Genomic DNA, 68,553 nt, shown 5'->3' with positions numbered 1-68,553 from the left:
CTTTTGCCTTAAGAGGCATTTCATTGGTCAAACGTGAAGATTTACGGTCAGCAAATGATCCTATCCCACATTCTACATGTTATGTTGGGTGAATGAGGACGCAGCAAGCCAGAGTAGTGAGTGACAACAGCTCTTTATTATATGGTGAGAACCCAGCAACTGACCCAGGGAGCCAGCTCCCTTTATATACCTTGCAGCTGTGGTGGTCAGCCAATCAGCTGATGGTCAGTTAATTCAAACTTCCCACCAAACAAACCTATTTACATAACACTCCTCCCTTCCCAGAAGTCACTTAGGGCGTTATTTGCATACAAAGTCTCTCAGGTGACTAGGGCGTGTACGAATCCTAGTTGACCTGCGCAGTTCAGTTGGAGGGGCGTCGTCGAGCAGGTCGGAGGGACTCTCTGTTTCTCCCTGCTCCGCCAATGGAACCTCCGAGACTTCTTTGTGGGCGGCGACTTCCCCGGCGGGCTGGACCTCCTCGATGGGGCAGCGCTGGATACCCGAATCCTCAGCTAAGTCCTCCGCTTTGCCGGGCTTGTAGTTTGTGTTTCTGGTTGGTAGTCAGGGTTAGGGATCGGCTCATCGAATCTGTCCTCGGTGTCTGCGGCTATTCGTTTCCTTAGTTGATCAATGTGCCTGCGCCAAACTCTCCTGTCCCTCATGTCTACCCTGTATGATTTGGGCCCCGTGATTTCTGCAATGGTTCCTGCCTCCCAGAGTGGGCCCTTCCCGTAGTTTCTGGCATGGACCGGTGTTCCTATGGTGAACTCTCTGAGCTTCCTCTCCCCCCCTTGAAGACTTCTGGGGAGTAGTTGGAGTTAAGTCTGTCTAGTACCCCTCGGAGTTTCCACCCCATTAATAGCTCCGCCGGACTTCGGCCTGTGGCTGTACAGGGTGTGGAGTGCTGTGCTGTTAGGAATTTGTCTACCCTTTCCTGCCAGTCCCCGGGGCTTAACCGTGAAAGGGCCTCCTTTGCTGACCTCACAAATCTCTCAGCCTGACCATTACTAGCCGGATGAAAAGGGGCCGAAAGGACATGTCTGATCCCTAGGTCCGCTAAGTACCCCTCGAATTGTGTCGTGGTGAACTGTGGTCCATTGTCCGACACTAGGATGTCCAGTAATCCATGGGTGGCAAATAACTGTCTGAGCTCCCTGATGGTTGCTTCGGTGGTAGTGGCCTTCATTAGCTTAATCTCCAGCCACTTGGAAAACGCATCTACAACGACCATGAAGGTCTGTCCGTGAAACGGGCCAGCAAAATCAATGTGGATCCTGGACCAGGGTCCCTGGGGTCTTTCCCACTCCCTCACGGGTGCTGTTGGCGGATCTGATCTAGACTCTTGGCAGGGCTGGCATCTCCCCACCCACTCGGTAATGTCTGCATCCATACTGGGCCACCAGACGTAGCTCCTGGCTAGCCCCTTCATGCGTACAATCCCAGGGTGCCCCTCATGCAACAACGTTAATACTTTTTCCCTTAGGCGCAAGGGAATAACAACCCGGTCGCCCCATAGTAAACAACCCCCTTGCATGGTTAGTTCGTCCCGTTTTCCCGTGAACTGTTTAAATTCCCCGCTCCCAGTCTTTTCTGGCCACCCCCTCATGACCCAACTTGCGACTGTCCGGATCACGTGGTCTTTGGTTGAGGCTCTCGCAACCTCTTCTGATGTTATAGGTCCCAAGTCCAATACGTCTATCAGCAAGATGGGGATGCCGGGCATGGGATCCTCTAGGTTGTCGGGTAGTGGGCATTGGCTGAGTGCGTTCGTGTTGCCCATGTCTGCCCCTGGTCGGTGTACCAGGCGATAGGAGTATGCTGCGAGGAAGATGGCCCAGCATGTCATCCTGGGCGATAGGGCTGCCTGTGTTGGTCGGTCTCCCGCGAGGAGGCCCAGGAGCGGTCGATGGTTGGTGATTAGGTCAAAGTCTCTCCCAAACAAGTATTCGTGGAATTTTTTCACTCCCGAAACGGCGGCGAGGGCATCCTTGTCGAGCTGACTATAATTCCTCTCGGCACTTGACAGAGTTTGGGAGTAGTAGGCGATGGGCGCCTCCATTCCATTCGGGAGTCTATGGCTCAGGACGGCTCCCACCCCGAACGGAGACGTGTCACAAGCTAGAACAAGGGGAAGGGTTGCATTGTACTGGATTAGGAAACTCTCAGCTGATAACAGTTTTTTAATGCCGGCGAATGCCCTGTCTTCGACCTTCCCCCATTTCCAAGTGGATTTTTTGGCTAATAGTCTGTGTAGGTGTTCAGCCACTGTCGCCTTGTCTTTTAAGAAGATGGTGTAAAAATTTAATAGCCCCAGGAAGGCCTGTAGTTCCGCTTTATCCTTGGGGTTGGGTGCTTCTTTGATTGCCCTGATCTTGCTCTCCGTGGGGTGTATGCCGGTGCCATCTACCCTGTATCCTAGGAATTCAACTGAGGGGACCGCAATCATGTATTTGTTTCTTTTTACTCTGAGTCCCGCGTCCCTGAATTTCCCTAGGACCTTCCTCAGCCTTTCCCCTAGCTGTTGCTCGTTTTCAGCGGTAATGAGCACGTCGTCGAAATAGGGGACCACCCCGGGGATTCCCTGTAGTAACCGCTCCATGGTGCTTTGAAAAAGCCTGGGGGCTATGCTTACTCCAAACTGCAGGCGGGTGCACTTGAAAGCCCCTCTGTGGGTTACGATAGTCTGTGCTTCCACGGTAGCGCCATCTACCGGCAGTTGCTGGTACGCCTGCGCAAGATCAAGTTTTGCGAAGATCTTGCCGGGACCCAGGGAATGCAGTAGGTGGTGGACGATGGGCACCGGATAGGCGCTTTGCTGCAGGGCCTTATTTATTGTGCATTTATAATCAGCGCATATGCGCACTGATCCGTCCGGCTTTACTGGTGTTACGATTGGGGTCTCCCATTTGGCGTAGTCGACCGGAACTAGCACCCCTGGCTTGATTAGTTTGTCTAATTCGACATCAATTTTGGGCTTCAGGGCGAACGGTACCCGCCTAGGCTTTAAACGAATGGGTGCAATATTGGGGTTGAGATTGAACGAAATAGGGGTCCCCACATACTTGCCAAGCTGTTTGTCGAACACGTCCTGAAACTCCTGCATCAGGTCGTCTTTCAGGGTGCCTCGAACGTTCCTTACTCCGGTGAATCCCATGCCCAGGGCTCGAAACCAGTCCATGCCCAGGAGGCTCGGGAGGTTGTCGCTGACGATGGTGAGGGGTAGCTTCTCGGTTAACTCCCTGTACTGCACTTGGAACTCGCCTCTTCCTTCGACGGGGATGCGGTTCCCCTGGTAGTCTTTCAGCCTGCGTTGTTGCGGTTGGAGCTGTCGCTTGTGTACGCTGGGGATGGCTTTCTTTAGATTGGCCCACGACATGATGGATATGGGAGATCCTGTGTCGATTTCCATCTGGCACTCCCACCCCTCGATTTTGACCGTGGTGTAGGTCTTTTCTCCGGGCGAGGTGCAGGTCTGCTCGATGCGTATGGTGTAGGCCCCAGCATCTTCGAATTTCGCTCCCTTCCAGCTGCCGCCATCTTTGTTGGGCCTCCGGTGTGGCACTGATTCAGATTGGCCGGATTGGCCATGTAGTTTGTAGCTCTGGTGTGGCTTGGACCTGCAGATCCGAGCGATGTGGCCCCTTTTCTCGCAGGAATGGCAGATGGCGTCCCTGAACTTACAGTTTTGTCGGGGATGGGGCCCTCCGCAGCTGGCGCACCCGTTTCTGGGTTCCCTCCGGGCCGTCCGGGACTGCTCGGTGCGGTAGACTTCCTCTTCGGACTCCCCCTCGCTCTCGGTGTTTACGGCTTCTCGGTGCATGGTTGCCGTCCTCTGCGCTGTCCGGCCGAGATAGGAGCCCTTCAGTTTCTTGGCAGCTTTTACAGATGACTCTTGGGCTCTTGCCTCATCCAGGGCAATGTATAGGGTCAGGTTTGACCTCGCGAGTAGTCTTCTCTGTAGCCGGCCGTCCCTCACTCCGCAAATTAGTTGCTCTAGAAGCATTTCATCCAGGTCTCGGTACTAGCACTGGGTTGCGGCCTTACGCAGGGCAGCGACATACTCGCTGATCGACTCGCCGTCCTGCTGAAGCCTTTGCTGGAAATTGTACCGCTGGACGTACTTCGATGGCATTGGGGCATAGTGGTCTTTCAGCAGGGTCTACAGCGTTGACCAGGAAATGTTGTGGACCGAATTTGACACAGGCTTCAGCTGTGTCGAATACCCATGGTCCGCAGTGGCTCAGGAACAGGGCCTTCTTCCGAACGTCCGGTAGCCCTTGCATGTCCTTCGCCACCATAAAACACTCGAACCGGGTCATGTAGGATCCCCACTTCTCCTCTTTGGGGTCGAACGGCGCTGGCGGGGTGTAGGCAGACATCGTTTCGGGATTCTCCTGTGCTCCGCTCGCTCGCCTGGCTGGATTCAGGATGCAGTCTCCGGTCCTCTCTCTGAACGTGGCCTCAGCTCTTTTTCTCTTGAGTGTGGCTTCAGCTCTTCTCTGCTTCTGGCCTCAAAATCCCACCTTCGTCGCCAATGTTATGTTGGGTGAATGAGGACCCAGCAAGCCAGAGTAGTGAGTGACAACAGCTCTTTATTATATGTTGAGAACCCAGCAACTGACTCAGGGAGCCATCTCCCTTTATATACCTTGCAGCTGTGGTGGTCAGCCAATCAGCTGATGGTCAGTTAATTCAAACTTCCCGCCAAACAAACCTATTTACATAACACTACATATTCCATATTCTACATCTACAAGATAGTCTTCTCTGTCTCCCTTCCACAGAGTGATCCAGGCTGCCTTTTCACTTTGACTTTTGCCCAGTTTTAGGGCTTTTCCTGATCCGTTTCCTGATTGGATGGCTGGGAAGGGGGCAGTCCAGGCAGTTCTTTCTCTGCAGGATATTCCAATTAAAAGTGACTGAAAAGAGTTTAATTTCCCCTTTATCTCTGAGACATCCCATCAATTGCAGCATTAGTTTTGGGCTTTTTTCAAGGGCTTCTTACTGTCTCTTTCAGTCCAAGTTTACTCCCTCTGGTCCCATAAATGTTTCCTTCTTCCTATTGGAAAAAAAAAGCATTTTCCCCTTTAACAAGCTGGTTGGATCCATCATAATTGCCCTACGCACAGTTACTCATGCGCTGGTCACCTCACAGATTGACTACTGTAACGCTCTCTACATGGGGCTGCCCTTGAGGACCACCCGGAGGCTTCAGCTGGTGCAGAATGCAGCCGCGCGGGTTGTGATGGGAGAATCCCGATACTCCCATGTTACACCCCTCCTACGCGGTTTGCATTGGCTACCGGTTGCCCTCCGGGTGAGATTCAAGGTGCTGGTGATGACCTATAAAGCCCAACATGGCTTAGGACCAGGATATTTGGCGGACCACTTACAGCCAGCAACGATATCCCATCGCCCGGTTCGCGCCCATAGAGAGGGCCTACTCAGGGTGCCGTCGGCTAGACAGTGGCGGCTGGCGGCCCCCAGGGGTAGAGCCTTCTCGGTCGGTGCGCCCACCCTCTGGAATCAACTTCCCTTGGAGCTCCGATTAGCGCCTGACCTTCGCACCTTCCGCCGTGAATTAAAAACTTGGCTTTTTAATTCCCTTGACCTGGACTGACGATGGGGTTTTGATGGTTTTAAGGGTTAATTTTAAATTTTTTAGATTTTAATTTTTATTTTATATTGTGGCTTGTGTTTTATTGTTGTGAGCCCCCTGCTCAAACGCTTCACCTCTTCTCCTCTTGCACATTCTTGTATCCCGGTTGCCGCTGTCTCAGGCCAGCCGCCATGGCCGCCATTCCACCGCCGCCGGCGCAGAGGGCAAGCCTCCAGCCCCAGGAACCTGCCCGTTCTTCTCAGCCGTCCGAGGGGTCCCTCTCTATCCCCCTGTCCCTACAGGACAAGGTAGGTCCAAAGACCTACCGGCGGGGGCTTGGCAGATGGGTAGACTTGTGATCAGTCGATCCCAAATGCTGACTGTGAATGTTGGTAGCTTTATGGTAGAAGGCCAGAGAAAGGCCGGATATGCAGTGGTGACAGCATGGGAAATTGGAGAAGTCAACCCATTACCAGTAAACATTTCTGCCCAACTGGATGAACTGGTCACTCTAACTAGAGCCTTACAGCTGGCTGTGGGACAAACATTAAAAGCAAATATACCTTTGGAGCCTTGCGTGCCCACGGAGCCTTATGGAAGGAAAGAGGATTATTTTATTTATTTATTTTTATTTGATTTTATTTGATTTCTATATCGCCCTACTCCCGAAGGACTCAGGGCGGTGCATAGCCAAACAATAAAACACATACATACAAAATAGTAGAATAAAATCAAATTAAATAATTTTGGCCCCGACAAATTTAAAACCCCAATCTTTTAAAACCAATTTAAAATTGAATGTATAAAATACTAAAAGATATTTTAAAAATATTTTAAAATTAAAAATCTTTTATAAAAGAGGGAGAAAATTAGGCCAGGCCCGCCTGGTGAAATAGTAAGGTCTTTAAAGCGCGGCGGAAGGTGCGCAGATCCGGGATCCTCCGTATCTCTGGGGGGAGCTCGTTCCAGATAGTAGGTGCCCCCACAGAGAAGGCTCTCCCCCTGGGGGCCACCAGTCGGCATTGTTTGGCTGACGGCACCCGGAGGAGCCCCTCTCTATGGGAGTGTACCGGCCGGTGGGAGGCTATTGGTGGTAGTAGGCGGTCCCGCAAGTACCCAGGTCCTAAGCCATGGAGCGCTTTAAAGGTGGTAACCAAAACCTTGAAGCGCACCCGGAAGACCACCGGAAGCCAGTGCAGCTCGCGCAGGAGGGGTGTTACATGGGAACGCCATGTCGCTCCCATTACCACCCGCGCGGCCGCACTCTGCGCCAGTTGGAGCCTCCGGGTGCTCCTCAAGGGGAGCCCCATGTAGAGAGCATTGCAATAGTAAATTATTAAATGCAAGAGAATCAACCGTTAAATATAGCCCACAAATTTTAAAAGTATTGGAGGCTGCTTGGCAAACAAAACAAGTAGCAGTCTTACATGTCAAGGGACATTCTAAGATACCCCTTTACACAAAAGGAAATTGGGCTGCAGATGGAGCTGCTAAGGAAGCCTCCCTACCACACTTAGAATGAACAGCCTACCTAATTCCTATTTCTCCCTACCCATCTCTCCACTCTCTTGGACTCCCAAGGGCAGGACATGGGCCACATCAGTTGGAGGCAGGGAGAGGAAGGATGGGTGGTGGGCAGACCTATTCTACCAAATACACCTCAGAGGATTCATTTATAACAAATACATGCCAGCACACAATGGGGGGTCAAAGGGACTGGTAGACTAAGTGACATGCTGTGTAGTAGACAAGGGTCTCTATTCCGCAGCCTCCCAAGCTGTAGCAGTTTGTCTGATCTATGCCAGAAATAATCCAAAAGTAGCCAGGCGCCCACCCCTTAGGAGTCCAACTTAAAGGCAACTACCCAGGGACAATTTGGGAAATAGACTTCACTGAATTACCTAGAAAGCAATCTTTTGAGTATGTTGTGGGACTAGCATGGACCTTCACAGGATGGCCTGAGGCTTTTGCTTGCAGGACTAATAGAGAGCATGAAGTAGTAAACGTCCTACTGGAAGAAATCATTCCTGGGTTTGGGCTGCCAAATAGTATATCCTTTGATTGTGACCCATATTTCACAGCTAAGGTTTGTGTGAACAGTTAAAGATCGCTCGGAAGCTTTACTCAGTCTACCACCTGGCAAGTAGTCCTATGGCAGAAAAAGGTAATGATTTAAAAAAAAAAACAGCTAGCTCACTTATGCCAGGAGGCTCACCTGTCCTCATCGCAAACCTTGCCACTCAGGTTGTTAGGGCTGCACATTGCACCTCGACAGCGAATGGGCTTGAGCCTCTTTTGAGGCCCTTTTTGGGTGATCACATCCCTCCCTAAAAGCAGAGGAGAGGCCCATCCCACTGGTGGGCGAACTGACCTTGTACCAATATGTAAGACAACTCCCTGGGGTTATGAATTTTCTTTCCCGTTATCTGCAGGAAAATCAATACCCTGGACTAGATCATCCAGTACATCCGTTTCAGCCTGCAGACTGGGTGCTTGTAAAGACGTGGGGACCAACAACCTCCTGACAGGATGGTTGCCTGATTTCCATTGGCTAAGAACCAAATAATGACCCTGGCAGGCATAGTCATTGTTCTCTTAATCACCTGTTGTGCATTACAATGCCTTCTGCTTTGCCTTTCCAACTGTAAGCAAGCTACGGGGTCTCCCAGTACAGGGATATTGATGTTGGGTGAATCTTGGAAAATTAAATCATTTTCAGATTCAAAGGGAGGGGGGGATGATGGGCTGTCTGCTAAAATAAAGCCAGGTCATGGCCCACACTTGAAAGTAAGTCAGGAAGCCTGTAATTGTGGAGTCTGTCTGGCAAGAACAAAGGCTGCTTATCCGCAGGAAATATGCATGTGTAAAGCTTGTAACAATTCTGGGTAGTTAGAAAGCTGATAAAAGTAACTAGAGTTAGGCAACTTGCAGACCTCAGCTAAAAGTTAGGAATAGAGATGGCCTGCAGGAAATCAAAGGAGTATTAGATAACTCCTGGGGCATTCATTATCCAAGGTTTAGGAATAGGGACAGCTAGAGACTCCAAAAGATCAAATTGTAGAATTATTAGTAAAATGTTTATTAGATGATATTTCTTATTATCTCGCCTTGTTCCGCCTTCTTCTTTAGTGAAAATGTATAAAGCTTTCTTAATCCTTTGTTCTTGGCTCTCTTGGCATTTTGGCCAGGAGCCCTTTCCTTGGGGTACCCCAATAAAAAGCAATTAAAACCTGCACTGCGTGTCTGGCATCCTTCATTGGCCTCGGCACCAGGCTCAGACCCCAATTGGGGACAACAGTTAGGAACAGAATTGTTACCTAAGAGTGTCCATTAGTGTAAAAAAAGGATGCTACAGCAAGATATAGAGAAATGTTTTCAGTGATTTTACTAGTTAGAATACGCAGTTTAAAAAATTAGATAGGATTTTGCTATACAGTACTTCCCTTTAACACACTAGATGATAAAATGTTAAACCTTCCTAGGTTGAAGGTTTTCCTGCAACATAAATAAGGGATATCAAAAAGAGATTTAGATGTGAATGTTATGGAAATTAGGTCTCTATAGTTTCCAGCCCTAAATCTGTTTAGTAGCATCATAGTAGCCTCAGTCATATTAGTGATTCCTTCCTTCCTTCCTTCCTTCCTTCCTTCCTTCCTTCCTTCCTTCCTTCCTTCCTTCCTTCCTTCCTCCCTTCTTTCCTTCCTTCCTTCCTTCCTTCCTTCCTTCCTCCCTTCTTTCCGTTGGAAGAATTTTCCGGTTCGTTCCAGCTGGCAGAAGCCGACAAAGAAAGATTTGAAGACAGCAAGCTACCAAAAAGCAGGTTTTATTACAGGAAGGCAGTACAGTGGCAGCAAAAGTGACTTTAGAGTAAAGTGGCCTTTGGGGTCCTGAGTTGTGGTTTTATACATTTTTCTACCCTGAGGAAATGTGAGGTGAGGGTTCCTTCTTTTGTTTCCCATGTCTGTCTGGTTCTTTCCTCCATGTGGATCGGAAATAATCCGATCAAAGGGCAGGGCAGGGCAGAGAGTTCCTGTGACTACGTGATTTGTATTTGGGGGGGGGGGGGTATAATCCCTTCAGGGGCAAAGGAGGGATTATTCCTATGGCTATCTGAGTTTTCTCAATGGTTTCCTCCAGGCAAACTCCAGGCATCTAGGGAAAGGAAAATGGAGCAAAAAGTGTCATTTTATTATACTGTTGTGTCCATGTCCCCTTGGGGAGCCCATTGTGACTAAGGAAGCCTCCCCCAAAAGCCCTTGAACAAAGGGGCTATAAGATGTTCTCCACCCACCAGATTCCCTCCCCGCCCCCCATGGATCCCCCTGTCCTAGGTTGGCCTGAGACTCCTAATGGCTCTTTCTATCCATCTTTTGCCTTAAGGGAGCTCATTGGTCAAACTTGAAGATTTCCATCCAGCAAATGATCCCATTCCACATTCTACATATTCCACATTCTACAAGGTAGTCTTTGCCCAATTTTAGAGCTTTTCCTGATCCATTTCCTGATTGGCTGGCTGGGAAAGGGACAGTCCAGGGAAGTCTTCCTCTGTCCACCTGATTTGGAGGAAAAGAAGTGAAACTTAACTTTCTCTCTCCTTTCCTGGCGGAGGAGGCGGTGATGGCGGCCGAAGCGCCCTTGCAGGATTTGGTGGGAGAAGCCACCTGCTCCATCTGCCTGGACTTTTTCCAGGACCCCCTGCTCATCCCGGAGTGCGGCCGCAACTTCTGCCGGGGCTGCCTGACCCGCAGTTGGGAGACGTCAGAATCAGAGGCTTCCTGCCCCCAATGCAGACAGACCTTGGTGCCCCGCAGCCTCCTCCCCAACAGGCAGCTGGCGCGGATGGCTGAAATGGCCAGGTGATGCGGAGGTCCTTGGGGCGAAGAAGGAGGGAGCTTCTGCCTGAAGCACCGGGAGCCCCTCAAGCTCTTCTGTAAGCACCACCAGACCCTCATCTGCTTGGTCTGCGACCGATCCAGAGACCACTGGAGCCACTCAGTGATCCCTGCGGAGGAGGCTTTCCAGGACTACCAGGTAGGAGTCAGCCAGGAGGAATCGCTGGGGAGGGGCATCCAGTCTTTGGAACCGTTTACTTGCTTCCTCCTGCTTTATCCCACCCCTTATTTCCCTGCCTGCAGTGTTTAAAAAACAGGTTGACATCCCTGATGTCCCTGATCAAAATTCAGGTGCTTGTCAACTGTCATGTTGTGTTGTTCTGGGCTCTTGTGATCACCCTTTTCCACCTTCTGATAAGCAAAGTCAATGGGGAAGCCAGATTCGCTTAACTGCTGTGTGACTAAAGTAACAACTGCAGTGATTCACTTAACAACAGTGGGAAGAAAAGTTGTAAAATGGGACAAAACTTCACTTAACTGTCTTGCTTAGCAACAGAAATTGCCTGTAGGGAGAAATAGGCTCCCTTTGCCAGCTCCCTTTCCACATTTTCTCTAGAGCAAAATTGTCATGGAGTCCTCCAAAATCTTGAGTGCAGACCCAGAAAAACACTCCTGCTGGATCAGCCCAAACTTTCATTTCTCAGTGATGCTTCTGGGATGACTGTAACCAGGAGATTCAGGCAGCTCACTTTAATGCCCTTGCAGGGAGTCCTCGACTTAGAACCGTTTGTTTAGTGACTGTTCAAAGTTACAATGACAATGAAAAAAGTAATATAAGAGTTTTCACCCTTCTGATCATTGCATCATTCTGTGGTCACATGATCAAAATTTGGAAGTTTGCCAACTGTCATGCATTTATGACGATTGAATATACTTTATCTTCTAACTGGGTCTTCCCTCCGATGTAATTCTTTACGGAAAAGAAACTCAAAACTTGTATTTTCTCTTCAGATCAAGGTGGATTGCCTGAAGGCTCAGAAGGAGCAGAAAGAAAAAATAGCTACATACAAAAGAGACACAGAGCAAACAGTGCAGGAGAGGCTTGTAAGTATTGATCCAAAGGTGAAGAGCTTCTGAGCTAATAGGAAGGAGAACCTCATTCGCTATCTTTAATAATAGGCAGCCTGTCTGTAAGTACAAGTTCTGACTGAGATTAATTCAAAGTTAAAGACTGTGTGAGGCACAGAACTTGTTCTTAACCTGGGGACTGAGAGGTCACCATTGACTGAATGAGTCACAGTTGGGTTAAGTGCCCCTATCCCATGAGCTGTGTTTTATGCAATGGGTTTGTTTTGTTTAATAAATTAATGCAAACTATATTTCATCTTATTGAAAAAATTGTGAATTCAGACATTTTTCTGCCTCCTTTTTTGAAATCCCTGATTGCCAAGAAAATTTTCATGAGAGGTCATTTTAAACGTGGGCCTTTTTTTTTTAGAAACCTTTCCCGTTTGCGTTTTTTAATGTCAAAAGGGTTTTTTTTTTCTTAGGTAATTCTCCCACCTCACTTTTGGATTCTTCAAGGAATTTGTTTAATTATTATATCAATTAAAATAAAAATAATTAAGTAAAATAATAAAAATAAAAATATGCCTTTTGCTTTTTCTCTTTCTTGTCCTAGGACATCATCAAAGAAGTGAAAAAAAATGTAGTGGCTGAATTCAGAGAGCTACAACTCTGGTTAGAAGGACAGGAGAAGCTTCTGTTGACTCAGATGGAAAAAACGGAGAAGGATATTATGGCAAGAAAGGAGGAGGGTTTGGCCAAGCACATGGAGGAACTGGGCTCTCTTGACCATCTCATCCAGGAGATAGAAGAGAAGCTTCAGCAGCCAGCCAGCAAACTCTTACAGGTCAGGCGGGAAGTTGAGATCATAGAATCCCAGGGCTGGAAGGGACCTTGGAGGTCTTCCCTTCCCAAGGCAGAGTCCTTATTCCATCCGGAACAAAACAAAGCAAGGCAGGTGTCAGGATGTGTGAGGCCTGGTAAGTAGGGCATCCCTACCCTAGCTTAATTTTTATCCGTTCCCCTTGCCCCACCTCCTGCACCTTGGAGTGGGCGGGGTCTTAATTATGCCTTATTGTGGCGGCTGGGCTTATATTGGGCAAACATGTAAAAATCAAGCTAGGACTTCCTTTGGGAGCAAGTCGTATTTTCAGGGAAACTTGGTAGTAAAAAGTACAAATGAAAATAAAATAGGGAAATGGAGAAGAATTAGAATGGGAAAGATGTGTAGGATAAAGGAGAAAGAAAAAAATGTCTCTCAACTTTTTTTCTGCACAGTAAAATACAAAATAATTTTTTTTTTTAAATTTCGATTTATATGCCGCCCTTCTCCGGAGACTCAGGACGGCTTACAATGCGTTAAGCAATAGCCTTCATACTTTTGTATATTTATACAAAGTCATCTTATTGATCACCTTTTTCAAAGTATTATCACCACCTGGATTTTCCAAAGTGCCTTCATTCTGGAAGCATAAATGCAGGGGATTTTTTTAATCCTATTGATGTACTATTTCGTTTTTCAAATAGTCTTTTCTTTTTGCTATTATGTTTTATATATAAATATATATCTTCTGTAGTTGTGTTGGATTCAATCTGGGTCTAATTTTTCTTAGATAAGAAAGTAAAAACAATACCTCTCTAAAAAGGGGGGGGGGGAGAGCAATGGATTTTTTTAAAAAATGGAAGTACTTTATGTGTCTGTTAGTGTCTGGTTGTCCAGACGTTTCACTCAACAGGAGGTGCTGATTTCCCACCAGTTTACCAGGTACTTAGGATCCGAGGACAGGGCAACACAAGGAAAGGACAGTCAATGACTTAATAGCTGTCCATCAACACCTCACTTAACAACTAAAAGCCACACACAACCAGGCCCCACATAAATGCAAGGCTTCGAATAGCAGACATTCTGGAGAGAGAGAGAGAGAGAGAGAGAGAGAGAGAGAGAGAGAGAGAGAGAGAGAGAGAGAGAGAGAGGAGATTGGATCCTGTAGCTAGCCAATCCTCAAGCACCATCTGATGCTTTAGAAAGCTTCTTCTATTGGCAGGTTGATAACGGTTGCAGAAACTGGGCGTGGCTAGTCTAGTGAAGAGAAGGATCAGGGGAGACATGATAGCAACAGTGTTCCAATATTTGAGGGTCTGTCACAGAGAGAAGGGGGTCAATCTGTTTTCCAAAGCATCTGAAGGCCAGGCAAGGAATAATGGATGGAAACTGATCAAGGAGAGATTCAACCTAGAATTAAGGATAAATTTTCTGACTGAGGAGAATGAACTACTAGAAACAGCCTTGCCTTCAGACGTTGTAGGATCTTCATCAGTGAAGTTTTCAAGAAGGGACTGGAGTGCCATCTGTCAGAACAATGTGGGGTCTCCTCCTTGGGCCGTTGGGGTGTGTGTGCTGGACTAGATGACCTACAAGGTCCCTTCCAACTCTGTTATTCTGCTATTTTGTCTTGCCAGGTACCAGGCTAAGGAAACATATGAGAATCCAGTGGATTTACTTCTAGAGCCAAAGTGGACAATTCGGGATTACAGTTATATCCCTGGGCTTCTGAAAAGCACTATGAAAAAACTGAGAGGTAAAAAACAGCCGCTGGGGTTTTACACTGGATGACATTTGGAGCATCCAAGAGAGATTCTGGGTCAATGTAACATGGATCAAAGAGGGATCGATTTCAGGATCAGTGTCTCAGTTAGGATTGTAAATGGAGACTACCTGTATTCATCGTAGCCCAAACCCAAATGCACTGATCACTGGGGAAGCAGAATAAGTTTCCACTAAGTATAATGGAATATATGCAGGTAGTTCTTGACTTACAATCTCAGTTGAGCTGAAAATTTTTGTTGCTAAGCAAGGCAGTTGCTAAGTGATCTGTGCCCCATTTTATGAACTTTTTTGCCAGTTATTCAGAAAATCACAGCAGTTAAGTGAATCATGGTTGATAAATGAATCTGGATTCCCCCATTGACTTGAATGTCAGAAGCTCCCCCAGGAAGGTTGAAGAGGACAATCCCAGAACCATGGAATGCTGCAATCCTCGTAAATACAAGCTGGTTCCCAAGTGTCCCGAATTTTGATCACGTGACTGGGGAGGCTGCAACAGTCCTAAGTGTGAGAACCGGTCATAAAGCACTTTTGTCAGTGCTGCTATCATTTCACTACAGAATAGTTGTAAATTGAGGACTACCAGTATATGGAATATATAGTAGAATATATTTATACCTGATGGAATATATATAAAGTCACCAATGACATTCTGGCTTGTAGCTTTCCTTATTCCTTATTTCCTGATCTGAGTCCAAGGAAAGCAAACCAGGGAATCTGAGGAGGCCCACCTGTTGCTCCAATTCCAGTGATGAGATGCTGAATTCTTCCCTTTTCTTCCCCAGATACGCTGGAAAGTGGATTTCATCTACAGAAAGGTAAATATAAGTTATAGGAATTGCAATTGCTTGCTGTTTTAAGCTCTGATGCAACTAACTTTAAAAGAAATATAATAGAGCAAGAAAAAAGAAAAATATAGGATTAGATACCTTAAGCAGCATGATTATTCAGTAAACTTTAATGATTTTATGATTATTTGCTGTTTATATGTACATTTTGAGCTTATGCACAGGAGACATTCCTTGCGTGTCTGATCACACTTGGTCAATAAAGAATTGAAGTGCATTCCACTCCACTCACTGAAGGCAAAGCCAATCACATTACTCTCATCTGCAAGATGGAAGCTAAAGAGAATTGTGCAGGGAGCTAGAAGAGGTGGAGCACTATGAAGGGTTTGAAGAAGTTGGCCAGAGGTCTTCAACCTTGGCCACTGTAAGACTTGTGGACTTCAGTTCCCAGAATTCTCCATCCAGCATGGCGGAGCTGGAGGGCAATCAGCAGAATGGTGGCCACATGGGAGACTAGAGACCAGGGGAATTGACCAGTGGAGCCAAGAGAGGAACAGCTGAGTGGAGGAGCCAAAAGCAGGACAACTAATGGACAGATTCTGAGGAAGTGCAGCTGAGTGGCAGCTGGATTTGCAAGTGGCAAATGCAACCTAAGTGAATGGAAGGAGAAGGCCAGAGGGGTGCCAAACAGGCTGGCAGTTAACAGAGAATGGGACAAAGACGGTGGGAGAGCCTGAGTGCTTGGAGAAAAGGGAGCTGAGGGACCTGGACACTAGCAGCTCCTTCAGGGGAATTCTGGGAGTTGAAGTCCACAAGTCTTACAGTTGCCAAAGTTGGAGGACTCTTAACCAGACAATGATTAGGTGTTGTTTAAAAAAACAATGAGACTTCCAGTCCTGGAGGGGGTGTTTGGAAGCTGAACTCCATTCACACAAGAGGGTTAAACTCTTGGGGGTGAAGACACAAACCAGGCCTGCAGCCAACCTTCCTTCCTTCCTTCCTTCCTTCCTTCCTTCCTTCCTTCCTTCCTTCCTTCCTTCCTTCCTTCCTTCCTTCCTTCCTTCCTTCTCTCCCTTCCCCCTTATAGAGAATGTAACTCTGGATGCAGATACAGCCCATCCTGGCCTCCTTGAAATCTCTGAAGATCGGAAAAGCGTCAAAGGAATTAAGCCAGTTAAAACAATAAATGCTCCCAGAAACTGCAGGAGATTTAAAACTAAACCTTACGTCCTTGGCTGTCAGGAGTTTTCAAGAGGGAGGCATTTCTGGGAAGTTATTATAGAAGGCAGAGAAGGATGGGGTGTAGGGGTTGCCAGCAAGCCCTACACTTAACAGATGTTGACGTGCAGACCAGACGCTGGCAGATTGGGAAATGGGGAGGGAAATACGGGGCCATCTCTCCATCAGAACGCTCTGACCTGGTCCTGACTGAGAGGCCCACGAGGGTCTGCATCTGTCTCAACTGCGAAGGGGGACAAGTAAACCTCTTTGATGCCAGAACCGCAGCTTTTCTCCATACGTTCTCAGACGCTTCCTTGTTGGAGAGGCTCTTCTGCCCTGTTTCTATTTGCCAGTTGGTGTCTACATGACGCTCCCCTAAAAGAGGGGACATCCATAAGCAAAACTTGTGAAAAATCCCTATTTGCCAAGCAGGGATCTCTGAAAGCCTTTAAAGCAGAGACTCCTTAGCTTTTGCTACTACACCTTCCTTGATTGTGTATTCTATGCTGCACTGAATTGCTTGCAGTTGTGGAGCTTTGGAAATTGAAGGAATGGGTCAGTCAATATGAGATTGTATTTCTACTTTAGAGTGACGTTATTAATTTTATGCTGTTTAAAATCAAACAGATCAGTGATTATTCAGTGTAACACATAGAAAAAGAAGACAAACAAGACAGTAGACAAAAACAAAACATACCATCTGTTATCAAGATAGGAGATGTGAGCACTATGGCGACTAAATGTGTCACTTGGCTCAAGCCAAAATTGAAATAGAATTGTTAATGGAATTATAAAAATGAGATCCATTATTAAATAAATACATTATTTGAGAAGATGCCGAATAACTCTCTTTTTCCTTCTTGCTTTAAGCCTTTTATTGAGTAGCTGTAAAAGAAGAAGCAAATCTAGTGTGGTGGTTAAGAAATTAAGCTAGAAACCATGAGTTCTAATCCTGACTTAGGCACAAATCCATGTGGGCAACCTTGGACCAGTCACTCTCACTCAGCCCTAGGAAGCGGGCAATGGTAAAGCCACTTCCGAATCTTTACCAAGAAAAGTGGAGAGAGATTCGTCCAGGCAGTTACCGGGAGTCAACAATTGGAGGCACCCCAAAAATGACTTCGATAGTGAGATGGAAGTCAGATCCAGTCAGATCTACTGGTTAAGGCACCAGGCTAGGAAGAGGAAGACTAAGTTCAAGTCCTGCCTTAGCCATGAAAGCCAGCTGGGTGACTTTGAGGGCCCCCCTCTTTCCCTCCCTCCCTCCCTCTCTCTTGAATTGCCTGCTGGCATCTCCTTCCACCACCTCTGCTCCTTCGTGGATTCCTCTGCCTGCCCCACAGAAGCCTCTCCTATCCTATCCCCCTTCGCTCCCTCAGCCTTACCGCACAGCAGCCTCTCCTATCCTATCCCCCTTCGCTCCCTCAGCCTTACCGCACAGCAGCCTCTCCTATCCTCCCTATTGCCATCACTCCCTCTCCTTTCCCTCCTTAAGCCTCCTTTCCTATCCTCTCAGGCCTCCTTTTCCCCAGGAATCCCTTCCTATCCTATCACAGGATAGGGGAAAATAGGAGGAGGAAGATGTGTTGGATATGTTTGCCACCTTGAGTTATTAGTAGAAAGAATAAAGGCAGGATACAAAATTAACTTTGATATGGTGACTTTGAATGCCAACAGCAGCTCTCTGGTACATCTCAAAGCATCTAAACAGCTGAAGATTGAGAAGCTGCTGTTGGCAAAGGAGCAAATGAGTAATCCAAACATACCTAATACAGGTTGTCCTTGATTTACAACCAATGGAGCCTCAAATTTCTGCTGCCAAGTGAGACTGCTGTTAATTGAGCGTTGCCCCATTTTAAGTGCATCAAGGCAGAAAAAAGGAATGAAAAGAGGTTTTGGCAGGAAAGAGGAGGAGAGCAGGGGATAGAGAGAGAGAGAGAAGGTGAGAGGGATAGGTGAGTCTCTTTGGGGGGTGGGGAAGGCAAGTGGGGCCTCCCGGCTCATCTGGCCTCCACCCCACCAAGTGAATGGGGGTGAAGCAACACATGAATATAGGTTGAGAAAAGGGGGAGAAAAGTGAGGGAATGGAGAAATGAGTGTGGGGAAAGGTAGAGAAAAATGTGTATTGAAAGCCTGAGGAGGAAGGAGAAAGAGATGGAGAGAAAGGGAGGCAGGCAGGGGAATCAACGGAGGAGCAGAGGCAGTGGCAGGAGAGAGAGAGAGAGAGAGAGAGAGCAGAGAGAGGAAGAAGGGCTGACCGGCATCTGGCCACCATCCCACCGTGTGACCCGCCTGCTGAGAGGAGACCCCAGAAGGGACCGCCTGGAAGGAGAAGACAGCAGAGTCCAGCTGAGCAGGGCAAGTGGGGGGCCTGAGCAAAGGGACCAGAGTGGAGTGGCAGCCACAAGGAATGGAGGGTAGCAGGGGAAGGCGCCTGGATGGCTGGAAAAGAGGGCAAGGGGAACCCGGACCCCAGGGAAACGGGGGGTAGCGTTATATCACCATCTTTCCTGTCACAGTTGTTAAGTGAAGCACTGCAAATTTCCGTGGTCCGTGGAGAAACCTTCGTGCTTTTGCCGTTGCGCCCTGTTGGAGGAGCTGCTCCGGGAGGACCAATGGGCCAGTCCTGGGAGGGCGACTACTACAGCTCTGCATACGGGAGCGGCCGTGGCGGGGCTGGGAATCTCTGCCCCAACTTTGCAGGTGGGGCAATTGGCAAAAGGCGCGCAGCCTCTCCGTCCGGGAGGGAATCCTGGCGCTGGGGCCGCGGCGGGGGAGGGGGCGGCGCAAAGGGGCCGGAGCAGCGACGGCGATGGCTGGAAGCTGCGGGAGCGAAGCGCTACGTGCACCTGCGCGGCATCCGCCTTCCGCCTCGGGAGATTTGCGCCAGCCGGGGGGGCAACGCAGCCCTCGTCTCCTGCTGCTTGGGACGCGGAGCGGTAAACGGCGCCTGGTCCGGGGAGCAGCCGGATTTTGCGCTCCATTGCAGACGCCAGATCGGCCCCCCGCAAGCTCTCGTCTCTCGAGGAGCCCGGCCGAAGTTTCCCGCACCGCTTCAGCCAGCGCTCCTCGAGAGAGAGAGAGAATGAAAGAGAATGAGACAGAGAGAGAATCAGAATGAGAGAGAATGAGAGACAGAGAGAGAGTGTGTGTGTGTGGGGAAGAGAGAGAGAGATGTGAGAGAGAGAGAGAGAGAATCAGAGAGAGAGACAGAATGAAAGAGAATCAGAGAGAGAGAATCAGAATTAGAGAATCATAATGAGAGAGAGAGAGAGATGTGTGAGAGAGAAAGAGAGAGAAAGAAGGAGAGAGAGAGAGAGAGAGAGTGGGAGAGGGAGAGAAAGAGATGTGAGAGGGAGGGAGAGAGAGACTGGGAGAGAGAGGGGAGAGAGAGAGAAAGAGAGAGAGAGAGAGTGGGAGAGAGAGGGGGGAGAGGGAGAGAAAGAGAGATGTGAGAGAGAGAAAGAGAAAAGGGGAGAGAGAGAGTGGGAGAGATGGGAGAGAGAGAGTGGGAGAGAGAGACAGAATGAAAGAGAATCAGAGAGAGAGAATCAGAATTAGAGAATCATAATGAGAGAGAGAGAGATGTGTGAGAGAGAAAGAGAGAGAAAGAAGGAGAGAGAGAGAGAGAGAGTGGGAGAGGGAGAGAAAGAGATGTGAGAGGGAGGGAGAGAGAGACTGGGAGAGAGAGGGGAGAGAGAGAGAAAGAGAGAGAGAGAGAGTGGGAGAGAGAGGGGGGAGAGGGAGAGAAAGAGAGATGTGAGAGAGAGAAAGAGAAAAGGGGGAGAGAGAGAGTGGGAGAGATGGGAGAGAGAGAGGGAGAAAGAGAGAAAGAGAGAGGGAGAGAGAGAAAGAGGGAGGGAGAGAGAGAGAGTGGGAGAGAGAGGGGGGAGAGGGAGAGAAAGAGAGATGTGAGAGAGAGAAAGAGAAAGGGGGAGAGAGAGAGTGGGAGAGATGGGAGAGAGAGGGAGAAAGAGAGAGAGAAAGAGAGAGGGAGAGAGAGAAAGAGGGAGGGAGAGAGAGAGAGTGGGAGAGAGAGGGGGGGAGAGGGAGAGAAAGAGAGATGTGAGAGAGAGAAAGAGAGAGGAGGGAGAGCGCCTGAAGGACCCCATCCCGTCACTGGGAGTCCAGGCGCTTCAGCAAGCGGCGCGCTGGATTCGTATTAGTGGGACGCGGGATTTAAAATTGTGAACTTGGTGGTCCCTGAGGTCCAAAAGGTTGGGGACCCCTGGACTAGAAGACCTCCAAGGCACATTCCAGCTCTATTCTGATTGATGATTGGTTGATTGATCTCCCCTCCCCGGCCGTGGCAACAGCACCATTATTTCATTCCAGACGGAGAGGGCTGCGCTCCTTTTTTGCGTCCTCTACCACTTGCAAAGTTGCTCATTGCACATGCCTGCCCAGGGCAGAGATGCCCAGCCCAGTCACAGCCAGTCCCATATTCCAGAGCTGTAGTAGTCACACTCACAGGACTGGCTCATTGGTCATCCCAGAGCAGGTCCTCCAATAGGGTGCACCAGCAAAAATACGAAGATTTCTCCACGGACCACCAAAAGTTTCTGATGTGCATTACAATGCCTTCTGCTTTGCCTTTCCACCTGTAAGCAAGCTACGGGGTCTCCCAGTACAGGGGTGTTGATGTTGGGTGAATCTTGGAAAATTAAATTGTTTTCAGATTCAAAGGGGGGGGGCAGGGGGGAGGGATGATGGGCTGTCTGTTAAAATAAAACCAGGTCATGGCACCCACTTGAAAGTAAGTCAGGAAGCCTGTAATTGTGGAGTCTGTCTGGCAAGAACAAAGGCTGCTTATTCACAGGAAATATGCATGTGTAAAGCTTGTAACAATTCTGGGTAGTTAGAAAGCTTATACAAGTAACTAGAGTTAGGCAAATTACAGACCTCAGCTAAAAGTTAGGAATAGAGATGGCCTGCAGCAAATCAAAGGGGCATTAGATAACTCCTGGGGCATTCATTAGCCAAGGCTTAGGAATAGGGACAGCTAGAGACCAATTAAACAAACTGTAAAATTATTAGTAAAGTGTTTATTAGATGATATTTCTTAGTATCCCGCCTTGTCCTGCCTTCTTCTTTAGTGAAAATGTATAAAGCTTTCTTCATCCTTTGTTCTTGGCTCTCTTGGCATTTTGCCCAGGAGCCCTTTTCCTTGGGGTACCCCAATAAAAAGCAATCAAAACCTGCACCTCGTGTCTGACGTCCTTCATTGGCCTCAGCACCAGGCTCAGACCCCAATTGGGGACAACAATTAGTTAGGAACAGAATTGTTACCTAAGAGTGTCCATTAGTGTAAAAAAAAGGATGCTACAGCAAGATATAGAGAAATGTTTTCAGTGATTTTACTAGTTAGAATACAGACTTTAAAAATTAGATAGGATTTTGCTATACAGTACTTCTCTTTAACACACTAGATGATAAAATGTTAAACTTCCTAGGTTGAAGGTTTTCCTGCAACATAAATATGTGATATCAAAAAGAGATTTAGATGTGAATGTTATGGAAATTTGGTCTCTATAGTTTCCAGGCCCTAAATCTGTTTAGTAGTACTATAGTAGCCTCAGTCACATTAGTGATTCCTTCCTTCCTTCCTTCCTTCCTTCCTTCCTTCCTTCCTTCCTTCCTTCCTTCCTTCCTTCCTTCCTTCCTCCCTCCCTCCCTCCCTCCCTCCCTCCCTCCCTCCCTTCCTTCCCCTCCCTCCCTCCCTCCCTCCCAACACAGAAGGGTTTTCAACTGGTGCCAAAATGCGGCCACTGTGGGTGCCAACTGAGGGTCTCTGGGGAGGACATTCCATAAATGAGGTGCCACCTCTGAAATGGCAAGATAAAGGAAGGGGCTTGGGAGTGTCCATGTCCCCTTGGGGAGCCCATTGTGACTAAGGAAGCCTCCCCCAAAAGCCCTTGAATAAATGGCCTATAAGATGTTCTCCACCCACCAGATTCCCTCCCCTTCTTAGGTTGGCCTGAGACTCCAAATAGCTCTTTCTATCCATCTTTTGCCTTAAGGGAGCTCATTGGTCACACTTGAAGATTTCCATCCAGCATATGATCCCATTCCACATTCTATATATTCCACATTCCACAAGGTAGTCTTTGCCCAATTTTGGAACTTTTCCTGATCCATTTCCTGATTGGCTGGCTGGGAAAGGGACAGTCCAGGCAGGTCTTCCTTTGCCAGATATTCATATTAGAAGTTAGGGAACAGATTATAATTTCTACATTCTCCTTTATCTGTGAGACATCCTATCGATTGCAGCATTGGCTTTGGGGTTTTATCAAGGGTTTCTCCCGGTTTCTTCCATGCCAACTTTACTCCATTCCGTTTCTGTCCCATAAACGTTTCGTTCTTCCCATTTTTTAAAGAAGCATTTTCCCGTTTAGCAAGTGGCTGGCTGAATAATAATTGATGGTGAATCAGCCCCATGGATGTTTCTTTCTCCCCATGATTTTTCAATGTCTTTCCCTCTAGCAGGATTCTTGGATCAGTAATTGACTGGGGGTCCGTCCCAAAAATATTTGCTTCTCCCCAGATTTAAAAAAGCAGCACTTTTTCGTGCGGCTGTTGATAAAAATAGGATCGGCAACATGATCGCCAACGTCTGATGAAGGATATGAAGGAGAAGGAAGAGGAGGAGGAGGGGGAGGAGGAAGGAAGGAAGGAAGATGGAAGAAGGATTATTATTTTGAAAACTCCCCCCCCTTTGACAAGCTGATTGGGCCAATAATAATTGATCGGGGGTCCATCCTGCGAATGTTTGCTTCTCTCCAGTTTGTTGTTTATAAAACACTTTTTCCCCCTTTAAGAAGCCAGCGAGGCTGACCGCAAGAGGAACAACAATTCATTTCGGTTTCCCCGGCTGGGCAGAGCCCAAAGGCGGTCACCTGATTTGGAGGAAAAGAAACGAAACTTAACTTTCTGTTTCTTTGGCCCGGCGGAGGAGGCGGCGATGGCGGCCGAAGGGTCCTTGCCTGTTTTGCTGGAAAAACTTACCTGCTCCATTTGCCTGGACTTTTTCCAGGACCCCGTGCTCATCCCTGAGTGCGGCCACAACTTCTGCCGGGGCTGCCTGACCCGCAGTTGGGGAACGTCGGAATCGGAGGCTTCCTGTCCCCAATGCAGACAGACCTTTGGGATCCTCAGCCTCCTCCCCAACCGGCAGCTGGCGCGGGTGGCTGAAGTGGCCAGGCGATGCGGCGGTCCTAGGGATGAGGAAGGAGGGAGCCTCTGCCTGAAGCACCGGGAGCCCCTCAAGCTCTTCTGTAAGGACCACAAGACCCTCATCTACGTGGTCTGCGACCGATCCAAAGAGCAGGAGGGCCACTCGGTGATCCCAATGGAGGAGGCTTTCCCAGAATACCAGGTAGGAGTCAGCCAGGAGGAATCGCTGCGGAGGGAGAGCCAGATCCTTGGTCTTCCTGGCAATCCTTGGACCAATTTACTTTTTCTGTTGTCCACAAACTGGGTTTAGCCTGGCGCAGATGCGAATTAGAACCAGACTGGAGAGGCGGCTCAAGGGACTTTTAATGACATACTTCAGTAAAAGGGTCGCAGCAGCTAAAGGAGCCAAGACCCCTGAACGATGTAAACATTCAAAATATAGGATTAAGATTAAGGTTCCTTGACAGGAGTTTCTTTTTATTATTATTAAAAAGTTTTTAAAAAGTTTTACACATGTTTTCCCCCTCTCCTCCCCCCCTCCTGCCCCAACCCCCCCTGGACTTCCCAGAGCAAATACAGGATATAGAATTTAACAAGCGCAAAAAAGAAACCTGAGCTAACTATCTATAGATTTATCTCCCCCTTGCACTTTAACTCCCCTTGTTCATATCTAAATATAACTATTTAAACCAATTATTGCTTGAAAGTAATCAATCCAACTTCGTTCTTGTCCAGTATTCAATAATAAGAAAGTCTTCTTTCTTCCAGCATTACACAATCAAAGCCCAATTACAGTTAACCATCAGATCCCCAACCCTTACATATATTAACACATTAACAAAATATTTTAACCAATCTCAAATAAAGTATAGTGTAAGAGCCTTTTTTTTTTACTTTTTACTCCATAAACTTATATTAAATCTTACTGGAAACATTCCTTGCTTAATAACTTTGCCTGAACTTATTCATCTTATTTTCTACTATATAAAATATTATCAAACCTTCCCTCAACCCTTGCACCACTTATATTTTCCTTATACCCCACTAGTTTATATTTTTTTTTATTGAAAAAGTTTTTCAAATACAAATTTTTCCTCCTTTCCCCCCCCTCCTCTCTAACCCCCCTCCCCCCTCCCCTCCCCCTGTGGCTTTTTCAAAATAAAACCCAAATTCATAACAGATTATATAATACTTTACCATCCCCTTACTCCATCCCCCATATGCTGACCCTTTCTTTCTAATAATATTATTATATCCCCCTTATACTATACATTTCAAAATAACATTCTACTATAACATTATATAATAACTCCTAATTTAACATAATAATATTATTATATCTCCCAGTTTAGCAATTTCTACTCATAATCTACCCTTTTTCTCCCCCCATACATATATCTCTTAAATCAAATCTTTTATGTATATTAATATAACATTTCAAAGCAACCTTCCACTATAAAACTATATAATAAATCCTAATTTAACATTTATTCAACTCATAGTCTGCCCATTTCCTCCACCCCCATAGATATATCTCTTAACTCAAATCTTTTACATATATTCATATCTAAACATAATATCCCTTTTCTTAAACTAAACAATCAATAAGCTAACCTGTCTCCACCCACTTTCCTACAGGACTACCATACTTAAAGAATCCAAAAAAGATAATTCCAATCCATTCAGTTTAAGGCCCTTTTCACATCCCAAAAGTACAGCACTGCAGAAGTCTGTCACCCTCCTCAAGATAATATAAACCAATACTTTGCCTCAGCTATCTTTTCATATATTCAATCATCTCTTAGATAACTGGCATTACACTGTTGTTTAGTTTAAAAGTTTTTGTGTTTGTGAGACCTGCTTCTTCTTTTCTTGACTTTTTGTGGGTTAGATCTCCATCCTGATTTCCTTTCTATAAATTGTATATCAACTGTTTGGTTTTCATGCTGATCTATAACTTGATCTTGTTGGTTTGGTTTTTGTGGCTTAAGTCTCCATTCTGGTTCTATAAGTTGTATATCAACTGATCGATTTCCATGCTGGTCTGTAACTTGATAAGTCATCACATTAGAATCCAGAGCCGCCTCTCTTGTATTTATAAATAGTCCAGCTGAGACCTCTAAAGGAGAATCCAGAAGCGGCTCATCTACAAAGACCTCTGTAACTTGTTGTTTTTCCATTATTTCCACCTCCTTCTGCTTATCCTGAATTTCTATCTCTTGTTGATTTTGCTTTTCTTTATTCCACTCATATATTATACATGAAGATGTTGAACCCATTTTGAGAACCTTGTAATAAAATTCTTCCGCTTTTTCAACAGTATTTAGTTGATATCTTTCTCCTTGATATCTCAATATTATGCCAACTGGGACATCCCACCTGAATGAGATGTTTTGTTTCTTTAGCTCAGTCACCAAAAATCCAAATTTCTTTCTGACTTTTAACATCTTGGGCGCAAACTCTTTATATATCCAAATCTTTCTTCCATACAGTTGTAGAGTAGAATTAAAGGATTTTTGCACAATATCATTTCTTATTTCTTTATCTGTAAAGTAAATCACCACATCTCCAGGCAATTGCCTTTGCTTTGCAATCCAAGAATTTACTCTATAGGCCTTGTCAATCTTACAAAATACCTCCTCAGGATGAACCTTTAAAATCCCGGCCAGAACTTGAGCAGATATTTTTCTTAAATCATCTCTATTATTTTCCTGTAACCCTCTCATTCTGACCGCAAATTCCGTGAGCCTGTATTGCATCATTGTAACTTCTTTTTCAATCCCTTGCTTTATATCTTCTGCATTGTAAGTCTCGTGAGCAGCTTCCTTTTTAGACTTTACTTCTAAACTATTGTCTTGAATATTTATCAAATCATTTTCAATTCTTTGTATTTTATTATCCAAATTATAAATCTTATCATCAACTTCCTCCATTTTAGACTCTAATAACTTGATATTTGTATCCATCTTTATAACTATTTCTGAAAAAGCATTAGTCACTGTTACAATCTTTCGTTGCAAATTATCATACTTTAGTTGTATCAATTCTTTAATTTCCTGCCTAAATTTTTCAAGATTCTGGTTCACAGTCTCGTGATGTCTTGCCATTTCCTCCAGGACAAATTCTTTTAAATTAAAGCCATTCTTCTGACTCTGTAAGCTCGAAACTTGTTCACATAATTGTAAATGGGGGAACCCCCCCCCCCGCTGCTTGTTTGTCAGGCTTTATTAGTTTTAATGCCATCCTGCCACACAGACAAACTCTTTTTAAAGAAAGAGAGCTTCTCTCCAAACAAGATCAATATCAAATCTCCAAGAAAAAAGAAACTTAAAATATAAATTTTTCTTCTCGATTCTAGCCAGCACTGTTTATTCCGCTACTTTGTAGCTTGTTACGGAAGGACTTTCGCTTTTGGCTTTCTTCCTCTCAAGCCTCAGCGGTCGCCATTTTAAACTTTTTTTTTCCTTCACTTAAGATCGCTTATAAAATCGTTAAGAATACTTGCGATTTAGGGTCCCAAGTCCAAATCTCATCCTCTTTAATTAAACAATCTGTTGATTTTCGTTGAAAGGCTTGGTCTCGTCGCCTGGCTCTGAAAAAGGCAGAGGTCTCCCAAAGCCCGGAGCAGCGGCGAAGAAAATAGGGAGCCTCATCCTGCTTCGTCCCCAAGAGTAAAAGAAAAACTCTGGGGACTTCGCAGAGGACTCTACCTGCCCTCGCCTGCTCTATCTCACATTTCCTTATGGAAATGGAGTTTTTCAAGCCGCCTTTCAGCTGTGAAGGCGGCTCTTTACGGGCGACGGGGCTGGCAGTCCCAAGGGACCGTCTGACAGCGACGGAACCCCACTAGTTTATATTTATTCTTCAACAAAGCATTATTTAATATAGTATTAATGTAATTTAAAACAAAATATAAAGGTTTAATTAATATCCTTCTTCTAACCCATAAACTTATATTGAATGATCTACACTGTCCATAACTTTCTCATCCACAATATTCAAACATAACAATATGTAATATAACTTTTCAAAACAAATCATGTCCCTAAATATAGATAAATCATTCATTTCCACTATAATATAACTTTTCAAAACCAATCATATCTTTAAATACAGATATAATCATTCCTTTCCACTATTACTATCCTCCCCAACAAAGAGGATTGTAATTTTCCCTTCTCCATTTTTTCCTGACTTTTTTGCGAACTTTCTTCTTTCTTTCTTTCTTCTTCAGTCTTATTCCTCCGCCACAATCCTGTTCTCTTTTCAAAGTAATTCCTTTCAATAAAAACACCTCTTTAACTGCGATTGGGAGTCCATTTTTGTAAAAAAGTTGTGAAGTTTCACTTCAAATCTTCCTTTTTGTATAAAGAATCCCAACACCTCCTGACAATTTTCCATTTGTCTGTATCAAAGCCTTTGGAGGAATGTCTCTCAATATTTCCTGGTTACACTCCTTCAAGCCTCTCTGCCTTTCCTTCTTAATTTGAAGAACCTCCATTTCATTTTCCAAAGGCACAATAAACTGGGTTTTTTCTTCCGCCTCCTCATTCAGCAACTGAAATACCGATACAGTATCTTCACTTATATCTTTGTTTCGGATTTGAGTAAAATCCTTCTTGAAAAACCCTTCAATTCTTTCCACTAACGTGGAGGTAAATGATTCTAAAATTTCTTCAGAAAGATCCACAGTCAGCATTTGTGAGCCTTCATCACTTTCAGAAAAGCCAGCCATTTTTCCCCCCCAATAAAACTTTTCCTTTTATACTTTTCCAACAACTAAGTCAATTATTCCAATCCTTAAGTGGTACAAGTCTTTTTTTTTTTTTTTTGAAATAATTTTTAAATCCTTCTTCTCTTAGAATAAAGTCCTCTTCTTTTAAGCAGGGGCTTTCAACACCACATAATACTTTGTATCTAACTTTCATTTCTCCACGCCCCGTTAGAGTCAAACGCCATCTTACTTTCTCTTTCTCCCATAGAAATTCAGAGGGAAGTGATAGATTTTTCGGAGTTAAAGTTTAGTACTTGCAATTTTTGTTTCTCCTGTATTTGCTCTGCCAGCTTTCAAGTCCAAAATTATTTTTTTCTTTAAAATTGAGTTGCTGGGGTGGTCGCGACGTCTGGTTCTGCTTGAAGCAGAAGCATCCCAGGTCCGGAGCAATGACGGGCTTCCCGGGGAGCTCTCACCCTTTAAGCCCCAGATTTAAAAAGAACCTGGGGCTTTTGGAGAGCTCTACCCACACCCATCAGCTCTCTATCCCCCCTTCTCCCAGGGGGAAAGTTTTCAAGCCGCTAGACAGCTGATTTTCGCTGTTCTAGCGGCTCTAACGGAGTCCTGGGGCTGGCACTTGCAAGGGAGTGTCTTTTGGCGCCGTGGAGCCACTGGAAGTCCGACAGGAGTTTCTTTTGATTTCTTGTCCTGGCCTACTTTATTCACATTCCTCATGCATTGCGTATTTGTGCTAATAAGCTTTCTTATCAAAAGAGCTGTGTGTTTTATTATTATAATAAGCAAGAAGTTTCCAACGTTGATGTCTATGTGTCCCCCCATTGGTTACTGGTCTTATTACACTCCTCTGCAACTTTCTGCCTCTGTCATTCCTTTAACAAACTTCCCTAATTCCAACCTGACCTTCACCTCCTGCTTTATCCTCTGTGGCTGAAATTTTTTGGAAGACAGATTTACCATAGTCTTTGAATTACAACTATTCGTTTAGTGACCTTCTTACAAGCAAAGTCAATTGGGAAGCCAGAATCGCTTCACAACTGTGTTACTAAGTGAACAACTGCAGTGATTCACTTAACAACTGCAGCAAGACCTTGGAAATTTTTAAAAAAACAGAACAGGATTTAAAAAAACAAGGAATAAAAATTGACTGGGGGCCGTATTTGCAAATTAAGACAAAATATAAAAAAGACAGGGGACAATATGGTATACACGGAAAACAATTGGAATTGGATAAGATATTATTAGGACCAGGAGAAAAAATGACCACAAAAATGTATAATTTTCTGTTAAAATTTAAAATGGAAGAAGAAACCATGAAGGAAACAATGATTAGCTGGGCAAGAAATTTTGGATATAACATTCATTTGGATCAATGGGATAAATTGTGGGGGAGAAACTGTAAACTAACAATGTCAGCTGCTTACAAGGAGAATCTTTATAAGACGTTTTACCGATGGCACCTGCCACAAGCGAGATTGGCAAGGATGTTCTCAAAACAGGTCCCCAGATTGTTGGAGGTACGGCCATAGCCAGGGGACCTTCTACCACATGAGGTGGACCTGCCCTAAGATTAAGAAATTTTGGTGGAAGATAAAAAAGTGGCGGGAAGAGATAACTGGGTGGAGGATAGAAAAAAAACCAGAACTATTCCTCCTTCGTATTTAAGAAAGGAAAATGGAAAAAAAAATACAATATATCACTTTACACATACTAACTGCGTGTAGACTTGCCATAACACAAAATTGGAAACAACCAGATATCCCCTCCAGACAAATTTATAATTTTAAAAAATTATGACTGCGCAGAAATGGACAGATTATCTATGGAAATTAAGAAAAGGGTAGACACCAAGTACTATTTAATTTGGAATAGATGGTATTCCTGGCTGGAGAGTAAATCTAAAATATAAGCGATATTTTGTTACGAAACCGAATTGTGAATAGAAGATATTGTAACTTAGATAAGGATGTAAGTTAAGACAGATAGAAGTAGAATTTGTATATGGAAGTTAATTAGGATAGAGATACTGATATAGAAAAGCTGTTACTAGTGCTTAGGTTTTAATGTGTTTGTTTTTGTTTGTTTTTGTTGTGTGTTATAGATTTTTATTTTTTTTTCTTTTCTATTTTTTGTACTGTATATTTTAATGTTTGAAAATTTAATAAATATTTTTTTAAAAAAACAACTGCAGCAAGAACATCACTTAACTGTCTTCCTTAGCAACGGAAATTGCCTGTAGGGCGAAATAGGCTCCCTTTGCCAGCTCCCTTTCCACATTTGCTCTATGTTATGTAAATAGATTTTCTAGGCGGGAAGTTTGAATTAACTGACCATCAGCTGATTGGCTGACCACAATCGAGAAAGAGCTAAGACCACGTTCCAAGAGAGACACGGAGCGGCCGCATCCTTAATCCAGCCAGGCGAGCAAGCGGAGCACAGGAGAATCACGAGACGATGTCTGCCTACACACCGCCAGCGCCTTTCAACCCCAAGGAGGAAAAGTGGGGATTCTACATGTCCCGGTTCGAGTGTTTCATGGTGGCCAATGACTTGCAAGGGCTACCGGACGTTCGAAAGAAGACCCTATTCCTGAGCCACTGTGGACTTCGGGTATTCGACACGGCCGAAGCATTGTTGGAGCTGAATTCGGTCCACAACATTTCCTGGTCGACGCTACAGACCTTGCCGAAAGACCACTATGCCCCAATGCCATCGAAGTATGTCAGAGGTACGAGTTCCGGCAGAGGCTGCAGCAGGATGGCGAATCAATCAGCGAGTATGTCGCTGCCCTGCGTAAGGCCGCAAACCAGTGCAAGTACCGAGACCTGGATGAAATGCTCCTAGAGCAACTAATTTGCGGAGTGAGGGACGGCCGACTACAACAGAGACTACTCGCGAGGTCAAACCTGACCCTGCACATTGCCCTGGACGAAGCGAGAGCCCAAGAGTCGTCCGTTAATGCCGCCGAGAGACTACAAGGCACCATCCACGGCAGGACAGTGCAGAGCTCAGCGACCGTGCACCGGGAAGCCGTAAGCACCGAGAGTGAGAGGGAGTCTGAAGAGGTGGTCTACCACACTGAGCAGTCCCAGACGGACCAGAGGGAAGCCAGAGATGGGTGTGCCAGCTGTGGAGGACCTCATCCCCGACAGAGCTGTAAGTTCAGGGACGCAATCTGCCGTTCCTACAAAAAAAAGGGTCACATCGCTCGAGTCTGCAGATCCAAGTCAGCCCAAGTCTACAGTCCACGAGGCCAACCTGGCCAATCCGAGGCAGCGCCACGCCAGCGGCCCAACAAAGATGGCGGAAGCCAGAAGGGCGCGAAATTCGAAGATGCCGGGGCCTACAACATTCGCATCAGGCAGACCTGCACCTATCTGGGGGAGAAACCCTACACCATGGTTGAGATCGAGGGACGTGAGTGCCAGATGGAGATCGACACGGGATCCCCCATATTCATCATGTCGTGGGCCAATCTGAAGAAAGCCATCCCCAACGTACACAAGCAACAACTCCAGCCACAATGATGCAGGCTGAAAGACTACCAGGGCAATCGCATCCCAGTCGAAGGTAGAGGCGAGTTCCAAGTGAAATATGGGGAGTTTACCAAGAAACTGCCCCTCACCATTGTTAGCGGCAAGCTCCCGAGCCTCCTGGGCATGGACTGGTTTTGAACCCTGGGCATGGGATTCACCGGAGTAAGGAACATACGAAGCACCCTGAAGGACGACCTGATGCAAGAGTTCCAGGACGTTTTTGACGAACGGCTTGGCAAATATGTGGGGACCCCCATTTCGTTCAACCTCAATTCCAACGTTGCCCCTATTCGTTTAAAGCCAAGGAGGGTACCGTTCGCCCTAAACCCAAAATTGATGTCGAGCTGGACAAATTAATCAAACAAGGGGTGCTTGTGCCAGTCGACCATGCCAAGTGGGAGACCCCAATCGTAACGCCAGTAAAACCGGATGGGTCAGTGCGCATATGCGCTGACTATAAGTGCACAATAAATAAGGCCCTGCAACAAAGCGCTTATCCAGTGCCCATTGTCCACCATTTACTGCATTCCCTGGGTCCCGGCAAGATCTTCGCAAAACTTGATCTTGCGCAGGCGTACCAGCAACTGCCGGTAGATGGCACTACCGCGAAAGCACAGACTATCGTAACTCACAGAGGGGCTTTCAAATGTACCCACCTGCAGTTTGGAGTTAGCATAGCCCCCGGACTTTTTCAAAGTACCATGGAGCGGCTGTTACAAGGGATCCCCGGGGTGGTCCCCTATTTCGACGATGTGCTCATCACCACCAAAGATGAGCAGCAGCTGGGGGGAGGCTGAGGAAGGTCCTAGAGAAGTTCAGAGACATGGGACTCAGGGTCAAGCGCAACAAATGCATGATCGCGGTCCCTTCAGTGGAGTTCCTGGGGTACAGAGTAGATGGCACTGGCATACACCCCACAAAAAGCAAAATCAGGGCAATCCAAGAGGCACCCACCCCCAAGGACAAGGCAGAACTACAAGAGTTCCTGGGACTGTTAAATTTCTATGCGATCTTTTTAAAGGACAAGGCAACAGTGGCTGAACCCTTACATAGACTGTTAGCCAAGAAATCCATTTGGAAATGGGGGAAGGCCGAAGACAAAGCATTCGCGGGAATTAAAAAATTGCTGTCAGCTGAAAGTTTTCTAATACAGTACAACTCCACGCTTCCCCTTGTTTTAGCTTGTGACGCGTCTCCGTTCGGGGTGGGAGCCGTCCTGAGCCATAGACTCCCGAATGGCCTAGAGGCGCTCATCGCCTACTACTCCCGAACTCTGTCAAGTGCCGAGAGGAATTACAGCCAGCTTGACAAGGAGGCCCTGGCCGCCGTCTCGGGAGTAAAAAAGTTCCACGAGTACCTATTCGGGAGGGACTTTGATCTGATCACCGACCATCGACTGCTCCTGGGTCTCCTTGCAGGTGTCAGCCTCCGACTTTCTGTCAGCCTCCTCCTTCTGTCAACAAACGGAGACGAGATAACCTACCCTTCAAAATAGGAGAAAAAGTGTATTTGTCCACAAAATATATCAATCTGCGTATGCCCAGTAAAAAATTAGGTCCAAAGTATATAGGTCCCTTTCCCATCACCAAAATAATAAATCCCGTAACGGTGTCTTTACAACTACCCCCCTTACTGAAAAGAATACACCCAGTATTCCACAGTAGTCTCCTAAAACCAGCAGCCAAAATAAGAGAGAAAGGAACACGTCCAGGGCCTGTGACAGGAAGTTCATACGAAATTAAAAAGATCCTCGATTCTAAGATATATCATGGGAAGCTTAGGTATTTAGTACATTGGAAGGGATACCCTATATCAGAAGCAACATGGGTGAAAACGAAGGATATAGATGCTCCACGATTACTAAAACAATTCCATGAAACATATCAAAACAAACCAGGTGGACACTTTCCCACTTAATGAGAATAACCGAATGTTTTATGTCCCTACAGGAAGAGACCTGGTAGGGGGGGCCCGCATGTCGAGTGTCAGCCATTCCCTCGACACAAGATCCCGGGGACTGTGACAAGCCAGAAGAACAGAGACACGGTGAAGGGGGGTGTTGTAGCGTTTAGCAGGGCACGGTGATATCAGGTGGTGGACGGTATAGGGAATCTGGGGACAGGGTCAATAAAACGATATCAAAGGAAACAAACGCCCTTCAATACGAGGGACAGCGCGATCCGGAAGTAACTGAAGGATTAAATAGCGGGGTCACTTTAAATGCATAATTGAGCAAGGGAGGGGCGCTTGGGGGCATTCTATAAAGCCAGATAAGCGGAGGAATCGGGCGTCTCCGACTTTGTCTTTCATCAGAAAACTTCAGCGCTTACTGTATGACCACCGTGTAAGCTACGATTAAACCGGATAGCCCTATCACCCAGGATGACATGCTGGGCCATCTTCCTCGCGGTATACTCGTTATCGCCTGGTACATCAACCAGGGGCGGACATGGGCAACGCAGACACACTCAGCCGATGCCCATTACCTGACAACTTAGAGGATCCCACACCCGGCATTCCCATTCTGCTGATAGATGTACTAGACTTGGGACCCATTACATCAGCAGAAGTGGCGGGAGCTTCAACCAAGGACCACGTGATCCGGACAGTCACAAGTTGGGTCATGAGGGGGTGGCCGGAAAGGATTGGGAGCGGGGAATTTAAACAGTTCGCGAACAAACAGGATGAACTAACTATGCAAGGGGGGTGTCTGCTATGGGGCGATCGGGTCGTTATTCCCTTGTGCCTAAGGGAGAAAGTGTTAATGTTGTTGCATGAGGGGCATCCTGGGATTGTTCGGATGAAGGGGCTAGCCAGGAGCTATGTCTGGTGGCCCAATATGGATGTAGACATTACCGAGTGGGTGGGGAAATGCCAGCCCTGCCAAGAGTCTAGGCCAGATCCGCTGACAGCACCAGGAAGGGAGTGGGAAAGACCCCAGGGACCCTGGTCTAGGATCCACATAGATTTTGCCAGCCCGTTTCATGGATTGATCTTCATGGTCATCGTAGATGCATTTTCCAAGTGGCTGGAGGTTAAGTTAATGAAGGCCACTACCACTGACACAGTTATCAGGGAGCTCAGACAGTTATTCACCACCCATTGGCGGAGCAGGGAAAAACAGGGAGTCCCTCCGACCTGCTCGACGCCGCCCCTCCGACTGAATTGCGCAGGTCGACTAGGATACGTACACGCCCTAGTCATCTGAGAGACTTTGTATGCAAATAACACCTAAGTGACTTCTGGGAGGGGAGGAGTGTTATGTAAATAGGTTTTCTAGGCGGGAAGTTTGAATTAACTGACCATCAGCTGATTGGCTGACCACCACAGCTGCAAGGTATATAAAGAGAGCTGGCTCCCTGGGTCAGTCGCTGGGTTCTCACCATATAATAAAGAGTTGTTGTCACTCACTACTCCAACTTTCTGCGTCCTCATTCAGCCAACTTAACACTCTAGAGCGAAATTGTCATTCCTCCTAAGTCTTGAGTGCAGACCCCGAAAAACACTCCTGCTGGATCAGGCCAAACGTTCATTTCTCAGTGATGCTTCTAGGATGACTGCAACCAGGAGACTCAGGCAGCTCACTTTAATGCCATTACATGTAGTCCTTGACTTAAAACCATTTGTTTAGTGACTGTTCAAAGTTACGACGACAATGAAAAAAGTGACATAATGTTTTTCACCCTTATGATCATTGGAGCATTCTGTGGTCACATGATCAAAATTTGGACACCTCACACCCCTTTCACACCTCTGTACAAGTGGGGGGCTCACGACTTGTAATTTTTAAAGAATTACCTCCTAAAATGCTGAAAGCTAGAAAAGAATTTGGTTTTCTTGTTAAGGAATTGAAAGATTTACAGATACCCTTCCGGTGGGACGCACCAGCTGGGATAATTTTTAGATATAAGGGAGAAGGATATCGATTGAATACCGTGGAGAAGGCACAACATTTTTATAGTACTATTCTTAAGGAAAGAACACCATCTCCACGTACATCTACAGTTTTGGAGGTTAAGGAGAGTGAAGAGAGGCAATTGGAAGAACAGCCTAAGCAGGAATTAGAAAATGTGCAAGGTGCAGAAGGAGGTTTTCTGAGTGAGCCCTTGCTGGACTCTTCTCCAATTTTGGATTTGATTCAGTTGACTGAAGTTAAAGATCAACGTATAACTAGAGCTCAATCCAAGTTACTTAAACAAAAGCAACAACAACAACAGGAAAGACAAGACAAGAAGGCAGCTAAGAGTACCCCACAAGAGAGTGGCGCTATGGGAGGAGCAAGATCGAAGCTCTTGGATGAACTTCAAATATTTTGCTCTGCGCTCCAGAAACAGGCCGATGACCCTTAAGTGTTTATCTTGGAATGTTAATGGGTTGAATTCAGCACAGAAAAGGAAGAAACTATTTACATATTTGAAACAATTTAATAATGATATAATATGTTTACAAGAAACGCATATTACAACTCAAGATCAGAAATATTTGATAAATTCAAAATTAGGAGTACATTATATATCTTCAACTTCGCAGAAAAAGAATGGTGTGGTTATTTATGTAAATAAAAAATTAACAGCAAAAGTTATAGAAGTAGATCAAGATGGTAGGTTTGTAGCAATTGAATTGCTTACAGCAAATGGTCAAATTCTTTTGATTGGAATTTATGCTCCCAACCAACAACAGGACTGTTTTTACAAGATGTTACATACTAAAATATTGCAATGGGATTATAGATCTATTTTATTTATGGGAGATTGGAATGGAGTAATTGATTCTAAATTAGACAAAAAGAGCTTGGCAAAGTCTAGAATTAGACTACCGCAGACTTTTTTTGATATGAAAGAAGATATGGAACTAAAAGATGTTTGGAGAATACATAATCCAAATGAATTGGATTACACTTTCTTTTCCGATAGACATAGATCCTTTTCTAGGATTGATTTTATCCTGTTGTCAAATGATCTACTTACTAAGACAAAAAGAACAAAGATTTTTCCAAGAACTTTGACTGACCATAGCCCTGTATGGATAGAAATTGAGATGGATAAGGTTGAGAGACGTTCCTGGAGATTAAATGAGAACTTGTTTAGATATGAAAAAAATACAATAGAACTTAAAAAGCATTTGAAAGAATTTTTTGAAATAAATTTGAATAAAGGTACCCCAATTGAAATTGTTTGGGACGCTAGTAAAGCTTATATGAGAGGGGTACTTATCTACATGAATTCTAAACATAGACTGTTCCGACAAAAGAAAAGATCTGAGTTGGAAATGGAAATAAAGAATAAGGAACAGTTACTTATTAAAAACCCAACAGATGAAAGAATACGAAGTGCTATAAAACTTTTGAAAGACCAATTTCAAATGCTTATGGCGGAACAAGTTGCAACAAGTTTACAATACGCGAAGCATAATACATTTTGCAATGCTAATAAACCGGGCAGATGGTTGGCTTACACACTGAGGAAAAAACAAAGTATACGGACTATTGATAGTATTGACATTGGAGGGAAAGAAATTTTTCAACAAAAATTAATTAAAGAAGCTTTTGTGGATTATTATACTAAATTATATGCCAAAGAAGAGGTGCAGAATGGACTTATAGAAAAATATTTAAAGGATAAGAGAGTTACAAAAATTACTGATCAACAAAAGGAAAGAATGAATTATCCTATAACAGAGGAGGAGATAATAGCAGCAATTAAGCAGCTAAAAACAGCCAAAGCTCCTGGCACGGATGGTCTGACTGCAGTGTATTACAAAACTTTACAAGCTGAAATGGTGGAACAACTTAGAGATTTATTTTGCAATATTCAACAAGGGGGTAAAATACCCCCATCTTGGACAACTGCTTATATATCTTTGATACCAAAGGAACAAGTTGGTCCTAAAAAACCAGAGAACTACAGACCAATATCTCTTTTGAACACAGACTATAAAATTTACGCGAAGGTATTAGCCAACAGGTTGATGCCAGTAATCCAAAAAGTGATTCATGAGGACCAAGCGGGATTTATTGAGGGCAGATATATGAAGGACAATGTAAGGCAAGTAATAGACTTATTGGAATATCTTGATAAGAATAAACAGATTTCTGCAGTGCTGGTTTTTTTGGATGTGGAGAAAGCCTTTGATAGAGTGGATTGGAACTTTCTACTAAAGACTTTAAAAAAGATGGGCTTTGGGGACCAATTTATACAGGCGATTTCAGCAATTTATCAAGAGCAAAAAGCACAGATTATTATTAATGGAAGTTTGACGACAGAGTTTAAAATTGAAAAAGGAACAAGACAGGGATGTCCGTTGTCCCCACTTTTATTTATATTAACATTGGAAGTCTTGCTAAATACAATACGGGACTCAAAAATTTTGAAAGGTATAGTGATAAGGCAAGAGGATTATAGAATAAAGGCATTTGCAGATGATCTGGTTGTTACCCTATCACAACCAATGGAATCAATAATCCTGATGAATGACATTATACAAGACTATGGTAGAGTTTCAGGTTTTAAACTGAACTCAAAAAAGACTAAAATGATAGTTAAGAATATGACACAAGATCGTAAACATGAGCTTGAAAGGAGGGCAGGTTTTGAAATTGTACCTAAGGTAAAATATCTTGGAATTCAGGTTGCAGAATCAAATACGAAATTGTTTCAAAATAATTATGAGGTGCTGTGGCGAGAGGTTCAGAAAGACATGGAGACCTGGAAAAAGCTGCAACTGTCTTTACTTGGAAGAATAGCAGCAGTTAAGATGAATATTTTGCCAAGATTTCTGTTCTTGTTCCAAATGATTCCGGTGCTTAAAAGTGATAAACAACTGAAAGTCTGGCAGTCTGGTGTGAATAAGTTTGTCTGGAACGAGAAAAAGCCGAGAGTGAAATTGAAAATTATGCAAGATGTTCCAGAAAGAGGAGGCCTTAAACTCCCAAACCTACAGTTATATTATGAGGCAGCAGCTTTAACTTCAACAAGTGACTGGTTTGGAAATAAAAAGGCTGGAATATTGAATGCAGAAAGTTTTGATCTTGAATTTGGATGGCATGCTTACTTATTTTATGATGATAAAGTTGATAAAGTATTTAAAAGTCATATACTCAGAGATTCTTTGATGAGAGTCTGGAAGAAGCACCGACTCAAATGGGATTATAAAATACCGCTATGGCTGGATCTTGGTCATACTTTGTGGAATACAAATATAATGTCACTCGGGGGGTTTTTATACAAAGAGGTTCTTTTTACAGATGCGGGCAGATGGCAGCTGAAGACATTGCAGACACTGTTGGACGAAGGGATTAATTTAACCTGGTTACAATATAATCAATTACAAATGAGATGGAAAGAGGACCAAAAAACTGGTATTATGTTGTATGAGGAAGAATTGGTTAGACATATAAGAGAGAAAGGTCCAATGCATATTAAAAGGCTTTATAATGTTTTGTTAGAAAGAGATTCAGAAACGGAATTAGTTAAAGATTGTATGATTAAGTGGGCACAGAATTTTGAAGAACCAGTGATGCTGGAAACTTGGGAAAAAAATTGGGTTCAGAATGTTAAATTTACACAGTCGCAAAACCTGAGAGAAAATTTTTATAAAATGTTTTATAGATGGCATTTAGATCCTAAAAAGTTGTCATGTATGTACCCTAATGTTCAGCCAAAATGTTGGAGATGTGATTGTGTAGATGCTACATATTATCATGTTTGGTGGACCTGTAGGAAAGTTAAGGCTTTTTGGATAAAAATTTGGTGGGTCATGCAGAATGTTTTGAAGAAAAAAATTCAATTTTCTCCACAATTGTTTTTATTGGGTATAGTTAAGGGTTTTACACGGGGTGAAATAAAACTAATATTGTATATGATAACAGCAGCAAGATTGTTGATAGGTAAATATTGGAAGAATGAAGCTTTGCCTACTATCGAGGAATGGACTTTGAAGATGGCCAGTTTTGCAGAGATGGCGAAGATTTCAGCGTATTTAAAAGACTGTTCACAAGAGACTTATGAATGGGAATGGAAAAGGTGGATAGAATATGTTCAGAACAAATACCAAACTAGAAAGTATCAAATAGCTTTTATTTGAAAATAATGTATTAGAAATATTTTAATGTAAAGAGATAAAGAGGAAAAATTATATAGGGGGAGGGAGGGGTTCAGGTTTATATATTAGTGTTATTAGTTATGAGTATGTAATAGGGAAGTCTGGGGAGGGAGGGTTAGGGAGGATGGGAAGTTTGGGGAGGGAGGTGGGGGGGTGAAAAAAGGGGTGAAAATGTAATTGTAAAACTTTTGCAATAAAAAAAAAAAAAAATTTGGACACTTGCCAACTGCCATGTATTTATAACGATTGCATATATCTTCTAACTGGGTCTTCCCTCCGATGTAATTCTTTACAGAAAAGAAACTGAAAAGTTGTATTTTTCAGATCAAGGTTGAGGATTGCCTGAAGGCTCAGAAGGAGGAGAAAGAAAAAATAGCTACATACAAGAGAGACACAGAACAAACAGTGCAGAAGATGCTTGTAAGTATTGATCCAACAGTGAGGAGCTTCTGAGCTAATAGGAAGGAAAGCACCATCTGCCATCTTTGATAATAGGCAGCCTGTGTTTTAGTACAAATTCAAGTTTATTTATTTATTATTGTGATTTATATGCCGCCATTCTCCCGAAGGACTCAGGGCGGCTTACATACAGCAATCAACAATACAAATCACAGTGTTAATTCAAATTAAAATTAAAACCCCCCTTAAAAACAATTTAATATTATAGCATTGTACAACCCCACGATCAGATTATTGTTGGAACAGCCACACCTTCAGTTCGCGGGGAAAGGAGAGGAGGTCGGGGGCTATCCTGAGCTCGGTGGGCAGACCATTCCAGAGGGTTGGCGCTCCAACAGAGAAAGCTCTCCCCCTGGGGGCCGCTAGCCGACATTGTTTGGCCGACGGCACCCTGAGGAAGCCTGCTCTGTGGGAGCGCATGGGATGGTGGGAGGAAGGCAGAAGATGGTCCCGTAAGTACCCCGGGCCTAAGCCATGTAGGGCTTTATAGGTAAGCACCAGCACCTTGAAACGGACCTGGAGAGCAACCGGCAGCCAGTGCAGCTCGCGCAGGAGAGGTGTAACACGGGAGTAACAAGGAGCCCCCATAACTGCCCGCGCGGCCGCATTCTGGACTAGCTGGAGCTTTCCAGATGCATCCCAAGGGCAGCCCCATGTAGAGCACATTACAGTAGTCCAACCGAGAAGTAACAAGGGTATGAGTGACCGTGGCGAGGGCATCTCGGTCTAGGAAAGGGCGCAACTGATGCACAAGACGCACTTGTGTGAAAGCCCCCCTGGTTACGGCCGTCAGATGATCATCCAGGGACAGCCAAGAATCCAGGAGGACACCCAGATTGCGAACCATGTTGGAGGGGGTAAGAATCTCCCCTCCGATCACTAAAGATGGTACCTCTAGATCTTGAGATTCTGGCATCCACAGTCACTCAGTCTTGGAAAGAAGTCTGAGCCTGTTCCTTCCCATCCAAGCCCGCACTGCCTCCAGACAACGGGACATCATGGAAAGGGCATCCCCAGGGTGGAGACATAAAGCTGGGTATCATCCGCATATTGGTGATACCTCACCCCAAAACCACGAATGATCTCACCCAGCGGCTTCATATAGATGTTAAAAAGCAGGGGGGAGAGAACTGATCCCTGAGGCACCCCACAAGTGAGGGGCCTCTGGGAGGATCTCTGACCCCCCGCCGATACAAACTGTGAGCGGCCCGAGAGGTAGGAGGAGAACCACTGCAACACAGTGCCTCCTATCCCCAACCCCCCGAGTCGCTGCAGTAGGATACCATGGTCGATGGTATCAAAAGCCGCTGAGAGGTCAAGAAGGACCAGGATGGAGGAACAACCCCCATCACGGGCCCACCAGAAATCATTCACTAGGGCAACCAATGCCGTTTCCGTGCTGTGACCGCGCCTGAAACCAGATTAGTAAGGGTCCAGGTAGTCTGTTTCTTCCAGGAAATGAGAGAATTGCTGTGCCACCACGGTCTCAACAACCTTCGCTAAAAAGCGGAGGTTGGAGACTGGACGATAGTTGTTAAGGGAGTCCAGGTCCATGTTGGGCTTCTTAAGGAGGGGTCGAACCACCGTCTCTTTGAGTGCAGCGGGGACAAATCCCTCCCTCAGCGAGGCGTTAACAACAGCCTGGATCCAGTCTCCGGTCACCTCTCTGGCTGCAGAAACAAGCCAGGAGGGACACGGGTCCAATGCACACGTGGAGGCCCCCAGCCCACCCATAATCCTGTCCACTTCATCCAACGAAACAGGCTCAAACTCAACCCAGGTGTCCCCACCAAGACTAGGCCCGGTCTCCTCAGTGGACTCTGCCCAGTCAGAGTCCAACCCGGTCCGGATCTGAGTGATTTTATCTTGCAGAAATTGTGCAAAATCCTCAGCTCGGCCCTGCAAGGGATCCTCCCTCTCTCCAAGGTTAAGGAGGGAGCGGGTCACCCTAAACAGGGCGGCTGGGCAGTTTTCTGCAGATGCAATGAGAGCGGCGAAATATTGTCGTTTCGCCGCTTCCATCACCACAAGATAAGACCTAATATAGGTTATTAACTATGTTCGATCGAATTCAGATCGGGAGGACCTCCAACCACCCTCCAGGCGTCTTTTCCGACACTTCATTTCCCTGAGCTCCGCGGTGAACCATAGAGTCACCCGGGATCTGTGTCGGATTAGAGGCCGCATAGGCGCGATTCGATCCAGGGCCCCTACCGCAGCCTGTTCCCAGGCTGCCACTAGGGCCTCGGAGGAATCGTGGGTTAAGGAGGCGGGAAATGACCCAAGCTCCATCAGGAAACTTTCGGGTTCCATCAGGCGCCTGGGGCAGAACCATCTCACTGGTTAAAGTTAAAGACGGTGTTAGGGCACAGAACTTGTTCTTAACCTGGGGACTAAGATATCACTATCAGCTTGCGCTGCGTGTCCGGGTGTGTCAGAAAGAAATACGCTACAGCCAGGTCACAGTTGCTGCAATTGTTTAATCCAGGCAATCTCCAGCACTACCAGTGGCAATTCTGACATTCAATGCGAAGATACACAAAGTCGGCGTTGGGAGCGGCGGCCTCCCAACGCCATTTAAATAAGCGCGCCAGCAATTACAGCAGCTACCACCCATGCGCGAATCAGCAACCTCTCCAATTCCGGTGTCTGGCAGCAAGGCAGAAGGGCGTCAGAAACATAATGCCTCTCCCGGCCACAGCGTGACCGACCACCTATCATTACATCTATCACCCCCACCACTAGTGTGAATATGAATCCCCAAACCACCCCCCACAGGTATCCTTTATAGTATCAGGATCCGCAGTCGCCATTACAAGTCGGGGTGTCGAGGGGATCTCGACAGTCACCATTGACTGAATGAGTCACAGTTGGGTTAAGTGCCCCTATCCCATGAGCTGTGTTTTATATAATGGGTTTGTTTTGTTTAATAAATTAATGCAAACCATATTTTATCCTATTGAAAAAATTGTGAACTCAAACATTTTTCTGTCTCCTGACTCAAATGGGTTTTTTGTCTCCTTCAGATATTCTCCCACCTCATTTCTGGATTCTTCAAGGAATCTGTTTAATTATTATAACAATTAAAATAAAAGTAAAAATAATTAAGTAAAACAATTAAAATAAAATAAAAGTATGTCTTTTGTCTTTCTTGTTCTAGGACCTCATTGAAAAAGAGAGAAAAAATGTGGTGGCTGAATTCAGAGAGCTACATCTCTGGTTAGAAGGACAGGAGAAGCTTCTATTGACTAAAATGGAAGAGACAGAGAAGGATATTATGGCAAGAAAGGAGAAGGGTTTGGCCAAGAACATGGAGGAACTGGGCTCTCTTGACCATCTCATCCAGGAGATAGAAGAGAAGCTTAAGCAGCCAGCCAGCAAACTCTTACAGGTCAGTCAGGAAGTTGAGATCATAGAATCCTAGGGCTGGAAGGGACCTTGGAGGTCTTCTGGTCCAATCTTCTACCCAAGGCAGGAGACCTTATAACCATCCCCCAAAAATGGTTGTCCAAACTATTATTGGAATCCTCCAGTGATGGAGCACCCAAAACTCAGGGAGGCAGGCTGTTCCACTGATAAATATTTGTCACAGTCAGGAAATTCTTCCTTATTTTAGCTTGCATCTCCAGATGAGCTTCCACCCCTTTTCCCTATGAGAGCCCTTCAAGTGTTGGAAGATGGCGGTTGTGTCTCCCCTAAGCCTCTTCTTCCTTAGGCTAAGCATACTGAGTTCCCTTAGCCACTCATTGTATGGTTTGACTTCCTGGCCTCTTACCATCTTCATTGCTCCTCTCTGCATTCTTTAGCCTCTCCATAGAATACTCTTTTTGACTCTTTCCTTTTTTTTTTCTTTCATAAATTTAATCAAAATTATAATAGTGAAAAGTACCAATGGAAATAAAGAAAATGGGGAAATGGAGAAGGAAAAGAATGGGAAAGATGTGTAGGATAAAGGAAAAAGAAAAAAAAATCAACTTTTTTTCTGCACAGTAAAATACAAAATAAAATTACAGCCTCAACATTTTAATTTTGCATATTTAGTAATTATTAGCCATGTCTATAAAAACAGATTAGTTTAATAAGCAAAACCAAGCATCAAGAATTCATTTTTTTCTCTCTCAAGCACAAAGTTTAGAAGCAGCTTCCAAGTAGAAACAACAGGTTATATCGAATTAAAGCAGTCAATTTTTTCATTTTTTCTAGCTCCATCATTTTTTCCATCCATTTTCCATTTTTTCTCTTGTGGGGATTGATATATATGTCCATGTCTACATGTAGGATTCAGGCTGCATTTGACCAAGTTCAAAATCTTTTTTTCAACTCCTCATTTAGTAAACTTTTTGACACTTTCTATGGAAAGGAAACTGGAAGGTATGAAGACTACAGGTAGTCCTTGACATATCAGCACACTTGGACTCGAAATTTCTGTTTCTGAGTGAAACAGTTGTTAAGTGAATTTTCCCCATTTTACGACCTTTCTTGCTGCTGTTGTTAAGTGAATCTCTCCAGTGGTTAAGTTAGTAACATGGTTGTTAAATGAATCCGGCTTCCGCATTGACTTTGCTTTTCAGAAGTCACAAATGGTGATCACATGACCCCAGGAAGCTGCAACCGTCATAAATATGAATTGGTTGCCAAGTGGCTGAATTTGATCATGTGACCATGGGGATGCTGCAAGAGTCTTTTTTTAAAAAAAAAAAAGTTTATTTATTACACAGTGTTGGAAGAAACATCCTTCTGGGTTCTGCTCCAAGTGGGGAAACAGACACTGGAAACATGGAGACTGCTTGGAAAGATGGTTTAATGGTGGACAGGATCACATGGCTTGAGTTCCTGAACAGAAAAGGGGCAGATACAGCAAGTTTTCCAGGTTTTATGCTCTCTCTGGCTCTGCATTTCTTGGGGCCCCGAAAGAGTATCCTGATTGGTTGTCAGACTCCCGGGGGTGGGGGTCTTGCTGGCTGATGCAATCTTCCCAGGTGCCATGTGGTGAGCCTCTGTCTAGATGGGTCCCATTGTGTTAGTTTCTGTTGCTATTGTGTTGAGGGCTAATCCTATCTTTGTCAATTCCTACTATGGCTCTGCCTGAAGGAGGTAGATCTTTGTTATGTAGAATAGACTGGCCCAGGCCTTAATGGCCCATTGACAAAGGGTGGGGGCAGGAAGATGGGAGCTGCTTCCAAACATGCTTATCCCAGGGAAATATAATATTCTGCCTTTTTCATATTTCCTAAAATATTTCACTCTTCCAGGAAAGGGGTGAGTGCTAACTTCCTACAATCCCTACTTTTTTTTTATCAAAACGTGAGTTTTGAAACAAGTTCTTGGCAAAAGATTAAAATTGATCACATCAGGGAGGCTTAATGGGTGCTTTTAATTTTCTAATGCAAAGGGGAGGCATTGATAGAGGCAACAGAAAAGGATTCCTTCAGTGGCTTCCAAAAGCTTTCAACCATGAAGGTCTAGCAGCCAGGAAAAAATTTCTGGTAAGAATTTTACAGTATCCAATTTTCCATGCCAATTAATTTCAGATTTCAGATATTACTTTCTGTGAGCTTCCAGTCAGGTTTCAAGCAAGCACATATCCCAAAAATTTTTCATAGCCATGGTTTTCCTTTAAATTGCAGGCTGCCCATTTCCAAGGGTTGGTTACTGAACCTGCCCTAGCTCTTTATTGCACCCAGGATTTGTGAGTCCAAATTGAGGTTAGCCAGTGTACAATATCCATTCTTTTTTTTTTCTTTTTCTTTTCTTTCTTTTTTTTTTTTTTGGTGTTACACATAATGAGCCCTGGGATTTCTACTCATGAGACCACCAGTGCAATATATCTTCCTTTACTGGGCAACTGGGCAGCATCATTTGTAAGTCACAGTCAGGGCTTGGGTTTTGGATATCACTTTTTCTGTTATCTCTTCAAGTGAGGGAATTGCCTGAGGGGGATTGCTTCCTTCCCCAATGGAATTAGCAGGGAGATATGACTACTTGGGCTTTTAGTGCTACAGAGCAAAAATCAACCTAGGAGAAGCTTTGTGTGGAGGTAAGTGAAGGAAATAGTTTCAATCTAATTCTGAATAGTGTGTTTCTCTGTGTGTGCATGTGTATGCAGCTACTTTTACAATACAGGCAATACAAACATTTTGGACATATTTCTCCTCTCCACCAGACAGAAATCTAGAGTGTACATAACTTGCTGTGGCAACCACTCCCAAATACAATTCTTACAATAAACTGATTACAATATAAATGAGACAAGAAAGAAAACCTTACAATGAATTTCCACCCTCCCCCCATAGTCTTTCCAGCTGTCTTCTGAGGATTGAAAAGAGTCTTTTGGTCTTTACTTGTACATCTCAGGGTCTCTTCTTTCATGTCTGCTGGGTAGCATGCTTGGTGGTAAGGCTGGTCAGTCAGGTTTGGGAAGATCTGCTCCACTCTGGTTGCTGTGATGACTTTCAGTGGAGACTGGATTCAAACCCAATTTCTGGTTCAAACTGATGGAAGGTCTCCTTTGGAGGCAGCATCTGGATCCATGTGCTCTGCTTCCACAGTTGCAGAGTCATTTGTGCAGGGCTGAAAGACATGAGAACAGGGTCCCCTCCCCCCTTTTGTGGGTAATCTTCCCAGGAAAGGCATTGTAACAGATTAGAGATGGGGGGGGGGGGTTAGATAGCTTGCAGGCAGAGTTTGAAAAGAAACAACACAACAGTATTGCAGTTACTAAACAGATAACGCAGTTTCAACAAAATGGAGACACAACAGATAAGAAAAAACTGGATTCACATACTTCAGGAAAGAGATGAACAGGTAAACCTATTTAAACACATACAGTAAATGCAAGACTGATTTTTTTTTTCTTGTAAATGAACTTAAAACGTTTCCTCATAAACTTGAGTTGTTACTTTAAGATACAGCGAGAGGAGGAGAAAAAAAATAGAAATGAAATGAAAAGCTCTCTTTAATCTGTATTTGTTGGCCAGACAAATACAGGGCAAAGGCTCTTTCTTTCTTTTTTCTCTCTCTCCCCCATTTTCATTGCTTCAACCTTTTTTTTTTCTTTTCTAACAATTTAAAATTCTTGTCTCTAGAGATCAGATACATTTTACAGTTACAATTACCTCGAGGGTGCACAAAGACTTAGACACACACACATAAAAAGAAGGAAGACAAAGAGAAGAAAACAGAACTCTGAGATTTCACACACACTGATCATTCCCACATAAATCTCAGTTAAATTAGGGAAGGCACAAATCTTAAACATACCACGTGGTTGCACAGAAGACAGAGAGACAAACAAACAAACAAAACAAACAAAAACCCCAACATTCCTATTTATATATCTCCCTTTTCTTTTAAGTACCTTTATTTAGCCAAATTTGTCTCCCAGTGTTATCTCTTAGCAAAGCCCATTTTTGACACAATTTTCCTAATTTCCTTTTATCCATGCCCCTCAATATGGGCACCCGCCTGGCGTCCCAGGCCGCGAGCACTTCATCTACTGGGGTTCCCGCCACCCGCAAACTATCGCTACCCATGACCCTTTCCTTTTCTCCGGAAGGATCACTTCGACTTAGCCGGGTGGCACGCTCTCAGTTTTCAGAGGAAAAAGCTCTGGGAAGGACTTCGATTCCCTTGCAAAGTATGGGCCCCTTCCTCCAGGGAATCACCACAACTTTTCGGATCCAAAAAGGGGATCCGCGAGGACCTGCTGACCCCTGCAGCCAGGTGTGGGCACCTCCTCTTACACACACACACACGCTCGCCCCGTGTCTGGGCTGGACAAAACCGGGTTTCCCTTTCACAATTTATTACCCCCCCCTTTTTCACACACTTGGCTTTCGCTCGGCTTCCATTCCCTTTAAACACAAAGTTCCACGTTTGGCAACCCCCGCTTGCTTTCTCTATCCTACCGGTCATGGCTTGGTGGAGCTAGCAGTAGGCAGAGGTGCGGCTAGAGGTCACTCAAAGAGGTGAAATCAGACTGTTTTCCAGGTGGAATCCCACACACACACTTCCTCCTTCCCTAACAGAAGGTTCTGTGCTCTGGCAAAACCCCCATGCTCTCCAGACTGTTAGTCTTTCTGCGGTTAGGAAATGCACAGAGGAAGCAAGATCCAGCTGTACTTGGGAGAAGGGCCTTCACTCACACACATGCAGGCATACACACATTTCCCATGCTTTTCCATACTTTAAAATTAAAATTTAGAGGTACTCACCTTCTTTCCAAGCAGCCTTTGAGCTCAACACACAAAACCCCTTTAAAACCTAGTTCCAAATGGCTAAGGTCCAGGAAAACCTACCCACAGACTCAATGGGTCTGCTGCTAGCAAGGGAGGCTTACCTGGGCCTGGTCCATTGGTTAGGTTAGCTTGGAGTCCCATCTGGGTCGCCAATTGTTGGAAGAAACATCCTTCTGGGTTCTGCTCCAAGTGGGGAAACAGACACTGGAAACATGGAGACTGCTTGGAAAGATGGTTTAATGGTGGACAGGATCACATGGCTTGAGTTCCTGAACAGAAAAGGGGCAGATACAGCAAGTTTTCCAGGTTTTATGCTCTCTCTGGCTCTGCATTTCTTGGGGCCCCGAAAGAGTATCCTGATTGGTTGTCAGACTCCCAGGGGGTGGGGGTCTTGCTGGCTGATGCAATCTTCCCAGATGCCATGTGGTGAGCCTCTGTCTAGATGGGTCCCATTGTGTTAGTTTCTGTTGCTATTGTGTTGAGGGCTAATCCTATCTTTGTCAATTCCTACTATGGCTCTGCCTGAAGGAGGTAGATCTTTGTTATGTAGAATAGACTGGCCCAGGCCTTAATGGCCCATTGACAAAGGGTGGGGGCAGGAAGATGGGAGCTGCTTCCAAACATGCTTATCCCAGGGAAATATAATATTCTGCCTTTTTCATATTTCCTAAAATATTTCACTCTTCCAGGAAAGGGGTGAGTGCTAACTTCCAGAACAGTAAAACAATACAAGACATACAACACTTATATACGAGACTCTTTTTACAGCTTTTTCATAGTGGTCCTTCCTTATTATTTACTATTTCCAGAAATTTTACTTCATCTCATTCCAAATTACTATCTGTCCCCATCATTTCATTTACAATATATTTCTCTTTTTCATTTCAATCCCTAAATTGTATTTTACCAATTTTTCCCATTATTTTTGGACATTTCTTTATCTCCCCCTTATTTCTCTTCTTCATTTTTCCTTCCCTCCAACCACTCATACCCTCTATACCAAATTTTATAGTATTCTGAATCCTCTTTTTCTGAAAGAGCCTTAAGTGTGAAAAATGATCATAAATATTTTTTTTCAGTGCCGTGGTAACTTTGAATGGTCACTAAATGAACTGTTTAGTCAAGGACTACCTGTAATGGCTAATATTAGGGATACATAATGTAATTCAGAAAAAGCAGGAATTCAAAGTTCTGGTCAATTGTCTATATATTCTTCACAATTTTAAGAATGCCTGCTTGGGGTTCCTATCCCCTATTAGGGGAAGTGGTGGTGGGTGTTCTTTGTAGGGTCTCCCCCTCCCCTTAAATCTCCAGGCCAAGGAGAAACCCAACACTGATCACCTTCTCCAAAGTATTATCACCACCTGGATTTTCCAAAGTGCCTTCATTCTGGAAGCATAAATGCAGGGGATTTTTTTATCCTATTGATGCACTATTTTGTTTTTCAAATAGTCTTTTCTTTTTGCTATCATGTTTTACATATAAATATATATCTTCTGTAATTGTGTTGGATTTAACCGGGGTCTAATTTTTCTTAGACAAGAAAGTAAAAACAATACCACTCTAAAAGTGGGGGGGAAAGAGCAATGGATTTTTTTTTAAAAATGGAAGTATTTTGTATGTCTATTAGTGTCTGGCTGTACAGACATTTCACTTATGTATTTTGTGACTCTAAGAATTTAATTTTCTACCTAGGAAATGGCTCCTTTCAGTGCTTCCTCTCTTTATTTTTCAGGACATTGGAAGCATCTTGAAGAAGTAAGTAAATCCACCCTTTTCTTTACAGACTCAGAGATCAGCAGCTCCGCCAGCAGTTTTCCTATTTTGGAAAGGTCTTTCTTTATTTCGCAGTATTTTATTGTAAAGACAACGTACTGTATTTCAGGGCTTTTTAGACATTTCCTCAGACAACCTCAACACAATATAATTAGCAATATTTGATATGATCAATTATTATGTTGGTTGCACACTCAGCCAGAGGTTTAGACTGAATTTGCCTTTTTATCCATTTATTGAGTCCTTCCCAAGAAGAGACAGATGTTTGATGGTTTTAAAAGTATCATTGTAGGATGTAAGCTGTTCCAAGTAATGCAACTATCATAAATATACACCGGTTCCCAAGCACCCGAATTGTGAGTACAGGGACACTGTGACAGATGTTAAGTGGGAAAATGGTTGTAAGTCAGTTTTTTGAGAGCTATTGTAACTGGTTGCTAACAAATAGTCATAAACTGAAGGTTACTTGTAACTGGATTTGTCTCTATTAAATGACATTGCATTAGTTTAATCCAGTGGTTCCCAAACTTTTTCAGTCCACCGCCCCCTTGGTGCTACAAACTCATCCTCAGTGCCCCCCATCCCCACTCCGTATAAATAGCATTGTTCGGAATAGCGGTTTGCACGACCCACTAAGGAAGATAGTAACAGTAAATTACAAAACTGTAACAATTAATTGCACATTTATTCAAAATCCAATTTAAAAATCTTTTGTTAATTCAACAAAATTGTTGAACATGATCCAGTGATACCAGGTTTTCAAAGTCTGATAATCGTTTATCAAGAACCTTTTGAACTACTTACTTAATAAACTCAGTAAAATTTAGTAACTACTTCGCTGTTCAGTAAATTCTTAATGTGATGGATGGGCTTGATGAAGTGATTCCAGTTTCCCAATGTCTGGTTTTAAGTCACTTAGCAGGAGTCTTAAACCACCACATTCAGTAATCTGGACTCGATTTCTCTGCTTGGAGCTTCTTAACCACTGTCCATAGTGCAGGATAGCGATCAGAAATTTCCTTCTGTAATCAAAACTCTTGGTACGATTTCTTAAACTTTGGCTTCAGCTCAATGTCATTTTGCAACTCTATTAGTTGATCCTCCACTACCCCATCTTCCTCAGTATCTGAAAATGGATTTATCACCCAATCTGGGATTTCCATCAAAAGAAGATCCTGATATTGCTCAGACGTATCTTTATGCAGCATGTCCAAATGGTCACAAAAAACTTGCAGATCATCATCTTGTATCCCACCTTTCTCTTCTAGCTCAGACAAGCTCGGAAATTGGTATAGCTCTCGATGGCCTATATTGCACTTGAATAGAGTTAACTTTGAAATAAACGTAGAGATGACAGATTTGGCCTTAATAAGATTGACCTCATTTCCTTGCAACTGCAAATTCATTTCATTGAACTTTGCAAACAGTTCTGATAAATAAGCAATGTCATGCTTGATCTCTTTTAGTTCATCACTAAAGTAATGACTGATGGCCACCTAATGTCTTCACCTCTGCAGATTCTCAAAGATTTCTGAGACCAGTGTTGACTACTTAATTTCAGTATTTTTTTTTATTGAAAAAGTTTTCAAATACAAATTTTTCCCCCATTTTTCTCCCCCCCTCCTCCCTAACCCCCCCTCACCACCCATCCCCCCCCTGTGACTTCTTCACAACAAAAACCTAATTCATAACAGATTATATAATATTATATAATATTTTACCATCCCCTTACTCCTTCTCTAAATACTGACCCTTACATGCTAATAATATTATTAATATTATTACTTCCCCCATTTACCATACATTTCAAGATAACATTATATAATAACTTCTAATTTAGCATAATAATATTATTATAATTCCCAATCTAGCAACAATCTGCCTTTTTTTTCTCCTCCCCCATACTTATATATATAACATTTCAAAGCAGCCTTCCCCATAAATCTTAATTTTACATTTATTCAACTCTATCCATTTCCTCCACTCCCCTAAATATATCACTTAAACATCCCTTTTCTTAAACTAAACAATCAGTAAACTAACCTATTTCCACCCACTTTCCTACAAAATTACCATGCACAACAATTCTTAATATCTTTAAACCACTGCCCGCCCTGCTAAAAAAAATATATTCCGTTATATAAAAAAAATCAATAACTTTAAATTTATAATCCATATAATGTCTTCTTTGATGTCTTTCCACTGGATTGTTGAGTCCATCATCCATATTAGGGTAACATAGCATCCTGGTTGCAACAGTTTGTTCAAAATCCTCAGTCATCATCTGCCCCCATCAGTAATGAATATCCTCATATATATATAAAAAAGGAAAACAACCACCCGAGTGACATTATAATTATATTCCATATAGTATCTGTAATTGTGGCTTTCATCAGGATTATTAATTCCCATCATCATAAGGGGGTAACAACCAAATCTTCTGCGTGCCCCAGCATAGCTCTCTTGCCTTACAGCTCAAGATAAATATAATACATTTATCAATAAAAAAAAAAGAAATCCAAAATAGATAATTCCAATCCAACAATTTAAGGCTCTTTTCACATCCCAAAGTTACGGCATTGCAGAAGTCTGTCACTCTCCTCAGGATAATGTTAACCAATACTTCGCCTCAACTATCTTTTCATATATTCATTCATTTTTTTAAAAATAACTGGCTTCACTGTTGCTTAATTTAGAAATTTTTGTTTTTGTGAGACCTATTTCTTTTTTTCTTTTCTTTTTGTGGGTTTGATCTCCATCCTGGTTTCCTTTCTACAAGTTGTATATCAACTGATCGGTTTTCATTCTGCTTTATGACTTGATCTTGTTGGTTTTGCTTTTGTATCTCATATTTCTTTTTTATCAATTGTGTATCAGCTAATTGGTTTCCATACTTGTCTGTGTCTTGATGAATCATCACGTTAGAGTCCGATGCCATTTCTCTCATATTTGTAGATAATCCAGCTGAGGTGTCTAAAGAATCCAAAGGCAATTTGTCCACAGTGGCCTCTATAATTCGATGTTTTCCCTTTATTTCCAACTCCTTCTGCTTATCCTGTATTGTGCCTAAAGATGTTAAGTTCATTTTCAAAATTTTTTGATAAAATTCTTCTGCTTTTTCAACAGTATTTAGTTGGTATCTTTCTCCTTGATATCTCAATATTATACCAACTAGAGCATCCCACCTGAATAGAATTTTTTTTTTTTTAAGCTCAGTCACCAGAAAACCAAATTTCTTTCTTTCCGATAACATCTTGGGTGGGAGCTCTTTGTAAATCCAAATCTTTCTTCCAAACAATTGCAAAGTAGAGTTGAAGGAATTTTGCACAATATTATTTCTTATTTCTTTATCTATAAAATAAATCACCACATCTCTACGCAGTTGCCTTTGCTTTGCAATCCAGGAATTTATTCTATAAACTCTATCGATCCTGCAAAATACTTCCTCAGGTTGAACCTTTAAGATCCCAGCCAGAAATTCAGAAGATATTTTCCTTAAATCATCTCTGTTATTTTCCTGCAATCCTCTCAGTCTAATCGCATATTCAGTAAAATTATATTGCATCATTAAAACTTCTCTTTCAATCCATTGTTGTATGTTTTCTGCATTACAAGTCTTTTGATCAGCCTCCATTTTAAATTTTTCTTCTGAGCTATTGTCTTGAGTGTTTGTCAGATCATTTTCAATTTTTTGTATTCTATTGTCCAAATTATCCTCAATTTCTTCCACTTTAGACTCTAATAAATTAGTATTTGCATCCAACTTGATCATAAATTCTGTAAAACCATTAGCCATTTTTATAATCTTTCGGTCCAAAGTATCAAACTTTAATTGCACTAATTCTTTAATTTCCTGCTTAAATTTTTCAAAGTTCTGATTCACAATCTCATCCCTTCTTACAATCTCCTCCAAAAGAAATTCAATTATGTTAAAATCAGTTTTCTGAGACTGAAGATTTAGAACTTGCTCACGTAATTTATTAATGGGGGAATCCCCCCCCCCACTGCTTGTTTATCCGGCTTTGTAAGTTTTAATGCCATGTTTCCACACAGACAAACTTTTTTTAAAAAAAGAAAAGAGAGGCAAAGAAGAAAAAAAAAACTTTCCAACCAAGATCAATATCAGACCTCCAGGAAAAAGAAAACACAAAAGTAGAGCTTTATCTTCAATTGTAGCCAGAAGTATTTATTCCGCTACTTTGTATCTTAATAGGAAACGGAAGGACTCTCCCTTTCAGCCCCTTCTCAAGCCTCGGCAGTCGCCATTTTTAAAAAAATCTTTTTTCCTTTTCCTTTTCCTTCTTCAATAATTGTTATAAAATAAATGAAATGCTTGCGATTCAGGGTCACAGGTCCAGCTCATATCCTTTTTAATTGTTCTGTTAATTTTATAGGCTTGTTCTTGTCTCCTAGCTCTGCATAAGCAGAGGTCTCCCAAAGCCCGGAGCGGCGGCGAGGGAAATAGGGAGCCTCATCTGCTTCGTCCCCAAAAGTAAAAAAAAACTTTTGGGGCTACGCAGAGAGCTCTACCTGCCCCCGCCGGCTCTATCTCCATTTCCTCATGGAAACGGAGTTTTTTTGAGCCGCCTTTCAGGTGTAAAGGCGGCTCTTTACAGGCAATGGGGCTGGCGATCCCGAGGGATCGTCTGGCGGCGGCAAGAAGCAAACCGGAAGTCACTTAATTTCAGTATTGACCAATCCCAGTCTTAAAATGAGTTTAGAATCAGTGGGAGTCACTGATAACAATGAACTATTAGCTACTGATAATGAGTCCAGTCCTGCCTTTCTTTTCTTTCTGTCCACGTTTTGCAAGTACTTTTTCCAGGCATGTTTTATTCTACCGGATACAAACCATTATTGTTAGGGAAAAAATGGGCCTTCCAAGCAATTTTAAAAGACACTGTCAGAATGACTCTGCTCTCAGCCCCACTTGTGGCTCCTTGAAAAGCACACCCCCCCCACGCTCCAACACCTGAGGAGACAGGGGTGTCTAGAATTAAAACGTGGTTCAAATCCCTAGTATAGTCCTTCTGCGTGAGAAGGGGGTTGCTAGATGACCTCCAAGGTCCCTTCCAACTCTTACTGATACTGGCCCTGGCTTTCCTGGCGGAACAGCGGCAGTGGCAATGACAGTGGCAACAGCCCCCCCCCCACAGCAGCCCACCTGGATCATCGGCAGGGGGGTGGCAGGCCTGGCTGGCCACATACTAGACACCCCGGGAAGGCCTCTGGTGATATCGGGGTCTGCAGCAAAGCTCCCGATTTCTCCAAATGCCTCTTTCTTACCATTCTACAGGGATGGGCTGCGGTGGGCAAACTTCAAAAGTTCTTGTGCCACCACCTGCAGCGCTTGCTTGGGGCTGGTTTGGAAAGAGGAAAAACGCAGCCGAATTAGGCAGACACCCTCCCCCCCAGATCCCTCCAAATGGGTCTCCCTGATCTGTCCCGGTCCACACACACACACAAACACAGCCAGCCGAGGGTTAAGGAAACACTTTGGAACGCACCCAGGTCTTATCTCCAACTTATCTCCAACTGGCAGCAATTTACACACCGTCTGCCAAATGCCTTTATTTTCACAAACAGAAAGATAAGATACTTAACGTACAAAAAGTCCAAACAGAATAATATTTCTCTCAGCAGTTCCGGACGAGGCTTTAGTGACTATCCAAGGTTTACTTTTGTTCATCACAAGGATCACTGACCACTACCCTCTATTATATAGTCTCTGGGGTGTGGTCCAGTGACTCAGTTCTAATCCCTAGCACGCCTCCTAAGCTGCTGCAATCGTTTATCACGCCTTCGGAGGCGTGCATCCAGGAATGATGTTTCTTCGTCACTCTGAGATGAGCCACCTGTCTCCCTGCTAATCTCCTCTCCCTCGGCCGGCACCTGAGACAATGCCAGAGGGGAGGGGCCTGGAGAGGGAGGCCTGGCTGACTCCTCTTCCTCATGCTCGGAGCTTTCTTCCTCCAATGGGACAGGCTCAGAGGGCGGGGCCACAACACTCCCTTCGGTAGCCTCCCTGCTGAAAAGCTTTCCTGGTTCTCTTCTACCTGCATTCTGTTACCGGCTCTGCACCCAGGTAGCGGCCGGTGGCCCTGGGTAGCAGCGTCTTGTTGGTCTTGTGGGGGGTGGAGAGCCAGTAACATATGCAGGTAGAGAAGCGGGAAATGCTTTTCACGCCTCCAGCTCATTCGCTGCAAGAAAGAGCGGGCGCTCGGAAGAGCGGGCTCCATTTGGGTGGGTGATCACTGTTGGGTCGCATAGTTCAGGGGGGAGGCTACCGAAGGGTGACCTGTTTGGAGGGATCTGGGTGGTGGGGGGGTGTCCCGCCTAATTCGGCTGCGTTTTTTCTCTTCTCTTTTCCAAACCAGCTCCAAGCAAGTGCTGCAGGTGGCAGCGCAAAAGCTGCTGACGTTTTGCACCGCAGCCCATCGCCTTCCCACGGTAAGAAAGAGGCATTCAGTGAAATCGGGAGCTTTGCTGCCAACCCTGATGTCACCAGAGGCCTTCCCAGAATGGTTAGTATGCAGCCATCCAGCCAGCCAGCCAGGCCTGCCCCCTCCCCACCCCGCACGGCAGCTTACCTCGATCCTGGGCAGCATGGCACTGGCGGCAGCCAGCCAGGCCTGCTGTCCTCCCCAGGCCTCCCCCCTCCCTCACAGCCCTCCTCCTTCCTGGGCAGCACATCACTGGTGGCAGCAGCCAGCCAGGCATGCTGCCCCCCAGCCCCTCCCCCCATCCGCAGATGCCCACCTGCAACTTACCAAAAGTTAGGAAGGCAACGGCAGTCAAGCGGGCGAGGAGCAGAGCAGCTGGGCCTGGGCAGAGTGGTTCGGGCAACCAGTGACCGATAGCAAGCAAGGAGAGCAATAAGAGAGCATCCAAGAGTTCAGCCTCACACGCGTGGTAAGAGGAGCTGCCCAGTGGCATGCGTGCCCCGGGAAACACACTTTCAGTTTCTGATGCACACATGTGCACTGGCCAGCTAGTCTGATGATCTGAGCTTTGGGTTGTGAACCCCCGTTGCCTCTTAGCGCCCCCCTGCTGCCTCCGTTGCCTCTTAGCGCCCCCTAATTCATCCCGCCCACTTTGGGAACCACTGGTTTAATCTATGAATATCAGTTTGAGTGTTATATCAATCTTCTAATTGTTTATCTACCTCACCCATATTAGTCATCAGTCATTTGGTCAGATACAATCCTGTCAGTGTATAAGAAATTATGAGCTGGAATAGCCATAACAACAAGACAGCCAATGGGAACTGTTTGGTGACTAACAAACAGGATCTATTGTGAGCCATGGGAGATGGCTCGGAGCCTGGGCGGGGCTTAGCTTGACTGATCTGTATATATATAAGAGTTACTTTGTCCTTGCAATATAGCTTCTGTGTTTCTGAGTTCTGGTTATTCTGGTCCTGGCTTCTACTGCATGGGTATTGTATACATGCATCATGCTCTATATTATTGTATATAAAGAAGTTTCTTCTATAAATGAATCCTGCTGAATTATTTACTGGTGTGCTGGTTGGATTGCTGCAAACTCTGACAAATCCATTGTTTTGGCCAAGAGATTCACAAGAATTTTGAAGAGTAGGGAGCCCAAAACTGGAAGTTAGTTGCCTCTACTAGATCTCTTGTTTAAGTTGATGAAGGTAGATGAGTGCAGTTCTGGGTCAGGATCCACTGAGTGCCCATATTTGAATAGCTAGCCAGAGAATTGACTGAAGCCTGGGAAACAGGGACCTTGTCAGTCAACAGGAGTGCTGATTTCCCACCATCTTACCAGGTACTTAGGATCTGAGGACAGGGCAACACAAGAAAACGACAATCAATGACTTCATAGCTGTCCATCAACACCCCACTTAACAACTAAAGGCCATACACAACCAGGCACCACATAAATACAAGGCTTCGAACAGCGCAATGCACACATTCTGGAGAGAGTGTTCCAATATTTGAGGGTCTGTCACGGAGAGAAGGGGGTCAATCTGTTTTCCAAAGCACCTGAAGGCCAGGCAAGGAATAATGGATGGAAACTGATCAAGGAGAGATTCAACTTAGAAATAAGGAGAAATTTTCTGACTGAGGACAATCAAGCAATGAAACAGCTTCCCTCCAGAAGTAGTGGGAGCTTCATCAGTGGAAGTTTTCAAGAAGAGGCCGGACTGCCATCTGTCAGAAACAAAGGCGGGTCTCCTGTTTGGGTGGTTGGGGGAGATGCTGGACTAGATGACCTACAAGGTCGCTTCCAACTCTGTTATTCTGTTATTTTGTCTTGCCAGGTACCAGGCTAAGGAAACATATGAGAATCTGGTGGATTTACTTCTAGAGCCAAAGTGGACAATGTGGGATTACAGTGAAATGACTGAGCTTCTGAAAAGGGCCATGAAAAAATTGAGAGGTAAAAAACAGCCGCTGGGGTTTTACACTGGATGACATTTTGAGCATCCAAGAGAGATTCTGGGTCAATGTCACATGGATCAAAGAGGGATCGATTTCAGGATCACTGTCTCAGTTAGGATTGTAAATGGAGACTACCTGTAGTCTTCGTAGCCCAAATCAGTGGTGGGTTCCTACCGGTTCGCTCTGGATCTTGCGAACTGGTAGTAGCGGTGGCGGGAGGCTCCGCCCATCCACCTGGACATCATCACAGACACTCTGCGCACGCACGCACATTGTGAACCGGTAGCGAAGGTAAGTGGAACCCACCCCTGGCCCAAATCCATATGCCCTGATCACTGGGGAAGCAGAATAAGTTTCCACAAAGTATAATGGAATACATGCAGGTAGTTCTTGACTTACGACCTGAAGCTGAAAATTTGAGCTGAAAATTTCTGTTGCTAAGCAAGGCAGTTGTTAAGTGAGAAGTGCCCCATTTTACGAACTTTTTTGCCACAGTTATTCAGAAAATCATGGCAGTTAAGTGAATCGTGGTTGATAAATGAATCTGGATTCATGCATTGATTTTGCATGTCAGAAGCTCCCCAGGAAGGTTGAAGAGGACAATCCCAGAATCATGAGATGCTGCAACCATCGTAAATACAAGCTGGTTCCCAAGTGCCCAAATTTTGATCACGGGACTGGGGAGGCTGCAACAGTCATAAGTGTGAGAACCGATCATAAAGCTCCTTTGTCAGTGCTGCTATAACGTCACTAAAAAAATAGTTGTAAATTGAGGACTACCTGTATATGGAATTTATTTATTTATTTTTATTATTTATTAGTCCAATTTATATGCCGCCCTTCTCCGTAGACTCAGGGCGGCTTACAATGCATTATAGCAATAGCCTGCATACTTTTTTGTCTATACCTGCTTATTAGGGCTTTCGCCCCCCCCCCAAGCGGTGTTGTTCTATACAAAGTTGGCTTATTGCCCCCACAATCCGGGTCCTCAATTTACCTACCTCGAAAGGATGGAAGGCTGAGTCAACCTTGAGCCTGGTGAGATTTGAACTTGCACTAATTGTAGGCAGCTGGCAGCTAAGTGCTAGCACTTAATAGCACTTTAGTCCGCTGCACCACTGAGGTGCATATATAGTAGAATATATTTATACCTGATGGAATATATATAGCCACCAATGACATTCTGGCTTGTAGCTTTCCCTATTCCTTATTTCCTCATCTGAGGCCAAGGAAAGCAAACCAGGGAATCTGAGGGAGGCCCTTCTGTTGCTCCAATTCCAGGGATGAGATGCTGAATTCCTCCCTTTTCTTCCCCAGATACTCTGGAAAGTGGACTTCAACTACAGGAAGGTAAATATGAGTTACAGGAATTGGATTTCCTTGCTATTTTAAGCTCTGATGCCAGTAACTTTAAGAGAAACATAATAGATGAAAAAAAAAGAAAACTATAGGATTAAGTACCTTAAAGACTATGATGATCCAGTAAACTTTAATGATTATATGATTTATGAACTATTACTTGCCATTTATATGTACAATATTAGCTAATGCAGTGGAGAAAAATTCCTTGTGTGTCTGATCACATTTGGCCAAATAAAGCTGTTCTGTTCTGTTCTGTTCTACTCCTCTACTCCTACTCCGCTCCGTTCCATTCTACATATACCATATTTTTTGGAATGTAAGACGAACCTTTTCCCCCATAAAAGAGGCTGAAAATTTGGGTGCAACTTATACTCCGTATGTAGCTTTTTGGAAGCTTTTTTCAGCCCCACCGAGGCACTAATGAAGCACTAGCAAGCAATCTTCCCAGCTTTGCCTGCTCCCTCAACTCCCTGAGTGAAGCAGTCTCCCTGCTTTGCTCCGACTCTCAGCTGTTCTTTAGAAGCTTTTTTCTGCCCTAACCAGGTACCAGCCGAGTGAAGCTTTGCCTGCTTTTCTCATTGCTGCTTCCTCTCAGCTATGCCTTAGAAGCTGTTTTTTATTCCCAAGCAGGGGATAAAAAGCCAGCAAACTAATGTGCTGAAGCTGACCAGACTAAGGACGATAGCCAGATGAATACCTGGTAGGCAGATTTTTTTTCCTATTTTCCTCCCCCAAAACTAAGCTGTGTCTTATACTCTGGTGCGTCCTATACTCTGAAAAATACGGTAATCTAAAAACCTGAAGCCAATCTTGGTGTAGAATGAAATACCTGGACAAATGGGAAAATATGACCTGGGAGTGAAAGGAATCTTGAATTCCTACCAAGCTGATAACATCCTCTTGATTTTACTGCCTGACTATAAATTGGTGAGAGACCAGGTCTTTGGGAGCAGAAATTAGGTCCTTTGGGTCAAAGCAAATAGCAAAGTTGGAGCATCAGGGTTGCCTCCACTCTTTGGGCCATCAGACTGATGAAAGCAGAGGTTTCCTGTATAAGATCCTCCCCTTTTGTACATCCCTGTGATACCCTGATGCTCGTAGAGAAAAAGACGGAGCCTCTTCACATCCCATCATGTGTCCTAAATTACCTCTGGGGGATCCTTCTGACTTTTCCCAGTTCAGAATTGAAACATGGCAGCCTCTGGCTCTGCCTGATCTTCTGGAAGAGGTGGAGCGCTATGAAGTGTTTGAAGGACTTGGCCATTGTGAGACTTGTGGACTTCAGTTCCCAGAATTCCCCATCCAGAATGGCGAAGCTGGACGGTAATCAGCAGAGTGGCGGCCACATGGGAGACTAGAGACTAGAGGAATTGACCAGTGGAGCCAAGAGACGAAGAGCTGAGGGGAGGAGCCAAAAGCTGTACAGATAGTCAACGTATCCTGAAGGTGTGCAGCTTAGTGGCAGCTGAAGGGGAGGCAGATGGACTGGAAGATGGCGAAGGCAACCTAAGTGAATGGAAGGAGAAGGCCAGAGGAGCGCTGAAGAGGCCGGCAGTTAACAGAGGATGGGACTAAGAGTGTGGGAGAGCCCGAGTGCTTGGAGAAAAGGGAGCAGAGGGACCTGGACAATAGAAGCCCCATCAGCCATTGGAATTCTGTTAGTTGAAGTCTACAAGTCTTACAGTTGCCAAAGTTGGAGGACTCTTGACCAGGCAATGCTGAGGTGTTGTTTAAAAGAACAATGAGTCTTCCAGTCCTGGAGGGGGTGTTTGGAAGCAGAACTCCATTCACACAAGAGGGTTAAACTCTTGAGGGTGAAGACACAAACCAGGCCTGCAGCTGAAGCTCTTTTTTTTTTTTTCTTTCTTTCCTTCCCCCTTACAGTGAATGTAACTCTGGATCCAGACACAGCCAATCCTGGCCTCCTTGAAATCTCCCAAGATCGAAAAAGTGTCAAAGGAGTTAAGCCAGACCACATGACATTTGTACATCTTGCTTGTGTCCTTGGCTGTCAGAAGTTCTCCACAGGGAGACATTTCTGGGAAGTTATTGCAAGAGGTACAGCAGGATGGGGTGTAGGGGTTGCCAACAAGCGAATGAACGTAACAAATGTTGATGAGCAGATCAGGCGCTGGGAGTTTCAGAAATGGGGAAGGAGCTACTGGGCCATATCTCCATCAAAACGCTCTGAACTGGTCCTGACTGAGGAGCCCACGAGGATCCGCATCTCTCTCAACTGCGAAGAGGGACAAGTGAGCTTTTTTAATGCCAGCACAGCAACTCTGCTCCATACATTCTCAGACGCTTCCTTGGTTGGAGAGACCCTTCTGCCCTCTTTCTCTTTGTGGGAGGGCGTCTGCATGACACTCCCCTAAAAGAAGGGACCTCCATAAACAAAAATCCCTATTTGCCAAGCAGGGATCTCCGAAAGCCTTTAAAGCAGAGATTCCTTAGCTTTTTGCTACTTCAGCTTTTTTTATTGTTCTATGCCACCCTGGTCAGTCAATCAGTCATTATAAAGGAATAACCTGATCAGCATTTCTATTTGTCTGGATAAAAAAAAATGAAGTGTCCTAGGAGCTTTATCGGCTTTAGCATCATGTGTTCAGGTGTATCAGTATTAAAGATACCTTACAGCTAAGCCTGTGAATCATGATTTTATATGTCTGTTACAGCTCTTCATCCCATTTATGGATCATGCTTGTTTGTTTCATATTAGTTGCAATCAATGATTGTGTAGGTGTCCATAACTCCGTATATTCTATAATCATTCCCTTCTTTTTTTTCTTTCCTTCCCCCTTTTTTCCTCCGGTTTCCTTTTAACACATAATTATCATAATCCAAGGAACCCTAGCAGAGCTTCAGCAAGTATTACACTCGATATAAGCTTTATAGCCTCACAGGTATAGGAGGAGGAAGATGCGTTGGATATGTTTGCCACCTTGAGTTATTTGTAAAAATAATAAAGGTGAGATAAAAATAAATAAGGGGAGTGAAACTTAACTGATATGGTGACTTTGAATGCTGACAGCAGATCTCTGGAACCCCTCAAAGCATCTAAAGAACTGAAGATTGACAAACTGCTGTTGGCAAAGGAGCAAATGAGGAATCCTAATGAAGATACCTAATACAGGTAGTCCTGGACTTACAATTGAGCCCCAAATTTCTGCTCCCAAGTGAGTCAGCTGTTAAGTGAGCTTTGCCCCATTTTAACTATCACGGGGGAAGAAGGGAATGAAAAGGAGGAGGTTTTGGCAGGAAAAAGGAGGGGAGCAGTGGATAGAGAGAGAGGGCGAGAGGGATAGGTGGGTCTCTTTGGGGGCAAACCTGAGGGAGAAGGGAGAGAAGGGAAGTGGGGCCTCCTGGCTCACCTGGCCTCCACCCCACCAAGTGAGGGGGGGAAGCGACACATGAGGACGGGTTGAGGAAAGGGAGAGAAAGGAGGGGGGAAAAGGTTGAGAAAGGAGGAGAAGGAAGGAGAAAGAGATGGAGAGAAAAGGTGGCAGGCAGGGGAATCACGGGAGGAGCAGAGGCAGTGGCAGGAGAGACCAGCAAGCAGGAGGGGGCGGGGGAGAGAGGAAAGAGAGGGAGAACTGGCTGAATAGCCATCTGACCCCCACCCAACCATGTGAGGGAGCTGAGTGGAGTGGCAGCCACAAGGAATGGACTGTACCAGGGGAAGGCGCCTGGATGGTTGGAAAAGAAGGCAAGGGGAATCTATCACATGACTCGGGGACCCTGCAACCGTCATAAATATGAGTCAATAGCCAAGCGACTGAATTTTGATCAAGTAATTATGAGGATGCTGCAATGGTCATAAGTGTGAAACACTCTCATAAAGCACTTTTTAATGTCTATATACATTAAAAATGAGAAATGTTAAAATGCTTATTATTTGACTTCACATATGTCAAATTGAGAGCCACTGATCTAGCCCAACAGACTATCGAAAGGGATGGGGATTACGGCCACGGTGTCCCAAGGCATGTCAACAAACTCCAGATGGCAGCCAGCTCCGCCTTTTCCGTATATGTAAATAAGGGGTGGAGCTTCCCTCCCTTAGGTCTTTGTTGACTCCCTCTAGGGTTGTTTCTGCTTTGCATCTCCCCACTTCTGGGGAATATTTAAAAGAGATTTAGATGTGAATGTTCTCTAAATTAGGTCCCAGCCCTAAACCTGTTGAGTAGTAGTACTGTAGTTGCAGTCATATTCGTGGTTCCTTCCTTCCTTCCTTCCTTCCTTCCTTCCTTCCTTCCTTCCTTCCTTCCTTCCTTCGAAAGGTCTTCACCTGGTGCCAAAATGAGGCCACTGTGGCTGCCAATTAAGGGACTCTGGGGAGGTCATTCCAGAAATGAGGTGCCACCAACAAAAAGGCAAGATAAAGGAGGGGGCTTGGGACTCTCTATGTCCCCTCAGAGACCCTGTTGGGATTAAAGAAGCCTCCCCAAAAAGCCCTTGAACAAAGGACAAAGATGTATAAGATGTTCTCCACCCACCAGATCCCCCCACCTCTCCCCATGGGTCCCCCTGTCCTAAGTTGGCCTGAGACTCCTAATGCCTCTTTCTATCCACCTTTTGCCTTAAGAGGCATTTCATTGGTCAAACGTGAAGATTTCCAGTCAGCAAATGATCCTATTCCACATTCTACATATTCCATATTCTACATCTACAAGATAGTCTTCTCTGTCTCCCTTCCACAGAGTGATCCAGGCTGCCTCCTGGGGTTGACTTTTGCCCAGTTTTAGGGCTTTTCCTGATCCGTTTCCTGATTGGATGGCTGGGAAGGGGGCAGTCCAGGCAGTTCTTTCTCTGCAGGATATTCCAATTAAAAGTGACTGAAAAGAGTTTAATTTCCCCTTTATCTCTGAGACAACCCATCATTTGCAGGATTAGTTTTGGGCTTTTATCAAGGGCTTCTTACTGTCTCTTTCAGTCCAAGTTTACTCCCTCTGGTCCCATAAATGTTTCCTTCTTCCTATTGAAAAAAAAAGCATTTTCCCCTTTAACAACCTGGTTGGATCAATAATAATTGCCCTACGTACAGTTACTCATGCGCTGGTCACCTCACAGATTGACTACTGCAATGCTCTCTACATGGGGCTGCCCTTGAGGACCACCCGGAGGCTTCAGCTGGTGCAGAATGCAGCCACGCGGGTTGTGATGGGAGAATCCCGATACTCCCATGTTACACCCCTCCTACGCGGTTTGCATTGGCTACCGGTTGCCCTCCGGGTGAGATTCAAGGTGCTGGTGATGACCTATAAAGCCCAACATGGCTTAGGACCAGGATATTTGGCGGACCACTTACAGCCAGCAACGATATCCCATCGCCCGGTTCGCGCCCATAGAGAGGGCCTACTCAGGGTGCCGTCGGCTACACAGTGGCGGCTGGCGGCCCCCAGGGGTAGAGCCTTCTCGGTCGGTGCGCCCACCCTCTGGAATCAACTTCCTTTGGAGCTCTGATTAGCGCCTGACCTTCGCACCTTCCGCCGTGAATTAAAAACTTGGCTTTTTAATTCCCTTGACCTGGACTGACGATGGGGTTTTAAGGGTTTTAAGGGTTAATTTTAAATTTTTTAGATTTTAATTTTTATTTTATATTGTGGCTTGTGTTTTATTGTTGTGAGCCGCCCTGAGTCCATTGTGAGATAGGGCGGCATATAAGCCGAATAAAATAAAATAAAATAAAATAAATAATTGTTTGGCAATCTCTACAATGGATGTTTCTTTCTCCCCGGGATTTTTCAAAATCTTTCCCTTTAGCGATTGGGGTGGGGGGAACCGATGGCCTTTTTATAATTTGCAGTCTTTAGCTCCAAAAACTCCTGAGCCAGCTGGCTCACAAATTCTGGAAGTCAATCAATCAATCAATCAATCAATCAATCAATCAATCAATCAATCAATCAGAATAGAACTGAAAGGGGCCTTGGAGGTCTTCTAGTCTAGCCCCCTGCTCAAACGCTTCTCCTCTTCTCCTCCTGCACATTCTTGTATCCCGGTTGCCGCGGTCTCAGGGCAGCCGCCATGGCCGCCATTCCACCGTCGCCGGCGCAGAAGGCAATCCTTCGGCCGTCTGAGGGGTCCCTCTCTTTCCCCCTGTCCCTACAGGACAGGGTAGTCCAAAGACCTACCGGCGGGGGCTTGGCAGACGGGTAGACTTGTGATCAGTCGATCCCAAATGCTGACTGTGAATTGTTGTGTTCGGCGGCCCCGGCAACTGGGGACGCCACCCCGTGATTGGCCAAGAGGCGTGGCCTCCCTAAAGCGGGAGTATCTGTGGTTGCTGATTGGTTATCGTTTGACAAGCTAAGGAGTATAAATAGGCTGTCAGTTCTCCTCAGCCTTGTTCGTGTTTTCTCAATGCCTGTTGCTGTTTAATAAAGTGTTCTGTTTAAACGCAACCTCGGCCTAATTCATGCCTGAACAAACTATTTAACACTGGCAACGAGGAAGAGGAAGAATTCCAATGGCTCCACCGACTTTTGCCCCTTTTGACCCATCCACTGAGGTCTGGGAAGCTTATATGGAACGTTTCGAATGTTTCTTAGAGGCAAACGACTTCACCGTCCTTTCTGGAGGTAAAAAGAGAGCTCATTTCTTGAATTCTTGTGGCCCTGAGGTTTTCGCGACCACTCGGGCTTTATTTGCCCCTACCCCGGTGCACACAGTTGCCTGGGATGTCCTGCGCCTTAAGTTAAAAGACCACTACTCCCCTGCACCTTCCCGATTTGCCCGTCGGTTTCAACTGCGACAGGTGTTACAAGAGGAGGGGGAGTCTATCAATCGTTATGTGGCTTGTTTGAGGACAGCTGCTCTCGATTGTGAATACCGCGACCTTGATGATGCGCTGGTGGAACAACTGGTGTGTGGCGTTAAAGACATCTGTCTGCAAAGACGTTTACTGGCCAAAAAGAATTTAGATCTCCCGACTGCGATCGAGGAGGCACAGGCGGCTGAAATGTCGGACAAATCTACTGCCGACATTAGAAAGTTCTACCCTTCCAGGGGGTTGTCATCTACTACTGTTAACCTGCAAGACGTTGCCTCTGACGAGTCTACGGATGAGGAGGACGATATTAGTCGTCTACAAGCTTCTAAGCCTAGACCGAAGAACAAACGTTGGCCAATTAAACCTCAGCCCTCTCTATGCTTCAGCTGCGGTGAACAGCATCCAAGGGCGACCTGTCGATTTAGATCTGCAACTTGCCGCCATTGTGGGAAACTGGGTCACATTGCTCGAGCATGCCGATCTCTGCCCAAACCTGCTGTTTTGCCGAAGTCTCACCGTCCTAAAAAGGAGGAATGTTTCTTGATTTCGCGCAACTGCCTATCACTGAGGTGACTTCCCTTTCCAGACTACCCAGTAACAACAAACTTTCAATGACAGTGCTCATCGAAGACGCCTCCTGTCCGATGGAGGTGGACACTGGTTCGGCAAAGTCAATCGTGTCATGGGGGGTGTTAAAGCGGCTAATTCCAACGATTCAGAAGAGACGTTTGAAACCCTGCCCTGTCAGATTGAGAGACTACCAGGGGAACTTCATTCCTATTTTAGGGCAGGATTCCTTTTTAATTGAAACTGAGGGGTTTGTGGGACTTCTTCCATTGATCGTAGTCAAGGGTTTCCTTCCCAGCCTACTGGGAATGGATTGGTTTCGGGCATTGGGGTTACAAGTATCAGGGATTCACTCCACACACGTGGACAGTTTTGGGGACCTGTTTAATGAGTTTTCTGACATTTTTGATGGGGGCCTGGGTCAGTATGTGGGCTCCCCCATCTCCCTCAATCTGGACCCCCAGGTTGCCCCGATTAGGCTTAAACCGCGCCGTGTCCCTTTTGCTCTTAGGCCAAAGGTGGACGCGGAATTAGATAAGCTCTTAGCACAAGGTGTCCTTGAGCCAACCGATCACTCTAAGTGGGAGACCCCCATCGTGGTTCCCATCAAATCTGATGGGTCTATTAGGATTTGTGGTGACTTTAAATGCACCCTAAATAAGGTGTTGACAGCTAATCCTTACCCTGTTCCTGTAGTTCAACATCTACTACATTCCCTAGGCCCAGGGTCCATTTTTGCCAAATTAGATTTGGCCCAGGTGTATCAACAGCTCCCAGTGGATGATGCCTCGGCTGAGGCTCAAACCATCGTGACCCACCGTGGAGCTTTTAAGTGTCGGCGCCTCCAGTTTGGTGTGAACATAGCCCCGGGCCTCTTTCAAAATTTAATGGAGCGTCTTTTGCAGGGCCTGCTGGGGGTAGTGCCTTACTTTGATGATGTGCTTGTCTCCGCTTCGTGTCGGGGCGAGCTCATCGAACGAGTAAGGGCTGTCCTCCTCCGTTTCCGTGAATCAGGCTTAAAATTAAACAAGAGCAAGTGCAAAATTGGTGTTTCCCAAATTGAATTCTTAGGCTACTTATTGGATGGTAAGGGGATCCGTCCCACCCCATCTAAGGTCGCTGCCATTAAGCATGCACCGGTGCCCACCTGCCGGGCTGAGTTGCAATCCTTTTTGGGTCTCTTAAATTTTTATAATGTATTTTTACCCCACAAAGCCACGGTAGCCGAACCCCTCCACCGGTTGCTGTCCAAAGCAACTCCCTGGGTTTGGACAAAAGTACATGACCGCGCATTCCAGGCGGTTAAAGACCTGTTATCTTC

General features: G+C 44.8%; 1 protein-coding gene and 1 pseudogene across 1 annotated transcript; both read left to right on the top strand.

The window, feature by feature from the left end:
* Positions 1 to 10,219: 10,219 nt before the first annotated feature.
* On the top strand, positions 10,220 to 16,492 carry LOC139309333 (E3 ubiquitin-protein ligase TRIM39-like; annotated as a pseudogene).
* Positions 16,493 to 23,074: 6,582 nt separating this feature from the next.
* LOC139312089 (zinc finger protein RFP-like) lies at positions 23,075 to 62,537 on the top strand. Its single transcript, XM_070936612.1, has 7 exons — positions 23,075 to 23,488; positions 39,979 to 40,074; positions 43,274 to 43,504; positions 50,086 to 50,108; positions 58,414 to 58,532; positions 59,852 to 59,884; positions 61,781 to 62,537. The coding sequence occupies exons 1-7, from the start codon at positions 23,075 to 23,077 to the stop codon at positions 62,269 to 62,271; spliced, it is 1,407 nt and encodes a 468-aa protein (XP_070792713.1). The 3' UTR covers positions 62,272 to 62,537.
* Positions 62,538 to 68,553: the final 6,016 nt, after the last annotated feature.

This window comes from Pituophis catenifer, unplaced genomic scaffold, assembly GCF_029215685.1.
Source record: "Pituophis catenifer annectens isolate HBS135680 unplaced genomic scaffold, rPitCat1.0.hap2 SCAF_2, whole genome shotgun sequence".
Taxonomy (NCBI): domain Eukaryota; kingdom Metazoa; phylum Chordata; class Lepidosauria; order Squamata; family Colubridae; genus Pituophis; species Pituophis catenifer.
This window is presented reverse-complemented; position numbering and strand designations above follow the sequence as displayed.

Excerpts from the sequence above, each read along its gene's own strand:
- LOC139312089 (XM_070936612.1), top strand. The coding sequence starts at position 23,075 with ATGGCGGCCGAAGGGTCCTTGCCTGTTTTGCTGGAAAAACTTACCTGC. Across the intron at positions 23,489-39,978 it reads AGGCTTTCCCAGAATACCAG|ATCAAGGTTGAGGATTGCCT; the intron begins GTAGGAGTCAGC and ends TGTATTTTTCAG. Across the intron at positions 40,075-43,273 it reads AAACAGTGCAGAAGATGCTT|GACCTCATTGAAAAAGAGAG; the intron begins GTAAGTATTGAT and ends TTCTTGTTCTAG.